This window comes from Camellia sinensis, chromosome 7 (genome assembly GCF_055761805.1).
Source record: "Camellia sinensis isolate YWXY chromosome 7, ASM5576180v1, whole genome shotgun sequence".
In the NCBI taxonomy this organism is placed as follows: Eukaryota; Viridiplantae; Streptophyta; class Magnoliopsida; order Ericales; family Theaceae; genus Camellia; species Camellia sinensis.
In genome coordinates this window covers 14,330,852-14,402,785 of record NC_138967.1, presented here as the reverse complement: position 1 = coordinate 14,402,785, position 71,934 = coordinate 14,330,852, and the positions used below count along the sequence as shown (strand labels likewise).

The 71,934-nt window shown below is 38.2% G+C and overlaps 4 protein-coding genes across 14 annotated transcripts in view; 1 reads left to right on the top strand and 3 right to left on the bottom strand.

Moving 5' to 3' along the window:
- Window positions 1–22,190: 22,190 nt before the first annotated feature.
- LOC114307010 (ATP-dependent (S)-NAD(P)H-hydrate dehydratase) lies at window positions 22,191–45,966 on the top strand. 10 transcript variants are annotated; one of them, XR_014334989.1, is made up of 13 exons: window positions 22,263–22,482; window positions 23,524–23,627; window positions 23,738–23,906; window positions 24,046–24,122; window positions 24,284–24,393; window positions 24,483–24,600; window positions 25,473–25,535; window positions 25,665–25,828; window positions 26,046–26,107; window positions 44,859–44,925; window positions 45,251–45,436; window positions 45,512–45,600; window positions 45,740–45,966. XR_014334989.1 is itself a non-coding variant. In XM_082877489.1 (12 exons), exons 3-12 carry the CDS (start codon window positions 23,861–23,863, stop codon window positions 45,540–45,542), a joined length of 924 nt encoding a protein of 307 aa, XP_082733615.1. In that variant the 5' UTR covers window positions 22,263–22,482; window positions 23,524–23,627; window positions 23,738–23,860; the 3' UTR covers window positions 45,543–45,966. The 10 variants fall into 10 exon arrangements, 6 of the variants coding, with proteins under 6 accessions (XP_028108149.2, XP_028108151.2, XP_028108150.2 ...); XM_082877489.1 differs by having other exon boundaries at window positions 45,512–45,966; XR_003644902.2 differs by lacking the exons at window positions 23,524–23,627; window positions 23,738–23,906 and having other exon boundaries at window positions 22,243–22,482.
- On the bottom strand, window positions 38,472–39,453 carry LOC145794971 (uncharacterized). The gene is made up of 3 exons (XM_082877490.1): window positions 38,823–39,453; window positions 38,689–38,745; window positions 38,472–38,614 (listed from the first exon to the last, which is right to left on the bottom strand). Exons 1-3 carry the CDS (start codon window positions 39,451–39,453, stop codon window positions 38,472–38,474), a joined length of 831 nt encoding a protein of 276 aa, XP_082733616.1.
- A 1,877-nt stretch (window positions 45,967–47,843) lies between the features above and the next one.
- LOC114307012 (nuclear transcription factor Y subunit C-3) lies at window positions 47,844–52,677 on the bottom strand. Of its 2 annotated transcripts, XM_082877491.1 has the most exons (5): window positions 52,277–52,542; window positions 52,125–52,176; window positions 50,802–50,983; window positions 49,042–49,906; window positions 47,844–48,100 (listed from the first exon to the last, which is right to left on the bottom strand). In XM_082877491.1, exon 4 carries the CDS (start codon window positions 49,855–49,857, stop codon window positions 49,078–49,080), a length of 780 nt encoding a protein of 259 aa, XP_082733617.1. In that variant the 5' UTR covers window positions 49,858–49,906; window positions 50,802–50,983; window positions 52,125–52,176; window positions 52,277–52,542; the 3' UTR covers window positions 47,844–48,100; window positions 49,042–49,077. The 2 variants fall into 2 exon arrangements, with proteins under 2 accessions (XP_082733617.1, XP_028108154.1); XM_028252353.2 differs by lacking the exon at window positions 50,802–50,983 and having other exon boundaries at window positions 52,277–52,677.
- A 14,106-nt stretch (window positions 52,678–66,783) lies between these two features.
- The window catches only part of LOC114307013 (stem-specific protein TSJT1), a 5,385-nt gene continuing 234 nt past the window's right edge, over window positions 66,784–71,934 (bottom strand). Inside the window, exons 1-5 of the mRNA XM_082877492.1 lie at window positions 71,737–71,934; window positions 70,375–70,618; window positions 69,777–69,897; window positions 68,783–68,892; window positions 66,784–67,237 (exon numbers count right to left, since the gene is read on the bottom strand). The exon at window positions 71,737–71,934 is cut by the window's right edge and continues 234 nt beyond it. Coding sequence (XP_082733618.1) covers window positions 67,202–67,237; window positions 68,783–68,892; window positions 69,777–69,897; window positions 70,375–70,618; window positions 71,737–71,934 — 709 coding nt within the window. The 3' untranslated portion in view covers window positions 66,784–67,201. The remainder of the gene's footprint in view (window positions 67,238–68,782; window positions 68,893–69,776; window positions 69,898–70,374; window positions 70,619–71,736) is intronic.

Below are 71,934 nucleotides of genomic sequence, written 5' to 3'. Positions count from 1 at the left end.
TTTGTGAGACCCTTAGCCGACCATAGAGAGAGAGAGACTTGAGGAGTTGAGTTCATCTCAATATTGCTTAGAATTTGAAGAGAATTGAAGTGTAGATTGCTAAATTGAGCTCCTAGTCTTCTAATTCAAGACCTAAGGTAGAGTAATTACCCTCTTGTTTATGAATTGAGCTTGTTCTTGCATGATTCATGTCAAATTAAGGAGCTAAGTCTTGTTTTAGTTCATACATGTTGAAATAGAACATAATTCATGCATGCATGTTTGAATTGTTGGATTTTGAGTTGAATTCATGGCAAATTGTCACATGCATGTCCATAATTTTGTAATGGTCCATGTTTTCATCTTGTTTGTGAATCAATTGGCTCACTAGAGCATGTTTTGAAGCTTGAAAGTTATTTAAAGATCATGCATGTCATGTTTGAAGATTGTTCTTGAAAATGATTTGAAATTGAGCTTGAATTAAACACCCTTGGGCTTTGATTTCTCAAAATTGAGCTTTGAACCATGTTATACTATGTGTTTATAAATGTTTTCCAGAAAATGGGCCCAAGAGGATTGGTTTTGATGCATTTGAGTGTGAGTTGGAGCTTGGAGGTGCAATCTGGAATTCCCAGATTTTGCACTTACGCTCGAGCAGGGAAAATGGCGCTCGAGCGTGGAATCCGAGCACCCAGCATCTCTCTGCACTGTTTTGCAGTCCGCTCGAGCGGAGTCATGTCTCACGCTCGAGCGGGCGTCGAGCGGAGATTTCACCCATCCAGTACTTTTACAGTGCGCTCGAGCGGGAAAGTTTACGCTCGAGCGTGTACCTTTGTTGCATTACCGCTCGAGCGGGGAAACCTGCGCTCGAGCGGAACTCTGTTTTTCTGAAAATGCTTTTAAATGTGCATCTTTGCGTCCTCGTCTCATTCTAGGCATTCTTAGGCCTAGTTGTAGACATCTTGTTGAGGATATAGATGTAGAACACACCGAGGCATTAGGGGTTAAGTTATTATCTCTCCCAACTGTGTAGCTTAGTGTGTGTTCAACCTGTGAACTGTATAGGGTTGGCGACTGGGGAGACGCGCTCTAGCATACTGTAGCCCAAACTCTGTGAGTAACAACTGTGTAAAGATATGTTCAAAATGATTATTTTCTGAACAATTGAACTGTACTGCTTTCTGAACTGTTACTGTTAATTGAATGAATGTATGTCCTCTATTCTAAACTGTATTGTGGCATCCTTAGCAACTACTGTTACTGACTGTTACTGTTACAGAGATCTCTGTCGGTTCCCTCGTGGAACCACTACTGTTTACTGATTGATGGCCATCACTACTGTTCGGTCTTTAAGACCTACTGTTTACTGCTATGCTAATGGATGTACCACATATGATTGAATAACTGTTCTGACTGAAAGACTGAAGTATTGTTTAATGAACTGATTTCATTACTGTAAGGACATTCATTCTAAACCCCTTTACGCTTTATGTTATTCACTGGGCTTTAGCTCACTGCTCATATATATATGTAGGTGTACAGGCACCGGATTGAAGCTAGAGGCGTCAGGGTTACTCCAGTTTTGTCAAGCCAGCCTTTGTGCCTCACTGCGAGGTTCCGAGCCTAACGTGTTAGGGCTTAGGGGTGTTTTACAATTCCCCCTTTTGTACTGTTTCACTGTTTTGTATAGACTGAATGTTTACCGTACTGTTATCTAGGCTTGAGTCCCTAGTCTGAATGATTGTAAATATTGTGCATACCGTTCTGTACTGTTTACGTATAAATGTATGAAAAATCTTTTCATATAGACTGTCACAGCTCATTGGGCATTGTTTATTTACTGTTTTGGCTTCCGTCAGGCCTTGTACCCTGTTTTACTGTATTACTGTCCTGCAGGCCTTCGGTAATCTCGGATTACTGGCCGGTTACGGTGCTAAACCCATAGGGCCGGGTTTGGGTCGTGACAGAGTGGTATCAGAGCGATACTCAACCACGAGTTATACCGCACACACGTGTCCAAATGAGCTACAGGGTTAACTAACAAGCATATGAGTTGTATCAGTGGAGTCCATCCCCTATCTCCTCCCAAACAACATCCGGTTTAGAGGTTCATCCCCTATCTTCCCCTAAACCGTGGAGTACACCCCATATCTCCTCCCACACACAACGTATATACACATAGGTCATATACACAATCAATCAATACATAACGTTAATGTATTCTATCAACAGTCATACTCTATGACATATCCAATTGATTAGTTTTAGTTTGCCTAATCATCATGCATTGTCTACAATAATCAAAACTACCCTCCACCGGTAGCCCAAGCAATTATTTCTAAACAGATAATAAAAGCTCCAACAGATAAAATATCAATGTTTTCAAAAGTGAGCGATTAATAAATCCAACTCCACTATTCTACTATATAATGAACCAATTTTATTATTTCCAACTCAATTCCATATAACCACAATTTTCTCAAATTAATTATACCAATTAATTTATACAACCAATTAGGGTTTTCCACCCCATTTCCCAATATTGACCCAATGGTCTATATATCAACAACCAACAATAATTTCATTATTTTGAAACCCAAGATACACATTTTAGAATCAAAATAGCAAAACCCCTTTTCAACAATTTCAAACCCTAACTTTTCAAAATTAACCATTTAACAAAATGCCCAAAAATCAAGGTTAAAACCCATAGTAGTGAGTAGGAATCCCTACCTCAAAAGATGACACCCAATGAAGAAGATGACGAAAACGAAGTTGCTCCAAATCACAAGTTTCTCGGATCAAAATGTAGCCCTCGACGATCAACCCAACTTTTACAAAGGCCAAAGGTGAGGAAACAACTCCTACTAGATCAATACTTAGAGAGAAGAGAGTTTCTAGAGAGAGAGGCTCTCAAAAAATATTTTTGGAAAAGTAAGAGAGAGAGAGTGTAGGAAAAATGATTCAAAAATGCCCAGCTGCCCTCTGTTATACGACATTCCCGCTCGAGCAGAAAACACAACGCTCGAGCGTCAAGAACAAAAAACTAGGTCCGCTCGAGCGCAAGAAGACCCGCTCTAGCTCCAAGACACAAGGATAAAGTACATTCGCTCGAGCGCGAAAACCAATCCGCTCGAGCGTAGATTTCCCTGTAACAACCCTCGTCACTGTTTACCGAATAATCACTGATTACCGTAAACTGAAACTGATTATGAATGATAAGTGAACTGAATAAACTGCTGAACTGACTGACTGAAATTGAAACTGAATTGACTGAGTATACCTGCTTAATTGTAATTCTATCTGTTTGGTTATTTGATTATCTGTTCGTGTTTTTATGGTTAAATTGCGAATTGAAGGCCTTATCGGCGGCCGAACCAGAAACCGATTAGTGTTTTATGATCATCGTGATTTATGTGATTTTATGGTGTAATTATCTGAAAACTGATTAGGTATGTGTAGACGTCCCCGAATGCCCTGGGAGGAACGGGTCCCGTTCCGTTCGTATTGGGCTCACTACAGTTCAGGACTCTCAAATTGTCACGGTTCTTAATCTGAACCAAAGAGTCCAAATCCGGCAAATCGTTTTGAGAAAACAGATTTTGAAAGAAGTGCCAAACATGGACTGCTTTGCCAGATACAGAGTCGCCACCTAAATATTTTATTTTGGGGAAATTTAGGAAACCCTGACTCGTTGCCTAAGGCCACGTGTCCGTCATCACCAAAATTGCCTCGGCTCGGGAACTTGGGTACGATTGGGGAAGGTCACTTCGTGAGCACCCCCGCTCGCCCAATCAAAGATCGGCCTCTACTAACAATGATATCTAGTTTTGAAAACATTATGCATTCTTATTCCGGTTATTAGCCTAGATTTACTATGTGATGCGCACAGCATACAAGTATAGACTGGATCGCCTGAATTGGAACAAAACATTTCATGTTTGTTTGTTTGAAAATGGTTTGATGGTGCTACTCGCAAGTAGGCTAAGACGTGGATTTGCCACCCTCAGGTGGGCTTAGAAAACATGATTTTGCCACTATCTAGTGGGCTTAAAACACACAGTGAATGAATTGTTCCAATCCAAATAACCCAACCTTCACCCACAGGCATTCAGGCAGTTATATCACATAAGCAATTAGCCTCATGGTAAGCATGCTATTATGGCAGTCACTCACACGCATGCAAGGATGCTAAAGCATAAAACTTACCGAGTACTCCAAGCCAAAACAGAAACTAATTAGAAATCCATGCATGATCCTAATTATACAGAAATGCCTAATGCAACACATGCAAAAGTGCAACTATAGCAGGCTCGGCTATTCTAGACATGGCATATGAAATGCTACAGCTAACATGTATTCAACTTGGAATTGAAAATTCAATGCAGTTAGTATGATGCGCCGAGCCCGATGCATGCAAAACAGATGAATGAATGCAAATATGCTATCATACTGTATGCTAATTGAAACATGTCCTAATCTAACCATCATAAGCTAATAAATAAAATGGAGAAAGACGTGGGGTTGGAAGACATACATCACACACATGCACACTTATTACAATATTGCCCTCACGCAGAGGGTCCGAATAAATAATATACAATCCCGAATAAATATTACAGTCCAAATAATTACAAAAATCCTAATTAATTACCAAATTAACTAAGAAAACAATAAACTGACATGCAAGCCAGGGACTGCCTTGACTCTTCTTCAGATGATGAATGATGCATGTCCGGGTTGCCTTTGCACGAAATCCACTGTGATGCCCCAATTAGCCTCTGTTTTGTAATAATTTTTTGGAAAGTGCGCCAAGCCCCGGAAGACTGTTGATTCTTGATTTGTTGCAACAGAGAGCAGGAAAGGGGTATGGCAATGTATTTTCACAAATGTATGCATGCTTCGATCCTCGTGCCACCAATCACGCATCTCGATGCATGATGGCCGAGGAGTCGAATTGCACAACTCAATATGAAATGAATGCACATATAAACACAACAAAACCTAAACTCCATCATGGGTAATCCGGAGTGTCGGTGACTGGGAATTGAGACACGTTCAGTCACTCGGAGTACGAAACGTACCTCGTTTCCCGTGCTCGGGCTAACTCCTATCCCAAGCACAATGCAGTACGCATGACAAGCATGAATGCAAACTAAGATACAACCTAACATGCACAATGCTATGAAATGGCATACACGATGCACGAGGTAACATGGCATACACAATGCGCTAACATGCAACCTAGCACACACAATACTATGAAATGAAATGGCATACACAATGCACAAGGGACTTACACCAACATGAGTGGACCTCAGCCACACTCACATAGGAGGCCATAAGATGAAAAACGAGACACTCGAAATGCGTGCACACATGCACGCAAACCGAGTACCGATCCTAGAGCACCAAATGCCACTCTAACAAGACATGGCAAGGCATGGAATATGGCATACTAGCATGCAAATTTCAGTAGCAAAATATGATGCAAAACAGCCCCGAAACATGGCAATATGGTACCCGATGCACGAAATGAGACTCGAAACGTAAAACTAGGCACACGCAATGGCCCATAGCTATACAAAGCATGCATTATTTGAACACGAAGTGTGAAGACAGAATCAAGACAGTCCCAAAAAAAGCATATTTACATTTTTAAGAAAGGCCAAAAGGTGAACACAAATAGGGCTAAGTTAACATACAAAAATGGCCCCAAAAGAGAGATAATGAAGCAAGTAGCAGCTGCTGGCCCTAAATGGCCAAGAGCCCTTCAGAAAACTTTAAGAGGGGCTCAAAATGAAGCACATTACAGTTTACAACAAGCCACGGATCTAAACACAAACAGGCCTAAAACATTGTGCAAGAAATGGGCCAAAAGGGAGACAAAGAAGAAAGTGATGGTTTCTTGCCTCAAACATAGGAGGGCCCTTGATCAAACATGAATAGAGGGTCAAAATATGACCATTTACAGTTTGGAATAGAGCCCAAAAATACAAGCACAAAGGGCTAACAAAACATGCAAAAATAAGGCCAAAAGAGGGATAAAGAGGCAAGTGACAAAAGGAAGCCTCAAACAGTGAAAAGCCCTTCAACAATGTTGAAAAAGGGCTCAAAATAAGCCACTTTATAGTTTATAATCAAGCTCAAAATAGTTTAAAAATAGGCCTAAAATACTATGCAAGAAAGAGGCATACAAGAGAGGTAAAGAAGCAAGTGGTAGCTAGAGACCTTAAACATGGAAGGACCCTAAAACAAACATGAAAAATACATCAAAACATTACTATTTTAAGTTAGGGTCGGAGCCCAAAAATGGAAGCAAGTATGGCTTAGAAAGCATGCAAAAGAAGCTCAAAAAGAGGGAAAGTGTGGCTCAACCTTGTAGACCAAACTTCAACAGCCTCTTGGCTTGAGAAAAGGTGCTCCTTGCCTCTGGAAAACCAACTCCAAGTGTTGGAAAGGATGGTGGTGGTGTGGTGCTATGTGGTGGTGTAGAAATGGTGTAGGGTTTGGGAGGTTTTGAGGGTTGGAGTGTAGGGAGAGAGAGATACAATATAGGAGGCTTAGAGCAAAATTTGTAACCTTTAGAAATGCAGCTGGAGGTGCTGTTATATAGGCAAAGAAGTGGAGAAAAGGGGGGAAAAATGGGGGGGAAAGGAATTCAAGTTTCCCCCCAAAAGTGCAGCCCTCCGGATACACAATCTAGGGGGAAACAGAATACATTTCTGTAAAGTACCTGAGGTGGGGATCATGGCCGGCCGGCCCTCCCCATGGCCGGTCGGCCAAGGGTCAAAAGGGTCAATGAAGATTAATGGCCGGCCATGCCAAAAAGAGGGCCTCTCATGTGTGCACAACACAACCATGTGGTCAAAAACTGGAGAAAGTGAACCAGGAGAGAGAAAATGCCACTTTTAGAAGGGGTTCAAAAGGGTCACACACAATTACTGGCCGGCCATGTGATATTGGTGGCCTCCCAGGTGTGTACAACACAAATATGTGGTTTGGGGCAAGAAAAAGTGGCCTTAGGGTGGTCAACATTGGCTTTCAAGTGGGAAAAACGGGCGATGGAGGTCGATGGAGGAATAAAACTGGTTGTCAGAACAATTACTGGCCTCCCATCCTTCTACGACCTTCCTAACAATGAAACAGAGGTCCCTGCCAAAAATGAACTCAAACCGATGCAAAATGGAGGTTCGAGGGCCGAAACACGCAGCCCGAGGCCCCGAAAACTGACTGTTAGGCACCGGAAGTGGTGTTCGACCACGAAGTTGGTCTCTCGAGCCACAGTGTCCCTCAAAAGGGAGCAAATAAGATGCATGCCAAAAACCGGAGCACACAAAGGTGGTTAAGCGGTCCCGAACCGAGGCACATGACCAACGGCTTCGAAAAATCGGAAACCGGACTCCAAACAGGCAAAATGGCCTACGACCATGAAACGTAGCCTACGGCCACTGAGAGATGATCTGCGAGACCTCTCCCTCCCTTCGGGAAGAGAAAACAGAGAAAACTGGACCTAGTTCGCAAACCGAGGCAAAGCATGAAAGAGTCCGGAAGTTTGGAGGCAAGGCTCGCAGCCGAGACTCTGAAACTTCTGAACGAGCACAATATGCACCATCACTGAGCGCTCAATCGATGACATCTGAGTCTTAAGGTCGGTCAAAAATGGGGTGTCTACAGTATGATTAAATTAGATTAAAATGAGTTAAATTGCCCAACTTAGACTTAATTATAACCTTGCCCTATTAGTGGCCATTTCCTACATCGTTATTTGGACTTAATGGTGAGATCATTTCACCCACTTCCTCAAAATATAACCGAGAGAGAGGGAGAGTAAGGAGAAAGCTTGATTTCATCTTGAGTTTTGCTTGGTAATTGAAGTAATTGAAGAGTTCTTTGCAAAATTGAGCTTGTATATCTTGAACTACAAGACCTAAGGTAGATTCATTACCTCTTGTGTATGTTTTGAATTGATTCTTGCATGGTTTTGAGCAAGTTGAAGTCTAGAGCCAAGTTATGGCTCTTAATTGTTGAATCATGGTTTCATTTTATGCATGCATGTTTGAAATGTTGAATTTTGAGTTGATTCCATGGAGAATTGTCACTTGCATGCTCATGGTTATGTTAAGTTCATGTTTTCATCTTGTTTTTGGAACAATTGGCTCCTTAGAGCATCAAATTGAAGTTTTGAAATGGTTTTAATCCATGCATGTTTGCATGTTCTTCATATTCATGGAAATTGGTTTGAATTGGATTTATTTGAAACACCCTTAGGCTTTGATTTTACAAATTGAGCTTTGAATCATGTTAAAGTATGAGTTTTGATGTGTTTTCTGGAAAATTGGCCCAAGAGGATCGAAATTTATGGTTTAAAACTTGGTTTTGAGCTTGAGGTTCAAATCTGGAATTTCCAGAATTTGGACTCACGCTCGAGCGGGGTGACTGGCGCTCGAGCGTGGAAATCGTGCTCCCAGCATTTTGTTCTGTTTTGAAGTCCGCTCGAGCGGAATAATTGACGCTCGAGCGGGACATTGTGTCTCATGCTTGAGCGGGTGTCAAACGCCCAATCGAGCGTGATTTTCGCCTATCTAGCACTTTTGACTGTTTTGCAGAACGCTCAAGCGGGTAATGATACGCTCGAGCAGAAACCTTTGTCTGCATGTCCGCTCGAGCGGAGTAACCTATGCTCGAGCGTGACCCACGTTTTCTGAAAAGTCTGAAAATGCTTTTAAAGTGCATATTTGCATCCTTATCTCATTCTAGGCATTCTTAGGCCTAGTTTAAGACATCTTATTGAGGATATAGATGTAGAACCACACCGAGGCAAATTAGAGATTAAGTTGTTATCTTTCCCAACTGTGTAGCTTAGTGTGTGTTCAATCTGTAACTGTGTAGGGTTGGCGACTGGGGACGCGCTCTAGCTTTACTGTAGCCCATAACTCTGTGAGTAACAACTGTGTAAAGATATGTTCAAAATGATTATCTTCTGAACAATTGAACTGTACTGCTTTCTGAACTGATACTGTTAATTGAATGAATGTATGTCCTATGTTCTGAACTGTATTGTGGCATCCTTAGCACCTACTGTTTACTGTTACTGTTATAGAAATCTCTGTCGGTTCCCTTGTTGGAACCACTACTGTTTACTGATTGATGGCCATCATTTACTGCTCGGTCTTTTAAGACCTACTATTTACTGTACTGTTAGGCTAATGGATGTACCACATATGAATGTATCGACTGAACGACTAAAATACTGATTTAATGAACTATTTTCATTACTGTAAGGACATTCATTCTTAACCCCTTTACGCATTGTGTTATTCACTGGGCTTTAGCTCACTGCTCATATATATATATGTAGGTGTATAGGCACCAGACCGCAGCTAGAAGTGTCGGGGTAAACTCCAGTTTTGTCGAGCCAACCTATGTGCCTCAATGCGAGGTTCCGAGCTTGTCAAGTTATGGCTTAGGGGTGTTTTAGTTCCCCCTTCTGTCTTTGTAACTGTTTTATTTACTGTACTGTACTGTTTAATAGGGATTAGGTCCCTGACTGAATGACTGTATATATATACATACTGTTTTGTCTGACTGTATATATTTGAATGAAAAGTCTTTTTGCATACAGATTATCACAGCTTATTGGACATTGTTTATTTACTGTATTGGCTTCCGCCAGCCCCTGTACTCTGTATTACTGTATTACTGTATTACTGTTAAGCAGGCCTTCGGTAATCTCGGATTACTGGCTGGTTACGGTGCTAAACCCATAGGGGTGGGTTTGGGTCGTGACATTTTCCCTCCCAGAACTTACACCAAAAAATGTACTACCCTCTCGAGCTCTAGAGTACCCGCTCGAACGCGACCGCTCGAGCATAAAGAAACCCGCTCGAGCGTGAAAAATATGCTTGCAGAAGTTTCGCAGAGCACCGAAATACTGGGAATGTGCAATCTCTGCTCGAGCGCAAGAAGACCCGCTTGAGCGGACCTCCTAAAAACTGGGCAACAAGGAATTGAAACCAAAGACTAACCAACCTGAAACAACTCTGCCCAATACATCCTAAAACTCAATCAAGCGGAATTAAAGGATGACAACAAGGTATACAACCACCAACATCACGGAACCAAAGTCCGGAAAACAACAGATACAGAAAGGGAAAACCGGGATCGCTATATCCATGGAGAACAATAAAGCCGGGCTGTTGCTTGAAACACCATTGCATCTCTCCAGTAGCCTCTGTATCTCCTTCTCTGTCTCGGAAAGCTGTTCCTTGAGCTTCATTACCTGTAAATTAACCAATAATTTGTTATAAGATTGTGATGGTTACTTAATTTGGTTTTCAAACCTTAGGAGTGAGGAATTATAATAAAAAACCATGAAGTGGTTGGTGGGTGTGAAAATGTAGAGTAATGCTAGACATTTTTTTAATTATAGAAAATAAAATATGTAGACCCAAGATTCATTAATCTACATCTTACATTTTATTTTTGTGGACACTTTTTCTAGGTTTGTGGTTTATCCGGAAAGAGTTTTACTACGAATCTAGAAACCAAATACATGAATGAACACAAAAATATACAGGAATTGACTAGATTTTACAAAATTTATTGGTGCGCCCACTTCTAAAAAAATTTTCTCTCATATAAGCCCATCATTCCTAAAGTGGCAAATTGAGTTGATGAAAACTTCATACCTTTCATACCTTAATTCACTGATAAAAAGGCAAACATAATAATTCAGCTGAAGCATCGTACAAATGATGTAATAGAAATTATGCAAAATTGCATCAACCCACAATGAAAGAAGATGTCTCAGAGAAACAGAACTTGACAAAATAACAGAACTCTAGGCAAAGCCCACCAATCAGAGCCTTCTAATTATATCTCTTACTACTGTCATTTGATATATAGTATTAGGCAGTCTATTTGTCAAAATTTTAAAATTTAAAAATGAAAAAAGAAGAGAAGAAAAAAAGTTATTCTGACAAGAATGTGAGGGAGAATGCTTATTCGTTGATATATGATTACACGACATACATATGCACGATAAGGCCTCCACTGTGGGACAGTATATGAATTATTTTGGATTCTCGAAAACAATTATGGTTCTAAATACTTTTTCTGTAATAGATAAGTGATGCATCCATCCCTAATGACGTCAAGAAAGGCAAAAAATGATATGCTAAGAAATCCGGAGAATTAAAGCTGCATGATTGTATTTACAAATATAACAAGTTATATCATTAAAACAACACCCCAAGCCACCAAACGAGACACAAAATCGATCACCGAAGAGCTTGAACAACAAATCATATACTAATTCTTAGAAGGACAAGCAATGAATTGATACGATTCTACGATTTGAACTCAAGCAAAACTATGAAAGCAACAAACACCATATTACAGAAACAGAAGCAAAAACACAAACACTTGGTGTAGATGATATCATTTGCAGCATCAAGTCCTCAGATTGAAACCAAAAACTAATTCAATCCCTCCAAACTAATGGAAACAACAAAGAAAGAAAATTTGAGAGAATTGAAAACAAATACAATGATGTCTATGAATTGATTAAGAGAGACTAACCTATTTATGTGGGTTAGAGTTGGATTGTGCTAGAAACCCTCCCAACCACCCCCCCCCAAAAAAAGGAAAATTTCATTGCAAATAAAGTTGTTTTGCCGATTTATAGACTAACAAGTATCCTTTAAAGAAATTTATTTATGATATTATTATAATAAATTTACTTGACATGTAAATAGTTATTATAATAAATTTACTTGACATGTAAACAGTTTTAACAATTCAATTTACCTACTTACATGGTTCTTGAGACAATTATGAGGATCCCTATAAGTTCGATTTAGAGCATCTGCAATGGCAGTTACAAAACAAGCAGCAGAAAAGCCGCTAGTTTCTCGGTCATGAATACCATTCAATAAAAGTACCTATAAAGGAAGTAAATGCATTAATACAACATAACAATGTTGAAAACCCTACATAATAAGAGCCACAATAGGTGTTTAATAGCTAGAATCTTCGAATATAATTAATGTCATCCGAACATCAAAGGAATTAAGGGCCTCAACTGAATATTTTTAGCAGAGCCAATCACAAAGGAATTAGTAACTTCCTGAACTATCAACCAAATTTACAACAATTACTCGACAGACTCTTTTCTAGTCAAAGAGCATACACATGATGCCTTGATAGAAGATTACCTTGGGGCAAGACCTTGAAGCGATGATCTCCCCAATGCCAAGTAAAACCTATGTATGGAGAAAAAACAGAAAAAACAAGATTAGAGAACCATTACCCACAACAGTGATCAAAGTAAGGCAACAGAAAGAGTTCCAAGAACATATTTTCATTCAAATTTTAGACTAGTAGATAAGCTTAGATATACAATGCATAATTAGTACAACAAATAATTTAAATAAGGTTAACATAAGAATATGCCTCTGTTTATTTATGGATTCCAAGTATCTTTGTCAATAATAGTTCCGTTGAATTGATTAACTGATAAATGAACAAATTAAAACATGGAGTAGATGAGCCACCAAACCTCCAGCATGTGATAGGAGTATGACATAGCAAGTAGCAACCATAGAGATTAAAAATCCTTTAAATGACTGACAAGTTTTTAATAAGAGAGCAAAGAAGCACTGTTCATGTATTTTCAGCTGCTTTAATAGCCCAAGACTCACGTTTCTATAATAACCCCATAATATTATAATATCGCAAAAAGATCTCTGTAATGGGCCTTAACAATGATCCTTCTGGTGACAAAACTGATTTGTATATCCACTTCACTTTTTTCTAGTTTTTCTTAGTAATACAAGCTTGCCTACTGAAAACAAAAAATAAATAACTAATTAAAATTGCAAAGAACCCAAAATATGAGAGGCTTCATATAGTTTCTACAGAAAACAAATCCTGGCACAAAATAAATTATCAGAAAAATGCAGGGTTTTCTTTGGTCAACTTCACAAGTAAGTGATAAAAACTCTTATACATCTCAAGAAAATTTAGGATTTTTTTTCCCCGTCAAACCAAACAGAAGCAATTGGAATTTTTTCCACAGATTCTCATCATATACAAGAGTCAATTGAACATGCATACAAGGACATAAAATCTGATATTAAAAACAAAACCCTAACTCAATACGATCTTACCAGATCGACTACAGAAACAGCTCAATAAAATCAAAAAAAAAAAAACATGTTCAGATTCAGAAAAGAAAAACAACTCACAAGGCCTCGCAAATTGATCCAACGGGCCCGACATAACTCGGTCTCTCAATTTCACGCAAATAGCGGTACAAGAAGTCTCAAATCTGAGCGCTTCAACTGCAAATTGAAGCGCTACAAAACCTGCATTACGATAAAAAACCCTAGAAATCGCGGGATCGGAATCAAAATTCACAATCGCTAAGAAGAAAAAGAAAAAAATCTGCGTACCTTCAGAAAATGATATCGGCCACGAATCACGAGGGCCCAAAAAACAGCAATAAATTCTATTGAAAGGGAGTTTCTGGAGGCACTGAGAAGCGATGCTCGTGAAATTTCCAGTGAATTTGGCGAGAACCACTGTTCCTCTAGCCACGAAGCTATAGATCAAAGACTGTTGCCCCATCTCTCTTACACTCAAAACCCTAAAACCTAAAGAGACAAATGGGTAGAGAGATAAACGGAAGGAGAGATTGGGGATTTTGGGTTTTTCGAGGGGGATTTCGGTTGAAGAGGTTGGGGTTTTGGGGGGGACGGGGGGAGAACCCGATTGGGGATTTTGGTTGAACAGATTGGGGATTTTGGGTTTTTGGGGAAAGGGGGGAGCGGGAATGGAAAGAGGGAGGGGGGGAACCGGACAGGAATAGAAAAAGGGGGGAGAATGGAAATTTTTTTGGATTTTTTTATTTTTATTTTCATTACAAATAAATTTTTAAATAATAAAATGACTTTTTTTTTTATTTTTTTTTAAAATAATTTTTTTTATAGTTAATGAATTTTTATTTTTATTTTTTCATTTAGTACGGTTGAAAATTTATTTGTTTCATATTTATTTTAATGAATAAAAAATTATTATTATTTTTTTATTTGGTAGAAGTAGGGATAATATTTTTCATTAAAATAAAGTTAATTTTTTGTGGTCAATGTGGCATTTGCAGTGGTAGTAGTGGTAATAATGGAATGGCATTTGCAGTAGTGGTGAATGTGGTATAGAAGATGGGTGCTGAGAGAGAGATGAGTGAGAGACAGATAGAGAAGAGAGATAGAGAGAGAGGAAGAGAGAGAGACAGACAGACAGAGACAAAGTGATGAGCGAGAGAGAGACAAAGTGGTCGCTAAAAGTGTATTTTCTTGTAATGGAGAGCTCGGTAAATAGAGAAGAGATAAGGGATAGAGTAAGCAAGGTGAACATAATGGAGGAGAGAGACAAGCAGACAGACAGACAGACACATAGAGAGAAAGAGAGAGAGAGAGAGAAGAGCGAGAGACAGACAAACAGACACAGAGAGAGAAAGAGATAGAGAGAGAAGAGTGATAAGTGAGAGAGAGACAAAGAGAGAAAGAGATATAGAGAGAGAGAGACAAGGAGACAGAGAGAGAAACAGATAGAGAGAGAGACATATAGAAAAATAGAGAGAAACAAGAGATGAGCGAGAGATAGATAGAGAGAGAGAGAGAGAGAGAGAGAAAGAAAGAGAGCGAAAAGAGATGATCGAGAGAAAGACATAGAAAAAGAGAGAGACGAAGAGAGAAGAAAGATGAGCGAGAGAGACAGAGAGAGAGATAGAGAGAAGATAAATGAGCAAGAGAGAAGAGAGAAGAGCGAGAGACAAAGAGAGAAAGAGAAAGAGAAAGAGACAAAGACAAAGACTAACAGACAGAGAAGAGTGATGAGTGAGAGAGAGAAGAGAGGTAATATTTTATGGTAGAGAAGAGAAACCGATAGTAGTGGTGAAGGTGGTGGATAAGAGATGAATGTGGTGGTGGTGGTGGTAGTGAAGACGAAGGAGATTAGTGGTGAAGTTGTGGTAGTAGTAAAGTAGATGGAGTAGCAGGGGTGAAAGAGAGGTAATGATAGTAGTAGTAGTAGCAATAGTGGTAGTGGTAGTAGTGGAGTGGTGGCGATGGTAGTAGTAATGGTAGTTGTAGAGGTGAAATGGCGACTGTGGTAGTAGTGAAATGGCGTTTGCAGTAATGGTGAATGTGGTAGAGAAGATGAGTGGTGAGAGAGAGAGATGAGTGAGAGGCACAGAGAGAGAGAGAGAGTAAAAAAAAATAGATGAGAGAAGAGATAGATGAATGAGAGACACAGAGAGAGAAGAGTGATGAATGAGAGAGAGAAAGAAAATAAAGAGAAAAAGATGAAAAAATAGGTAAAAAGATATAGACAAAGAGAGAGACAGAGAGAGAGAAAAAAAAAAGAGCGAAAAGAGATAAACGAGAAAGAGACAGAAAGAGATTAGCGAGAAAGCGAGAGAGAAAAAAAGAAGATAGAGAGAAGAGAGACAGAGAGAGAAGATAGAGAGAAGAGAGATGGACGAGAGACACAGAGAGAAAGACAGACAGAGAAGAGTGATGAGTGAGAGAGAGACAGAGACACATAGAGAAAGGGAGAGACAGACAGACAGAGAAGAGTGATGAGTAAGAGAGGAAAAGAGAAGAGAGACAGAGACAGAGAGATAGAAAGATGAAAAAATGGGTGAAAAGAGAAATGTTCAAAAGAGTAAGACGACGTCGTTTATAGTGGATCGATAAATCGAGAAGGAGCTCGATAAATAGAGAAAATGAGAGTAAGAGAGTGAGCAAGGCGAACATAGTGAGGGAGAAATAGACAAATAGACAAATAGACAAGTAGAGAGAGAGAGAGAAGAGTGATGAGAGAGAGAGAGACAGAGAGAGAGAGATAGACAGAAAAAGAGATAGAGAGAGGAAGAGAGAGAGAGAGAGATAGAGATAGAGGGAAAGATAGAAAAAGAGAGAGAAACAAGAGATGAGCGAGAGATAGACAAAAAAAGAGAGAAATAGAGCGAAAAGAGATGAGCGAGAGAGAGACACAGAAAAAGAGAGACAAAGAGAGAAGAGAAATGGACGAGAGAGATAGAAAGATAAGAGAGAGAGAAAAGAAATGAGAGAGATAGAGAGAAGAGAGATGAGCGAGAGAAACAGAGAGAGAAAACAGATCAGAGAGATAGAGAGAAGAGAGATAGGCGAGAGACACAAAGAGAAAATGAGAGAGAGAAATAGACAGACAGAGAAAGAAGAGTGATGAGTGAAAGAGATAAAGAGAAGAGAGAGAGATAGAGACAAAGAGACATGAAGATGAAAAAATGAATGAAAAAAGAAATGTTATATCAAAAGAGTAAGAAGACATTGTTTTTTAAATTTTTTTTTGCGACAGAAAAAAGTACTAGAATTTATTCAAATCATTTTGTGACTGTATATATATGAAGCTGTCTCAAAACTACAATCAATATGCTAGGTTAGAGTTTTCCAAAAACTCTTTTGAGAAAATTATACTTTATTGTTTTCCGTGTTATATTATTTTTACTGATTTTTTTTAATATTTTAAGTATTTTTTTTTAATTTTTAGACACACCTAACATAAATACACCTAAAAATTAAAAAAATTGTAAAAAAAATCTTTTAAAAATTCACTAAATATCAAAAATACAATAATTCAATACATTTTTTTTTATATTTTTATGTACTTATTAATTTTTAAAAATATTTTTTCATAATTTTTTTTTAGATAGATTTAAGTAAGGTGCATCTAAAAAAAATATTTAAAATTTAAAAAATATTCACTAAAAATAAAAAAAAAAACACGAAAGTCACTTTTTGCGACGGCAGAAAATGCCGTCTCAAAAAAGCAGAATATTTGCGACGGCACCATTTGCTGTTTCAAAAATGCAGAGCATTTGCGACGGCACAATTTGCCGTCTCAAAAAAGCAGAGTATTTGCGACGGCAGAAAATACCGTCGCAAATGCTCTCATTTTTTGAGACGGCAAATTGTGCCATCACAAATGCTATGCTTTTTTGAGACAGCAAATGGTACCGTCGCAAATTCTCTGCTTTTTTGAGACGGCAAATGGTACCGTCGCAAATTCTCTGCTTTTTTGAGACGGCAAATGGTACCGTCGCAAATTCTCTGCTTTTTTGAGACGGCAAATGGTGCCGTCGCAAATACTCTGCTTTTTTGAGATGGCATTTTCTGCCGTCACAAAAAAGTGACTTTTTGAGACGGCAAGTGTGCCGTCGCAAATAGTCCCGTCTCATATACCCACTTTTCTTATAGCGATTTCTTTTTATTTCACTTAATTTTTTTTCTTGTTTATTTATCCAAATAAATGATATAAACTAAGAGAAACTTTTATTATCAAATCACTCAATCTAAACGAGTTGTTGATTCCTTGCCTTTTCTTGTTTCCATTTTTTTAAAAGACCAAACTTGGTGTAGACAAACATCGGGTTGGGTTGAGTTGCGTTTAGATCGGGCCGACACTATATAGTAAGATTATGTGTATCATTCAAAATTTGGTCCAGCCCGACATTAGGCCTAACATAGCCATCCTAAACCTAATCCTAAAAGAATGTCTAAATTCCAAATCCGCCCACTTAATTCAATAGATATGAACTATTAATTTTTTTTTTGTCTTAAAAGATTATTAAATTATTTAAAAAATTTCAATAATTATTAAATTTAAAAATATTAATAAAGATTAATTATAAAATAAAATCTTTTAAAAAGTATTTTAGTTTAACTTATAGAAAGAAGTATGTATATATATATATATATATTTTTATCTGTTTTTTAAATTATTTTGTAATTTATTTTGTGATTAAATAATATAAAAATTAAAATTAAATTTTTTTAAATGACCTAGCCAACCAGTTTAGGCTAAAACGCTTATCTTAAGGCTAACTCGAAAATTAAGTAAATTTAAAATTTTTATATAATCCGATCTTATAAATTAAATATTTTTTTTATTTTTTTAAAATCTTAAAATACCGAGTTAGGATGAGCGGGTTGGACGGCGCGATGGCCAACTTACCTAAAAGTAGGGGTGCAACTTGAGCGGACTCAACCCGAGCAATCCGAACCCAATCTGAATTTTTTTAGAGTTTGGACAAGATATTTTTGAATTTAGTACAGACTTGGGCAAAAATTCAAAAGCCCGAATTAAATTTGGACGGGTTTAGGTAAAGACGTCAAACAACCCGAGCAACCCGAAACTCGAATTTTACATATATAGATATATAAAAATATGATTATACATATAAATTATTAGATATTATATGATATTAAAGTAATTTAGATTATTAAATCATATTGAATATATATTATTATATATACGAATAAAATAAAATCTTACTTTTTTTTTATTTTCACTTATAAATTGTAAGAACTACTATAGATGTATCTCTCTTACATTATATAAATTATTTGTTTTAGTGGAATTACATATTTTTTATATAAAAAAATTTAAATAGAGTCAAATTTAATTAATTTAATAATGTAGCTGAAAAAAAAAAATTGAAATTCATTTACAATTTGGATAAGTCGGACAATTCAGGTTCAACTCGGGTGGGGCTTGGGCAGGTAACTTCGAGTTACAATTCAGGCTTAGGCAAGCCTGAACAGATCTCAACACAATTTGAACTGAACTTAGACAACCTCCTAACCCGACCGAATCGACCCGAGTTGCCCCCTCCCTGAAAGGCCCGAGAGCATGCTCATCAGCAGACCCACGTTGACATTCCTTCATGCCACCGCACAAAACCACAAAAAATAGCTCAGTTCTTCCACTTCATTTGCTTCCATTAAATAAGAGTAATACTTTATACATTAATTAATTTATTAATTAATGTATAAATTAATGATATGATATAATTTAATTTTTTTTTAATTTTTATAATTAATATAATATAAAATATTAATAATATATTGTCCTATAATTGATATATTTAGCACCACCAATTCGATAATCACCATTTGCATACACACATACTAGCGGTAACCCGTGCGATGCACGAAAAAATAAACTATATACATTTTGTGTGATATATAAATTACTCTAATCTTGAATTATATTTTAATAGCAGCAAGCCATGATGTTAGGCTATCTTGGTTGATGTTAACAATAATTAATCTACAAAATTTCACAATAAAAATTTGATATACATAAAAAATTGTTAATTATAAAGATTGTTAGGATAATAGTATTACAATCACTTGCTAACATAAATAATTTGTATCAGACTATAGTGTCATGAAAAAAAAAAAAAAAAACAAAACAAAATAAAACAAAAACAAAGCATTAAAAGAAATAAATTGTATAAGTTATCATAAATTTACTTATTTTAAATCGTTGATTTATATTATTATTGTGGGACCAAATTATGAATAAATCTCAACTTTTAATTATAATTTGTAAGTAATCATTCTCCATAACTTGAATAATACTTGCATAGTTTCTACAACATTTAAAAAAAAAAATCAAGATAAGAATTTCGTTGGATTATAAAAATTATATAAGAAAATAGTTTAATCCATTTTATTTATTAAAAAAAAATGATGACAAATTATTTGAATTGTATTTGAAGAAATATAACAAATGATAGCTTTAATCATTATATACCCAAAAAAAATATATATTATATAGGTTACTCAACAACAAAATGGTCGAATATAACTAAAGTCATGGACATTGAATTAAATCATATGGGCTCTAATAATATAATCTAATAAATCAACTAATAATAAAAGAGAGATATCAACTAATATGTAGTATTTCTCTACCATCTTTGTATTATATTCATTAATTTCATATATCATATGAAAGTTTTACGTGTCTCAATATTTCAATAAAATAAGCACCAAGAAAACAAATTTGATAAGAAATTAGTTCTAAACTTTATTATTAAAAAAATAGAAATTTCAAAGAGAAAATTTTAGAGATGGGATTGAAAAAATACTATAGCAAATGACAATCTTATAAAAAAAAAATAAAAAGAAAGAAAAAGAAAAAACACATAGCAATGATCTAACGTAAACTATTTTTAAAAATTAAAAGAAAGAATATCAAATTATTACCTTGGATAAATATAGTGACGGAAAATAATTTTGTGAGATTTTTGTATTGCCTTCCCCCATACAACTTTTATTATTTAATTATTAATACTCTTCTTGTTCATAGTCAACCATTCTTTTTTTATATATATCTTTATCACTTGGTAGATAATAACAAATAATAAAAATTATGAGGATAGGAATGGCAACGGGGCGGGGCGGGGCGGGGCCGGGGATCACACTCCCCATCCCCGATCCCCGATGGTAGGAATTTCCCCGTCCCCGGCCCCGATCCCCGACGGGGAGCCTATTACCAGCCCCGCCCCCGTCCCCCAACGGAGATCGGGTTTCCCCGACCCCGATAATTCCCCGGCTAAAATTTAAAAAAAAAAAAAAAAAAACAACTTCATAAGCATCCATCAGATCTGATCTGAGCACACACACTCATCAACATGTTGACAACAACAAGAACTTCATCAACAGATCTGCATAAAAAATAAAAATAAAAAATCTGCCTTTTTTTTTTATTTATTTTTGGATGAAAGGCAGATTTGATTTGAGCTATGTAAAAAATAAAAATAAAAAATAAAATACATAACACATCATTTTCTTCATCTTGATCTTCATCAGATTCGAGCTCTGATGGATGAGGCGGTAGAAGCGACGGAATGGAGGGCGATCTGAGGGAGGCAGAGAGTTGGTGTGAGGCAGATCGGAGGGAGGGAGAGAGATCGGCGTGAGATCGGAGGAAGGGAGAGAGATCGGGGCGTGGAGCAGTGAGGTCGGAAGGAGGGAGGTCGGCGTGGGAGGGAGGGAGATCGGCGTCGGACGGAGGTCATCGTGGGAGGGAGGGAGATCGGCGCGGGACGGGGAAGCTGCTGCCAACACCATCGGTGAGATCGGAGGGAACACCATTGATCGTCAATCTACACAGGAGAAAGAGAGAGGGAGAGAGGCTGAGAGTGTGATTTGAGTGAGAGAGAGCACCTAAACAAATAATATAATACATATATATATTATAATATATATAGTAACCCTAAACAAATAATATTATATATATATATATATATATATTATAATTACTCAGCGGGGACAGTCGGGGATTAGTCGGGCCGGGGCCGGGGTTGGAGAATTGATCCCCGTCCCCGGCCCGAATCTGTTCGGGGATTAAGTTTTAAATACCATCCCCGTCCCCGCGGGGATATTTTTCGGGGAAAACCCGCTTAAATCGGGGTCGGGATTGGGGATCCCCGTCGGGCCGGTTTCAAATTGCTATCCCTATATGAGGAGTAGGTTAAGAGGAGATAAGAAGTTATAGATAAGAGTATTTCACAAGATAAAAAATTCAAAATAAAAAAAGATAATATGTGATAAAAGGAGAAAAAAAATATAAGTAAATCAAAATAAATATTTAGATAGATATGTTTTTGATAGATATGGATTAACAAATCATATATTTATCTAAATTTTATTATTTTAATTTTTTTTAAAATCAATTAGTTAATCTTTATCTTTATCTGTAGACCATGAAATTAATTTTTATAAATTATTTATCAATTCTTATATGTTTATTTATCTATAAGTCATGAATTTATTATTTTTCAAATAATTTTTAAAATTTTTATCTTTATCTAAATGTCATGAAATAAATTTCCATAAATTATTTATGATTTTTTTATATGTTTATTTATAATGAAATTAATTAAAGTACAAAATGAAGGGCAAAAAACATGAGTAATTTTTTTTAAAATCAATTTTTTAACCTTTATTTTTATCAGTAGGCTATGAAATTAATTTTTATAAATTATTTATCAATTTTTATATGCTTATTTATGGGAAGAAATTTTAAATTATCTATAAGTTATGAAATTAAATATTTAATTTTTATCTTTATCTGTATACCATGAAATTAATTTTCATAAATTATTTATCAGTTTTTATATGTTTATCTATATGGAGGAATTTTGAAATTCAAATCTTTATCCATAAGCCATGAAATTAATTTTCATTTTAATTAATCAAACAAATAGAAAATGAAGAAAAATAGAAAACACGAAAGATAATAAAAAAGGGTTGCCACGTAATAAAGAAATAATTTTAAAATTATGAGAACTTAGTAATGAATATTTATAGATTTTTGACAAAACCAATACATTTGATTATATATATATATATATATATATAGTATAGATGTAAAATATGCACATATATGCAGCAATTGAGGCCAGTAATTGTATGTTGGGTTCCTCTTCAATTATCAGAAGGCAACATTTCTTGATAAGGGTTTTAGGTTGTTGCAGCAACAATCAAACCCATCCGCATCAGTACAGAATGATTTGTGGGTCTGGTTTGGAGGCTGATGCTTTGGGCATTTTGAGGTCAATCACTCCAGCTCTTGACCCATCTCGGTATAAAGGCCAAGCTGGTAATCTTTCTCAAACCATGTTAAACTTTCTTGATTGTCAGAACAATTCACTCAATATTTCTGTATTTATTGTATCGTTTTTTATTGCCCATGCTGTCAATTTAGTTCAAGACAGGAAAAGATTACGACTTTATGTGTGTGTTTGTTGTGGGTTTTAAAATATATGACTATCTATGAATCTCAGAAGTTAAGTAGGGGTGTCTGAATTTGTGTGTGTAGATATGTGTGTGTTTAAATTTGGGTCTATGTTAACGACAACCCTGAGATGGAGAAAATGCCTAAATAGCTACAATACTATTAGGGTTTTCACATATTCCTGAACAATTTCATATATTTCTTTATAATTTTGACACATTTCTATATATCTTTTACACATATATGGAGGCTAATAACCACCAATTGGCCGGTCATTAGCATTTTTCTTTATGTATAAATGTTTGTGCTTAATACTAATCTAAAGTGAAGAAACATGGTATGCTCTGTCAATTGCAAATTAAAATCTGTCAAGAAAGATGGAGGTTTAGATGTTTTGTTATGGGAAACTATTTTCTGTTGAAACAAATGGAGGGTAGGAAACTTTGGTGCATGCTTGTGTCATGTGCCACCTTGATAACGGCCAATCACAAAAATTACTGTCATGCTTGCAAAATGTCTGCTAATTATAATCACTGTTTATCTTCTGTCGACTTCTTTAGTAAATAACCATTATTGCTACAAGAAAACTAAAATGCATTTGCCTCCTGATACAAATAAGATGTATTGCTTTATGGTTTCAATGGGGAAGTTCATTCTTATGGTTTTTTATTCCTTGTTACATTTTGCAATATTTATATTTTTTCCCTAATTTCCCTCAAAATATCCTTTTGTCTTGTTTTGTTTTCTCCCCCTGATTGTCAATGAGTCCTCATCTTCCACACATGACGTAGTTCTCATGTAAGATAGATGTTTCTAGGTGAGTTCAACACAGGAGCTGCAATTTTTTTTTGGCAAGTTTATTTGTTAACAATTCTTATTTCGAGTTTTATACTTCTTATTCTTCAGATAAATATTCTATCTTGCTTCCATATAAGCCAATTATACAGGCAAGACATGCTTGACACAAACAGACAAACTACAAGACCAAGTACCTGTGTTTGCAACTCCAAGTTATGCATTTGATTAATTTCAACATCACATTACTTATTTAAAGAAACAGATGTGCTGATTTGAGAATTTTTATACTTAACCCTGAATATAAAGCATAACTTGTCAGCAGGCTAGTTCAAGGTGTGAGAAATGTGCATGATATATATTTGAATGACGACTCCTAACTAGTGACCTCTCTCTCTCTCTCAATAATTGTTCTTCGAAGTAGTAAAAGCAACAACTGATATCAAGAATGGCTTCAGCACCCAAGATGAATGTCTGCATTTTCTGTCATCGATGTATGCATATACTCACTTATGTATCTATGAAACCTGAACTGTTTGTATATTTTACCTCATTTGACATATTTTTCTCAAGTGAAAATTGTAATTATGATTTTATGTCGTTAATACATTGATCACATTATTTGTCAATCAGGGAAGATAGCTGTTATAGGAGGGTGTCGTGAATACACAGGTGCCCCATACTTTTCTGCTATATCAGCTTTAAAAATTGTTAGTCTTCTCACTCTTGCATCTTTTGTCCTGATTTACTTATTCTTCCTATTCTTATATTTAACCATTAACATTAATTGATTCTATTTTTTGAATAAAAAACCCATGTTATTCTAATTTATAATTGGCCACTTGATCATTTTTTGAATTTTTTCCCACAGGGTGCAGATTTGTCTCATGTTTTCTGTACTAAAGATGCAGCTCCAGTTATAAAAAGCTACAGCCCCGAGTTAATTGTGCACCCTATTTTGGAAGAATCTTACAGTGTTAGGTGGATTTCTCAAACTAGTACATTAATTTTTTTACAATTTTTACACCTACTTTTGTATAGGATGCTGATCTTGTGGAAGTTACTTTCAGGGATGATGAGGACAAAAGATCAATCTCAGACGACGTTCTTGCTGAGGTTGTGACGTGGATGGAAAGATTTGATTGTCTTGTTGTTGGTCCAGGACTTGGAAGGGACCCATTTCTTCTGGTGTGCCTTTCTTACCATTCTTCAATCTTATATATGTTTGAGGACATTGGCTAAAAGTTTGATTTAAAGGTCACGATTTAAGTGATGTAGTTATTTGCTTGAATTAGATGTGATTTTTGTGTCTTGGTTTTGCTTGATGCATATCCCATACATATAATTGTGAGAATGAATTTACAGACCTTTGAATGTTCTTAAATGTGGCGACTGCTGAGATGATATCAGCTTTAAGACAATTGAGGCGTAGGTATTTATGCCTCAAGGTGCGTCATTTGTCTTATGTTGTTAAACAATAATTTTCAGATCTTGATGTATGTTTAAATGCACATCTTCAAGTGTGTTTATATGCAAATGTGCAAATGATCCAACCGTCTTTCTAGAAGATATATTCTACAAAACCATCTTTTCTAGACGATATATTCTGCACTCAGTATTGTCGATTTCTGTTGTAAGTTATCCAAAAAGTAACAATGGGAAAATCTTTGATGTAAATTAGAACCTAATGTATATGAATAATCTTAATAATCTTCATCATAAGAAATGAATTATTTGTTTGATCTAATAGGTCTACAGTCAAAAGAAGAAAATTATGTGAAGCCTAAATTTTGTGGTTCGAACCTGCATTTTTTAACCACTAAGAATATATAGTTGGTTAATGAATGAGAAGCATATAATATTCTTTGAATTGCTATAATTAACATATCTACTTGCATTTAGGAACTTTCTAATGTTCCTGGTTTTTCTAGGAGAAACTTTCCTTTTCCTTTTCTGTTCATCATTAATTTTCTTGCTATATGCCCCGTGTAACTTCTCTTGCTATATGCCTGTTTCTTATGTTAAATGAATCCTTTCTAAAGCATGCATACAATGTTCAGGACTGCGTTAGCAACATCATGAAGCATGCAAGGCAGTCAAATGTTCCAATTGTCATAGACGGGGTATGTGGTCACACACACACACACACACACACACATCATTTTGTAAGATATGTACTTGGCGATTCTTGTCCATCCATATGGTATACTTTTGAACTTTGCCTCTTTGTTGGTGACATGGGTCTGTAACAGGATGGTCTTTTTCTTGTCACAAACTGTCTTAATCTGGTTAGTGGTTACCCGTTGGCTATCCTAACCCCAAATGTAAATGAATACAAACGGCTTGTTCAAAAAGTACTAAATTGCGAAGTAAATGATGAAGATGCTCCTCAACAATTACTATCTCTTGCCAAAGGGTAAATTCTCTTTTAAAATTTGCTAGAAGTATTCTTTTAGTAAGTTGTATCATCTGACATGACATCCATTGTAACATAAATTTACAATTGAGCGTTGTACCCACGGCCTAGCCAGCCCATTTAATCATCTTCATGATGTTATTAATGTCTTTGGACAGCTTTGATTGAATTTTTCTGTGGTGTAATGAACCAATGGATAGAATCTTTTCTTGATCAGGATTGGAGGTGTAACCATTTTAAGGAAAGGAAAATCAGATCTCATCAGTGACGGTGAAACAGGTAACTTGGCTGGTTGATTACATTATTGTTTATCTTGTTCGTGGTTTAGCATTCTCTAGCCTTGGAAATGTTAAATATTGATTGCAGACTTCTTTTTTCATTCATCTTTCTGTTTGAATAGTTTTTGGTTTATTTCGTAATTATACTTCACAACTCCTGGAGTAGCATGATGTTTTGCATATTCAATTTTACATGCACGATATCTATATATGCAACACTTTTCTTGCATATAGTTCAATTTTCTAGATGCTGCAGTCTTATGGATGGACTTGTTTATTTATTATTATTTATCGAATGGTAGGAGATAATTTACAAATATCAAGTAAATAATGTCAAACCGGATAATGAACTATGAAAGAAAATCCAACCACATACCCTCAAGTCCAACACCAACATCGATACAAGAAAGCTCGATAATGGGGAAGAACAACTTGAAGAGCCCCTAACAAATGAACTTATGGATTACACTACTTAAAATCTTAACATCATGATAGAGCTCCCTCATCTTTGCAGCTTTCATTTATTCTGTTTTCCAATTCACAATGGCCTAAATGAAGTCAGTCATTTGAGCTGGTTGACTTGAGATCACACATCTCAACTGTTCAGATGATGTCTGTTTGTTGGCACATAAATTTTAAACCAAATTTATGTTTAAATTTCAAATACAGTCAATCACACACATAGAGCCTACGATAAGATTGTTGTAGGCAATCACTTCCCAAAATGATTAACTTGCTCCGTTGAAGTGTATAAATAAAACGACGTCGTATCTTAATGACGTTATTCAAGATGCTCAAATGACACGTGGAGCCTACGAAAGATGACACCTGTAGAGCCTACAGCAAGGACATCACACAGGATGAAACCCCAAAGATCAATCCGGTTAATCAGATATATGATTAATCAGATAGCGCTATTATTCAAAATTCAAATAGGCGCTATCATTCAATTTGAAATTTAAAATGAAGATGAAGCGTTCCTATCACCTGATGGCCCTCCATAAATATGAGGACCATCACACAAGACTGGGGGATCAGAAAATCAGAAGGGAAAAGATCAGAGAGAGAGAAAAAGAAATTGAGAGCTAAACAATTCGTTACAAGAAAGAAGAGGAGAAGCCTAGAGAACTCAAGAGCCTATGCTAATGGCGATGAATAGGTAAAGGGTTCTAAACCCAAGCTGTATTTTGTATTCGAGGGTTCAAAACCCATAACAATCTCAATAAAATATTTATTTATTTTTTTCTTAAATTGTCTTTTGTTGTTTATTTTGTTCTTCATTAATCGGAGGTTTCATTTAATGTCTAATTAACGATTTGAAATACAGATCGGAAATAAGAACCTGCTATTTAAATAATCAACACTGTTTAGTCCAAAAAACTAAACAGTGGACATTTGTAACATAAATTTTGAAATGTGTTGAAACACTTCATGTTTTAAAATTTGTGTCTACAAATTCTGGCACGCTCGGTGGGACCTTATTTCTCCTCCCATCTTTTGAAGAACAAAAAAAAAAAAAAAAAAAAATATATATATATATAGTTGAAACTTACTGACGTATTCTTTTGTAATAGGAATGCTGAAGCAACTGTTAGGAGACAAACCTACACTCCAGTGGTTCTGAAATCACCAAGGTTGGAGATAACACCCATCACCCAAGGGGCTTCGGAGCGAAGGCTCTTGGCTGTCCCAAAGGTAGAGCCAACGAAATCTTAGAAAGATGCACTTCTTTCCCCTGCCACCCAAGGGGCTCCGGAGCGAAAGCTCTTGGCTGTCCCGAAGGTAACTGGTGTGACGAAGAAAGTCACACTTCTCCAGAAAGCTGAAAGTTTGAGAAAGATTACTGAAGATTATGTGAAAGTGTCAAAGCAGTACGCAATTGTGAGGGCCACAGCCCGAACGAAGAACTTTCTAATTCAGGCAAAGGAGGCTAATCAGTTTGCAACTACGACTTTCGTTGCAGCTTCAACGGGGGCAACAAAAAATGTTGTGGCCCAACTACTCAAAAGGGTAGAAGACTCCATTAAAATGGTGGAGTCTGCCCAGAAGAAAGCTTCTGTTGAAAACATGGCCATCATTAGGGCCATTGGGAAGAGGGTAATGACCCAAACTCCTGTTGATGGAAAAAAGGCCCCTGTTGTTGAAAAAACAGTTGCTGCCTACGAACCGATAGTTCTGTTCAGAGCACAAAATCGGTCAAACCAAATCTCAGTCAACTCTCAGGAGCCAAAGGAACACTCGTTGGCTCGACAATGTTTGAATAAGGAACACTCGTTGGCTCGACAGGGTTCAAATAAGGAATACCCGTTGGCCCAACAGAATAAGGAACACTCGTTGGCTCGACAGGGTTCGAGTGAGAAACACCCGTTGGCCCGACTGAATAAGGAACACCCGTTGGCCCGACAAGGTTCGAATAACAAACACCTGTTGGCCCAACGGGATTTGAATCAACATCAATTGGTCCACTCTAAAAATGTAGGGACTGTTTTGAAAATTCATGAGTTTGCAAAAATGCAAACGGTTCCTTCTATGCCCCTAGGGGCTCGACTTGATATGTCATCCAGTCCAGTTTCAAAAAGACAAAGGCGAAGAAGAAATAAGGCCTTAAAGAAACTAGAACTAAGAACGGTGGCAACAAATGTTATAGGAGCTATTGAAAGAGCTCTATCGAAAGATGAACCCCAAAAACAAATTGAAAGTCCTGTCTTTGTTGGAAAATCCAAGGTGGAGGAGGGTAAGCAACCCTTGAGAAATATTTCTACTTTGGTTGAACTATCTATGGAGGGAATAAGAAAAGGGCCTGTAACAAGGTCCATAACCCGTCAGGCTCAAAATAAAGCATCGCAGTCAGATGCTTCAAATATGAGTAATGTTGTGGGGGTTGATAATCCTTTATACGAACAAGATGATTCTATCTCGTTTGTTTCAACGAATATTGGAAAGAATGAATTGAAAGATATCAACAAAGTTGCAGTTATGATGACTGAGGTTGAGAAAGAAGGTGAAAATTCGCAGGCCCAACAAGACCAAGGTCTCAAGGAAAAAGTGGTGGCCCTACAAGAACAATTCGAGAGAAAAGAACGGGAAATGGCTGCTATGTTGGAGCAAATGCAACAGCTGCAGGCCCAAATGACAGGACCAAGAAGTGCATCCAAACAAATGGCACAACCTGTTGTGGGAACATCTGTAGGCATACAAAAAGTACACTAGTCCCAGGGGGTAATGGTCCTTGTTACTCTGATCTAACCAGTGGTGGTATGAATCCAATGCTCATGGCCATGATTGATGATATGGTGAGGAGACAAGTAAAGAAAGTCAAAGAAAAAGATGATGAGAATTTTCGAATAATTACAAAACCTTACCCAGCATGGGTAGATGCTGTTCCATTCCCTTCTGGTTTTTCCCAACCAGATTTCAAAATGTTTGATGGAACAGGAGATCCAAGACAACTTGTGGCTCATTTCCTTTCAAGATGCGGGCCAATAGCCCAGAATGAGGCCCTGTGCCTGCAGCTATTTGTCCAATCGCTTGAAAGTTCTGCATTTACTTGGTATGCTAATCTTCCTGAGGGATCAATCCTAAATTGGGATTTCATGGTGAAGGAGTTCCTTAAACAGTTCTGCAACACACAAAGACGAGTTGGAGTACCAGAACTGATTGAGACCAAGCAACGTGACAATGAGTCTGTTACAGATTTCATTGCAAGATGGCGAGCTTTGACATTTGCTTGTCCTCAAAAGTTTATACAATTAGAGTTAATTCGGATGTGCCTTAACAACTTCCGACATGAGCTCTCTACGGCTCTTATGGCTCAAACTTTTGAAGGATTCAATGATCTATGCACTAAAGCTCATGATATGGAGCTGCATCTAGCTAAACGAAGGAGGCCTAGGGCCGTTGAAAGGGTTGAGTTCTCGACTGCAGCTACAATCGAAACCAGAAAGAAGGGTCCCGTTGTAGTAGGGGCTAAAAAGCCTAAGGAATTTAAAAAGGTGACTATGAAAGAGAGGTTGGAGAAGAAGTATTCTTTCATGGATGATTTGGTCGAAGACCTATTTGAAGATCTGTTGGAGCAAAAGTTGATTGCTCTCCCTGAGGTGAAAAGACCACATGAGGTAGGAAAGACCAATGATCCAAAGTATTGCCCTTACCATCGTTTGATTAGCCATCCGATAAAAGAGTGTTTTGTTCTGAAAGATAAAATTCAAGAACTTTTGGACTCTAAAATTATCGAACTCCCTCCTCAAGAGAAAGCATCTGCTAACCTAATCACTATCGACAATGATAATGAAGGTGAATGGGTTGTTTATCGGTCAAAAAGCATGAAGAAAAAACAAAATGCCACAGTGAAAGCTAGAAGTGTGGTTGATTCAACAATACAAGGGCCAAAAGTTTCCAAAAAGCAAAAAAATAAAAGTTTCTAGGAAACAAAAAAAAGTCAAAGTAAGTAAGAAACAAGGAAAGAAGAACCCAAAGAAGGAAAAAGGGGAGAAATTGGTCCCTGATGAGCAGTTAGAGCAAGGTCCCATTGTCCCAGTCACATTGGAGGAATTTCTACCTTCAAAATTTCAATCAGTGGAGTTGCAGACATACTTTGATAAAAGAAGGAAAGAAAAGTTTACTTTGGCCCCTTGCCTAACCATCATTGTTTTGAGTGATGACGAGGAAGATGAGGGTGAAGTTGGTTCAAAAGTTAGGGAAGGAGATTGCATTACATCTCCTATCTGTATACCTGACTCACCAGAGTATACACCAACTTCTCCAGAATACACACCAGCCTCTTCAGAATATACACCAGCTTCTCCAGAGTATACACCAGAAGCCTTTTCTCCAGAGTATTCGCCAGTACCACCAATGTACTATCAAAGCACTCCAGAATATGTAAGGGGAACAGAACAAAGAGACATTGGGTGTAGGTCCGACTCTGAGCTTGTAAAAAAGGCGAAAAAACGACTACACTTCAAGGATGATGAGGTGAATGGCAGGTGTAAGTCGGATGATGAAGTATGGAAGCATTCAAATAAACAAGCAAAGTCATCTCAAGTTGAGAATCCTAATGAAGATTGGGAACTTGACTTTTCCCCTGATGATTCACCATACACATCCCTAGCTAGGACATACGATGGAGAAAGTGTATCAAGTGACAACTTTGACTTTCCTTGTAATGTCATCACTGTGGATGTAAATTTTGAAGAGCGAGAAATACATATCATTCGCAATCCAGGTGATGATGAGAAAGCAAAAATTGAAGCTAGAATGGAAACGGAACATCAGGCAAAAGTAACAGTCTCTTTGAAAGATGAGGGTTTTGAAGCTCATCAAAATTTGAGTATTGAAAGAAATCAAATTTCTGGACACCCTTTCCCTAATTGGGTCGAATGGGTTCAGTTCCCACGAGGATATGTAGTACCTCGTTTTCCTTTATATAATGGGATAGGTTGTCCAAGGCGCCATTTGGTTCGTTTCCTTGCACAATGTGGAAATACAGTAAAAAGTCAGGCGTTACTTCTACGGCAGTTCGTTCTTTCTTTGGAAGGATGGGCAGTGGATTGGTACTTCAGCCTGCCACCTAATTCAATCCCAGATTGGGACACCATGGCTGATCGATTCTATAGGACATTTTATAAACCATGGCCAATAGAAATTGAGATATCAGAACATTTGGATGACGAAGGTACATCTTCTCAAACATATGATTTCATAGAAGGCATAATTGAGGAGAAGATTGAAACTGCCATTGACCTTCGAGAGATGGGCACTTATCGCCCAAGGGATTTGTTCCCTTTATGGGTAGAGCAAACACCATTTCCTGAAGGATATGAACTTCCAAATTTTGTCCTATATGAGGGGTATGGAGATCATCAAAAACATATTAGGCGTTTTTTGAAACAGTGTGGGGAAACAGCTCAAAATGAAGCACTTTGCCTAAAACAATTCCCCCTTTCCTTAGAGGGGATCGCCTTTGACTGGTATTGCTCCCTCGATGGAGTCATGGTGCCTAGTTGGGAGGCCATGAAGAATGGTTTTGAAGAATCTCAATGCTTTTATAGGCGTGACTCCCGGTACCTAAGAAATGGGAGAAGAGTGCAGCTCCAAGAAGATGGAGAAGTGATTGATAATGATGATCACCCTGCAGCTGGACCAGTTAACATGGTCCAAATAAGTGAGGGAATAAAAGAAGTTGAGGTCAACGAAAAGGCGGTTGCTGAAGTATGCCAGACTTATTTGACCTACCGGAGGAAATTACGAAATCCTCAGGACCCTCAAACGTCGGAAGTTCCACAAGTTTTGCTGGAGGAAGAGCAAGTGAAATATGATGTACTAGCTCATCTAAAGAAAATTCCAGCATTGTTGAGCGTATATGATGCACTAAAAATGTCTCCAGAGCTTCGAAAGTCTTTAATATATGCCCTGTCCAAGCCAGAGGATTTCCACAAAGAAATTGAGGGTAGAAATCAAGAGAAGGCAACTACATGCATGGCTATGGTAACTTTTGGTGACAAAGACATGTGTGCTGAAATGACAGACCATAATCGGCCTTTGTTTATCACTGGGCTTATCCATGATGTGAAAATTTCTCGAATTCTTGTTGATGGAGGATCTGCGGTGAACCTTCTGCCTCAGAGGGCCTTAAATTTATTAGGGGTTCGAATTTCACAACTTCGCCCAAGTCGTTTGGTCATTCAAGGATTTAATCAGAATGAGCAATGCCCAATGGGGAAAATTGAATTACAAACCAAGTTTGGGGATATTGAAGAAAGCACTGAGTTCTTGGTTATTGATGTAGACACCTCTTACAATGCTTTGCTTGGGAGACCATGGATGCATAATCATCATGCAGTGCCATCAACTTATCACCAATGTATTAAGTACCCGTTGCCTTCACCCAAAAAAGAGGGGACAATTATGGCTAACAATGATCCATTTGGAGAAGTAGAGGCCTACTATGCTGATGCTTGCTTCTATACAAAGACTTCACAAAGAAAGGGAAAAGATGTGAAGAAGTCTGAAGATACTCCGAATGTCAAAGACGCTCTAGAGTCTACTCCAGTTTCAACAAAAAGAACTTTTCGATATGTGCCAAAGTCCGAAAGGAAACTGGGGGCAAAGGCTCTAGCCCCAATAAATCCAATTTTAGATCTCAAGGGTGAGTTCACGTTGCCATTAAGGAGGACAGAATGCACCTATGTGGAAAAATATAATAAGATTGTGGTCCCTTCTAAAGGAAAAGGGTCGAAACCCATCATATTCCACTCGCTTGGAGATGTTGAACAGAAAGTGAAAATTGAACAAATGCCAGAAGAAAACATCTCGAGTTTTGAGAAGCCTACCTTCAGTGCAGAAATCACACAGATGTTGGTAAAAGTTGGTTTAGATCCTGAAAAAATACCAGGAACAATGACACCCTTTGACTTTGCATTAACACCTTCACAGAGGCAGGCTATCCAGCAAGGCGGTATTATCACCGCCAGGACAGAGGGGTTAGGCTATCAGGGGAATGAGGAAAAATTTCCAGTAAACATGACTATCACTCAAGATGTGTTGGAAGATGTTGACCAAGATGAAGCTCAACCTGCACCAACAGAATTTGAAGCGGGAGGCCAAGCCACCGTGGATGACCTTCGTGAAATAAATCTGGGTGATGAAGGAGAAAACAAACCAACCTTCATTAGTGCAAATTTAAAGGAAGAAGAAGCTCACCAATATATTTCCTTTTTAAGGGAGTATCGTGACATATTTGCATGGAACTACAGTGAGATGCCTGGTCTTAATCCAGAGATTGCAGTCCATAAGCTTGCAATTCACCCTGAGAAACGGCTAGTTAAACAGCCTCAAAGGCGAACTCGACCAGAGCTTACAGCCCAAATTGAAGCCGAAGTCGACAAGCTTATCAATGCAGGATTCATCAGAGAAGTCAAATATCCAACCTGGCTAGCAAACATAGTGCCAGTCAAGAAAAAGAATGGTTAAATCAGGGTTTGCATTGATTTCCGTGATCTCAATGAGGCTTGTCCTAAAGATGACTTTCCTTTGCCCATCACTGAACTTCTTGTAGATGTAACTACTGGGTATGAAACCTTGTCTTTTATGGATGGATACTCAGGATACAATCAAATCCGAATAGCACCTAAAGATGAAGAAATGACTGCATTCAGGACTCCGAAAGGAGTCTTTTGCTATAAGGTAATGCCTTTTGGCCTGAAAAATGCTGGGGCCACGTATCAAAGGGCGATGACTATAATTTTTGGTGATATGCTCCATGACACCATCGAATGCTATGTTGATGATCTCGTCGTCAAGACAAAGGAAAAGGAAAACCATGTGGAAGATTTGAGAAAAATCTGCGAACGTTTGAGGAGGTACAAACTCAAGATGAACCCACTAAAATGTGCATTTGGAGTTTCATCAGGAAAATTTCTTGGGTTTGTGGTTCGAAACAAAAGGATTGAAATTGACCCTAGCAAGATTAAAGCTATTGCCGAAATGCCTCCTCCACGAAATTTAAGGGAATTGAAGGGGCTACAAGGGAGATTGGCCTATATCAGAAGATTTATTTCTAACTTGGCTGGTCGATGTTTGCCGTTCTCAAGATTGATGAAAAAGGGTGTTCCATTTGAATGGGATCAGCAATGCCAAAATGCTTTTAATAGTATTAAGGAGTATCTTTTGAAGCCTCCAGTACTTATGAGCCCAATAAAAGGAAAACCACTTTTGTTGTACATAACAGCCTTGGATGGTTCGTTAGGGGCATTGTTGGCACAACATAATGAGCATGGGAAAGAAAATGCCTTGTATTACTTGAGTCGTACTTTGGTTGGGGCAGAGGTCAATTACTCCCCTATCGAAAAGACATGTCTTGCCTTGGTGTTCGCCTTGCCAAAACTAAAGCATTATGTCTTGGAACACGGAGTCAAGTTGATATCAAGAGCAGACCCCTTGAAATATATACTTTCACGGCCCATACTTTCAAGGAAAATTGCAAAGTGGGCTGTAATTCTCCAACAATTCGCAATTGAATATGTTCCCCAAAGAGCTGTAAAGGGGCAGGCTCTAGCAGATTTTTTGGCAGCACATCCTATACCTGATGACTCACCTCTAGTAACTGATTTACCAGATGAAGAGGTTATGCAAGTAGAAATTCAGAAAGGATGGGAGATATATTTTGATGGAGCTTCAAGGAGTCCAGATGGCAAAAAGCAAGAAAATCCTAAAAACAATAAAGCTGGAATTGGAATTGTGTTTGTGACTCCAGACAATGCTATAATCACCCATTCTTTCGCCTTAAGTGAAGGATGCTCCAATAATGAGGCAGAATATGAAGCTGTAATTGCTGGATTAGAATTGGCATTACAAATTCTTATTGAAGAACTCTCAATTTATGGAGATTCGGAACTGGTGGTAAAGCAACTCCGTGGAGAATACATTGTTAAGAAAACAAGTCTCATCCCGTATCATGAAAGGGCTGATCAATTGCTTTCGCAATTCAGAAAAACACATATTTTCCATGTGAAGAGAAGAACAAATGCTCGAGCTGATTCACTTGCAAGTTTGGCTGCATCACTTACCCTACCAGATAGCAAAACAATTACTATCACGGTAGGTGAAAGAAGGGTGTTACAACCTTTAAAAGAGGTTTCCGACTTGGTTCCAATCTTGGTTGTCACCACGAAAGGAGAAAACGAGGAGGATTAACGGGAACCATTCATAGCTTACTTCCAACATGGTAGGCTACCTGAAGATAAAGTAAAAAGAATTGAAGTGAGATGCAGGGCTACCAAATTCGTCCTGTGGAAAGATGGAACGTTATACAAAAGGTCTTTGGATGGAATGTTCATGCGGTGTATAGCCAAGGAGCGTATTCAAGAGGTAATGGTAGAAATACATGCAGGTGTATGTGGGGCACACCAAAGTGGTCCTAAATTACATATGCAGCTAAAACGGTTGGGATACTATTGGCCGACTATGATTGCAGATTGCATAGATTATGCTCGAAGATGCCAAGTCTGCCAATTCCATGGGAACTTTCTCCACCAACCCCCAGAGCCTTTACATTTAACAACTTGTTCTTGGCCATTTGCAGCATGGGGTATGGACATTATTGGTCCTTTTGTACCTCCATCTTCAGCAGGATATCGATACATCCTAGCTGCAACTGACTATTTTTCAAAATGGGCAGAGGCTGTGGCTTTAAAGGATATAAAAAGCACAGTTGTTTCCGAGTTCATCCGAACCCATATCATTTACAGGTTTGGGATTCCAGAAAGTATCATCATGGATAATGGACAGCCATTCAGGAGTGATGCTTTGAACAAGTTATTTGCCAAGTACAAAATCAAAAACAACCATTCATCAAGATATCATGCACCTGCCAATGGTTTGGCAGAAGCTTTCAACAAGACATTGTGCAAAATTCTTAAGAAGATGGTGGATAAGAACAAAAAAGCTTGGCACGAAAAGTTACAAGAAGCTTTGTGGGCTTATCGAACTTCACACAGAACTCCTACTCAAGCAACCCCTTATTCGTTGGTTTTTAGAGGAGAAGCAGTGTTACCACTTGACGTTCAAATACCATCATTACGAGTGGCAACACAAGAGTCCTTAACAGAAGATGAAAGTGCAAAAGTGAGGTTGGCTGAGCTGGAGACCCTGGACGAAAGAAGGTTGTATGCTCAACAGAACTTGGAAATCTACCAACAAAGGATGACAAATGCATTCAATAAAAGAGTGAGGCTTCGTTCCTTTAAAAAGGGAGACTTGGTACTAATGGTTAGAACACCCATAGTAGTCTCACGAAGAACCAAAGGAAAGCTTGAGCCCAAATGGGAAAGACCTTATGTGATTGAGAAGGTTTATTCTAATGGGGCCTATTTGTTGATAACAATGGATGGTGACAGAATCATTCCCCCAACCAATGCAAGGTTCTTGAAGAGATATTACCCTTAAGAAAGCCTACTAGGTTGAAAGCCCGAAAAGGCAGCCTAGGCAAAAGTTAGGGCAAAAAAAAAAAAAAAGCCTGCTAGGTTGAAAACCTGAAAGGGCGGCCTAGGCAAAAAAAAAAAAAAAAAAAAAAAACCACCAACGGTATTGTATGTGGTTAAACTGCTAAAATATCCCACCGAAATCTAAGGTGGTAAAACATTAGATACTCCTGGCCCGCAAGAGTATAAACTATGTACGGCCAGACAAAAGTCAAAAAACCACCAATGGTATTGTATGTGGTTAAACTGCTAAAATATTCCACCGAAATCTAAGGTGGTAAAACATTGGATACTCCTGACCCGCAAGAGTATAAACTGTGTACGGCCAAACAAAAGTCAAAAAAACCACCAACGGTATTGTATGTGGTTAAACTGCTAAAATACCTCACCGAAATCTAAGGTGATAAACATTGGATACTCCTGGCCCGCAAGAGTATAAACTGTGTACGGCCAAAATAAGACAAATAAATGTATTGTATTGAGAAATTTCATATAACAAGTAAATCTATTGTGTACGGCTAAAATAAGACAAATCAACGTAGTGTATTGAGAAATTTCGAATAACAAATAAATCCATCACTGAGCAAAATTTCATAAATACATTATGTTCGGATGAATAACAAAATAAAAGTACATTCATTCATTAAGAGAAGCCTTAGCCCTTTCAAAGGCACGTTCCACAACACTGTGTTGTCCATTCTTTTTCTTGTGTTGGCTCAAAACATTCAGAGCAGTTTGCACGTCTTCTTCTGATTTAGAAACACTCTCGGAAGCTTGTGCAAAATCACACATAAAGGATGGATGTTCCGCTTGGGTGGATGACAATTCCTCTTCAAGTTGTTTGAGTAACTCTTTGGTTTGAATAATCCTTTGATTAAGACCCGCAATGTGCTCATCCGACTTGATAATTGAAGCAGACAACTGTTCATGTTCGCTAGAAACTTTGTCGAAATAAAGCTTCTTCTCATAATATTGGGCCTCAAATTCTGCAGTAGACAAGTTTAAAGAATCTGCAAGTTGGGTTTTCAAAGCAAAGCACCCAAGGAATATCTTCACCTTCTCATAAAAGGAGATGAAGTCTACACCCAAACTCTTCAAAATCATGAAAACATTGTTTGCTACAGTAATCATGCCATTAACATCCGTCATTGATTGGAGAGAAATAGTAAGACCTTTCTGAATATGGGTGGCTGCTTCGTTAGAGGAAGTTCCCAAAATAAGGTTAGATGGAGCAAAGGGTGCTTCAAGTTTGTCAAATAATTTGTTAACCCCATTTGCTTCAAGTAAGTCTGCAAGAATTTGGGCCTCTTCCGAGGTATCAGAAGTAATTTCGTCTGTCTCTTCCAATGTGTCAGAAGTATTTTTTGTGAAAATAGAAGGAGATACTCAATGAAAACGTAGAAGGTAAAAACAATATATATATATAGATGAATAAAGTATACCTTGGTGTATGGCTTGAAGAGACTTAGGTGGATGAGACAAATTGTGATTCCCACAAGTGAACCATGGATTTTGCAATGTGGCATGATCTAAAGAGAAAAGAGTTCCTTGAGTATCTATACATGATGAAATAAAATGAGGTACAAGGAATGAATAAGAATACCCTTAAAGGTAGCCAATGGCATATGCGAGGCAGCTGGGGAAGTTTGAGGCGCAGTGCCTAAGAAAATGAAAGGTATTAAAAAATAAAATAAAATAAAAAAATAAAAAAATAAAAAAAATAAATTTTTTTTATACCTTTCTCTAATAGCTTGGATGACTCGTTCGAAGGAGAAGAAAAAGCTACATTTGCTGAAGGCGATTTACTCATCTTAGTCGGTGTGCCATCTAAAAGAGGGGTGTAGTCATAAAACTCATCTTCACTCTCGCTACTTCCATTGAGAGAACAATCAAAAGATTTGGTAGGAGAAGGAATTTCAACACTCTTAATGCGAATACGACCCAAGGCAGTTAATTCATACCCATCTCCCTCAAAGAGTTCTTGAATCATATTCTCATCTTTATCTTTAAGAAAAGAGTACAAGTATGTGCGAAATTGATTCATTGGGGTTTTGGTCGCTATGGTGGGTTGGGAAGTTCTTGTACAATCACTGATAGACATACTCTCTGGAAAAAGCTTTGCGAGACAAGCAAATTGAGAGCCAGAATCTACTTGCTCAAAGCTAAATCTCATTTTAAATTGAGAATTACACAAATTCTCGAAAAGATGAAGGAGATATGAAATCGAGTAACTAGACCGAGAAGGAGCAATAAGTGGTCGACTATTATCCATTCTTTGAGGTGATGATGCTTCTAGAGCAATAGGTGAAGATGATGACCTAGCTCTAGAGTAAGAAGGATTCTTCGTCTTTCGGTCTTTAATTGGCATATCTAGTTTCTCTTGCGTGAAGATTTCGGCTGGGAATGAGTAACATATTGGAGCACGGTAAAGGAAGTTCCCAACCACCAATTGGCATAAGGCATGGTTACGTGAGAAGTAGATCGGGAGCCTGGTAACTCCAATGAGACTTTTGTACCGCAGCGTAACATATGGCGCCAGTTGTAATAAAATTTAGACCACTCAGAGGGTGGCCGACAAGATATATTAAGCGGGTATAGGACATGCTTGAGCAAACCCAAATTGACGACCGTATCGGTTAGGGGAGTACGGTTCAGAAATGAAATTAAATCCCATTTTAAAAGTTAAAATCCCCTGCCTCAAAGATATAAGATATCCAAGGTGGAAAGGTGATATCCTTTCAGAGTCGACTAGAATGCCTGAAGGTTCACTTTCATTAGTAAGAGCCCTAAACTGACACTCCGTACGATAAGTTAGGAGAGAGTCCACAAATGGAAATTTATCAGTAAAAAACTGGGCAGCCGATTGGTTTCCAATAAACCCAAGATATGGCATGAAATGAACATCAGGAATCGGACAAATCGACTGAGGATCCCCATGAGAGTAAGTCTTGACAAAATATAGTGAAATCCATCCAAAAAGGTAATGTAAAGGACCCTGAATATTTTCCTTCCCAGGTGAAGATGATGATGCCATTTTGTCAAGACAATGATAGAGGTATGCAAGGACGGGGATGGCCAGGCTAAATAAGGTTCCACCTGCCATTTTGGTGGCTACATGAAAGGTCGTCGGACGAATTTCTCCGGAAGAGTGAGGAAAGACAAATCCGCTAAGCCAGCTCGCCAAAAAGCCAGAAAGATACACATCATCAGGGATTCTGTCTTTTCGTTGAAAACCACTAATCGAAGTTGGGGATTCGTCAATGAATTTGAAAGTCCAGTGGTTAAACTTCTTGGATTGAAACGAGCTGGCATAAATGTTGAAAAGTCCACAGCACGCCTTGGATGTCTGGGACGAATATAAAATGTCATTGGAGGGGGTGAACTCTTCATAAAACTCGCCATGGATAGGAAGCCCGCTAATGCGATGAAGGTCCCATAAAGAGATCCCAAGTTCGCCGTAAATGGTGTGGAAAGTGTTGGTGTCGGGTGACCATCGCTCTAAGAATCCTTTGAGGAGGGAGACATTCTTGGCATAAGCAAATTGGGATACATAGATTGCAGCATAAATCCCACACTTCTTCAAAATAGGGGCAAATGTGGAAAGAACGTCATTCAACCAAAAAATCCATATAGGGGATTGCAAATGGGTAGAAATGCCACGGACATTAAAGGAATTATCCCACTTTAGTTTTTCATGCTTCATTCTCTTAAGAAGAGTATTAAATTCGGAGCAGTGAAGGTCTTCAGAAAATGGACGAAGGATTGAGACAGAGAATGAACCAATTGATTTGGAGTGCCCTTTCTCGAGAATCTCACAGCAGTTTCGAATTCCTGTATAGATCAAGTCTTCGGAAGCCGTATGTAAAGGGATGTAGGGGTCCAACTCCGCAGGTGACAATAAAGCAGTGATAGGTTTGTGCCGAATTATTTTCGGACCAGATTTATCCAATACATTCCTCTCGTCACGTCGAAGATATTCAAGTGTCTTTTCCATGCTTCCTAAAAAAAAAAAAGGTTAATGAAGGCAAAATGTCAAAATATAAAGAAATTGACGAAAGCCCCTTGCCAAGGACTCAAGCCGTTGGGGTGACGGACACATTCACTGCCAAGGACTCGAGCCGTTGGGGTGACGGACACATTCACTGCCAAGGACTCGAGCCGTTGGGGTGAGGGACACATTCACTGCCAAGGACTCAAGCCGTTGGGGTGACGGACACATTTACTGCCAAGGACTCAAGCCGTTGGGGTGATGGACACATTCACTGCCAAGGATTCAAGCCGTTGGGGTGACGGACACATTCATTGCCAAGGACTCAAGCCGTTGGGGTGACGGACACATTCACTGCCAAGGATTCAAGCCGTTGGGGTGATGGACACATCACTGCCAAGGATTCAAGCCGTTGGGGTGACGGACACAATCACTGCCAAGGATTCAACCCCTTGGGGTGAAGGACACAATCACTGCCAAGGATTCAACCCATTGGGGTGAAGGACACAATCACTGCCAAGGATTCAAGCCGTTGGGGTGACGGACACATTCACTGCCAAGGATTCAAGCCGTTGGGGTGACAGACACAATCACTGCCAAGGATTCAACCCATTGGGGTGATGGACACAATCACTGCCAAGGTTTCAAGCCATTGGGGTGAAAGACCCAATCACTGTCAAAGATTCAAGCCGTTGGGGTGACGGACACAATCACTGCCAAGGATTCAAGCCATTGGGGTGAAAGACACAATCACTGCCAAGTTTTCAAGCCATTGGGGTGAAGGACACAATCACTGCCAAGGTTTCAAGCCATTGGGGTGAAAGACACAATCACTGCCAAGGTTTCAAGCCGTTGGGGTGACGGACACAATCACTGCCAAGGTTTCAAGCCATTGGGGTGAAAGACACAATCACTGCCAAGGTTTCAAGCCATTGGGGTGACGGACACATTCACTGCCAAGGATTCAACCCATTGGGGTGAAGGACACAATCACTGCCAAGGATTCAAGCCACTCATTGCCATAAGGTTGGAAAGGGCAATGATACCTGCAAACAAACTCTGACGCCTTGCGTGTTGCCTGCAAAAGCGGGACAAAGATGTAAACTAATTGTCAAAAAAAAAAAAAAAAAAAAAAAAATCGTAATTCGTACAATTAAAATTCACTTGCACGAATCACAAGGGGGCAAGCTTTGATTAGATTAGATTCAAAAAAAAAAAAAAAAAAAAGAAGGAAAAAAAAAAAAAGACAATCCTTTCTCTAACTACCTTCCCCTCTAATTGTGGCTTAAACATGTACTTCTGAAGAACAGTGTATGTGACATGCTAAACGGTTTGAAACTTTGTTTGGCTTCATGGTCTAAAGAAAAAATTTTGAAAAAAAAAAAAAAAAACTTTTGTTTGGCCTATTTAGATTCATGGTCTACAAAAAAAAAAAAAAAAAAAAAAAAAAATTGAAACTTTGTTTGGCCTATTTAGATTTATGGTCCACACACACACACACACACACACACACACACACACACACACACAAAAAATTTGAAGCTAGTGTGGGAATAAAAAAGGCAACCTGTGTTGGTTTGTTCTTTAAGGACTTTGTTTGGTCTACAAAAAAGGGGTTTTTTTTTTAAAATTAAAAAAAAAAAAAAAAAAGTTCGCTGCTATATTAAAAAAAAAAAGTCATACCTGATATAAAAAAAATCCTTGTGTGCTCCTTAAGGTACTCTTTTTGCTGGAAGGAGAGAAGAGACAATGGCTAGACAACTTTTGAAGAATGAAGACCTAATATGCACTACAAAATTTGCAAATAGGGGCTGCTGAAAATTGCTAAAAAAAATTTCTGCTAGAAGAACAGCTTTTGTGGAAAAGAGGAAAAAAAAAGGGGCTGGAAAGTTGTTGGAAATTTTCTGGAAGCAAAAAAAAATCTGCTGAAAAAAAATCTGCAGGGAAAAAAAATATGAATAGGTGTAATATAAAGGAAAAGTCTTGCTTAAGAAAAGAGGTAGTGGTCTCTTAAAATACTTCAAAGAAGCAAGAGTTTAGGTAGGATTTGAAATACTAAGTAAGAGTTTGTGTTGGATTAGAAATCCTACCAATGCCAATCCATCCTATTCCATTTAGACAAACTCCTAAAATATATATAGATATATATATATATATCTGCTGTAAAAAAAATCCTAAAAAAAATAAGTGGCAAGTTGGAGGCCCACAAAAGAAAAGGGCCCATTAAAAAAAATGGTGGCCTAGAAAAGGAAAAGTCCATAATGGTCTAGAAAAATCTATGATGGCCTAGAAAAAAAATCTGCTGTAAAAAATATGGTGGCAAGTCCGTCCACAAAAGAAAAGGCCCAATTTAAAAAAATGGTGGCCTAGAAAAGAAAAGGTCCATGATGAATCCATGATGGCCTAGAAAACAATTTACTGCAAAAAAAAAAAAAAAAAAAAAGTGGCAAGTTGGAGGCCCACAAAAGAAAAGGCCCAATTAAAATGGTGGCCTAGGAAAGGAACGTCCAATTAAATCTTGGACCTTACTCATGACCCTTACAAATTTTTTTTTAAATCAAGTCCACAAAAAGGACCCATGCAACAGAAGTAAATGGCCCATGGACTATAAAGGGAATTAATCCTTTATTTTATTTTATTTTTTTAAAAAAAAAAAAAAAAAAAAAAGAGATCAAGTCCACAAAAAGGACCCATGCAACAAAAGTAAAAGGGCTCATGAAAAAGCCGTCAACCAAAAAAAAAAAAAAAAAAAAAAAAAGGTTAGGGACGAAAGCAAAGAAATAATCTCATCCAAGACCTAAAGATCATCCACATAAAAGTGTCAAATTGTCGTGACTCGCACAGTTAAGAAAATTCACTTGTGCAAGTCACGAGGGGCATTTGTTGGCACATAAATTTTAAACCAAATTTATGTTTAAATTTCAAATACAGTCAATCACACACATAGAGCCTATGATAAGATTGTTGTAGGCAATCACTTCCCAAAATGATTAACTTACTCCGTTGAAGTGTATAAATAAAACGACGTCGTATCTTAACGACGTTATTCAAGATGCTCAAATGACACGTGGAGCCTACGAAAGATGACACCTGTAGAGCCTACAGCAAGGACATCACACAGGATGAAACCTCAAAGATCAATCCGGTTAATCAGATATATGATTAATCAGATAGCGCTATTATTCAAAATTCAAATAGGCGCTATCATTCAATTTGAAATTCAAAATGAAGATGAAGCGTTCCTATCACCTGATGGCCCTCCATAAATATGAGGACCATCACACAAGACTGGGGGATCAGAAAATCAGAAGGGAAAAGATCAGAGAGAGAGAAAAAGAAATTGAGAGCTAAACAATTCGTTACAAGAAAGAAGAGGAGAAGCCTAGAGAACTCAAGAGCTTATGCTAATGGCGATGAATAGGTAAAGGGTTCCAAACCCAAGCTGTATTTTGTATTCGAGGGTTCAAAACCCATAACAATCTCAATAAAATATTTATTTATTTTTTTCTTAAATTGTCTTTTGTTGTTTATTTTGTTCTTCATTAATCGGAGGTTTCATTTAATGTCTAATTAACGATCTGAAATACAGATCGGAAATAAGAACCTGCTATTTAAATAATCAACACTGTTTAGTCCAAAAAACTAAACAGTTGACATTTGTAACATAAATTTTGAAATGTGTTGAAATACTTCATGTTTTAAAATTTGTGTCTACACTGTTACTAGTAGCCCTTCACAGAGAGATTGAACTGCATTATTTCTGATTCTCCATGCGTTTCATGCAGTCAGGTCAGTGAGCATATATGGTTCTCCACGGCGCTGTGGTGGCCAGGGTGATATACTTTCTGGAAGGCAAGTGATTTTAGATCTTTTATAAATATATATCTAGAAAAAGCAGTCCTGACATTTAAAAACTCAAGTAGGTATCTGTTCTTGTTCTTCATCATCTAAACTACATATCAAGATAAGATAGCCGTACTTATAAGTCATAATTCACACTCTTTGATCATCTTTACTAGATGTTGGGTGTTAGTAAGTGCCATGACAAAATGAATTTTGATCTGAGTTTTTTTTTTTTTTTTGAGAAGAATGATCTGAGTTGGAAGGTCGAAAAATACTTTGTTGCTTGATCGCACTTTTTTCATCATGCTAAGCGTTGTCCTTATGTTGATGCTAGTGTTGCCGTCTTCGTCTCTTGGGCACGCCAATATATCTCCTCTGGCAAAGGGGAATCGGCCATGAACCCTACGATTTTGGGATGCATTGCTGGATCTGCTCTAATGAGGAAAGCAGCGTCGCTTGCATTTGAGAATGAGAGAAGGTCAACCCTCACCGGTGATATCATCAAGTGCTTGGGAAGAAGGTAGTCTCTGATTACTTCAAAAAAACAATATTGAAGCGGTATCACTTCTGTGTCTTACTCTATTCTTTTTTGCAGCTTGGAGGAAATTTGTCCAGTCAGCTGTTGATGTTGATTGTCAGAGTTCAAAACCAAAGAAACATGGAAATGTGTTTTTATTTTCTTAGGTGCGTTTAAAAGGTAAAAATAATTGACTGAAATATGAAAAAAAAAAAATCAATAATAAAAAAAAAACATGAAAAATAAAAAATTCAAAATAGTTTTCAAAAACTAAACCAAACAGGTGACACCGGCTTTCTTTGGCAGTGACTCTCTTCATAAGCTCCTGTGAAGCTTTGCATGATTGCTCCTTCTTCCTCTTTTTCATTCTTCTTCCCCTTGTTCATTCTTCTTCCCCCGTGTTCTTTGTTTGTCTAGTCCATTGGGAAAAGGATTAAATCCAAATGTGCTGTTGGACTATGAAAAAGAAGAGTGGTTTCTATCCAAACACTCCCTTTACAAGTATATTAATGTGCTTAAATTGTAGTTGGCAATGGTAGTACTCATAATACCTTTTGCTTTGTTCCTCAATCACAATCTGCTGTCAAAGCCTCCAGTGACGGTTGGGTGGGATGAAATTAAAAAAAAAAGAAAAAGAAAAAGGAAAATAAAAAGAAAAAAGATTTACATACGGTGACAAGAAAAGGCTTTTGTAGATTTATACACTTTTGAGGCCTATGTTTTTGCATATTGGATTTGTCAATGAAAATGAAAATGCAAGGGAAATGAAATTTATTATACATGTTTATTTTTATATTAATTTTTAATTTTCCTAACCCAAAAGAAACAAATTCACTGGCTTCTCTCTCTCAAGATTCAAGCACCTAATTGTAGATGTTAATGACGTGTAATTCTATTTGTAATTCATAGAAAATTTCAATATACATCATTTATGTTGCTTTGATATAAACTTATGAACAAAAACAAATCTTCAAATATAAACTTGTAAACAAAAGGCAATTGTCTAGACATAAATAGTTGATTGGACTTTGATCCTGTTCATTAGATGTATTTGAACAATTTACTTTTGTTCATAAGTTTTTGTGTGAACACTTGATTTTTATTTTGGAAGTTTATATCTGATATGAACATTTGACTTTTGTTCAAAAATTTAGGGTTGGCTTGGCGTGTCTTAAAAAAGTATACTTTTTATCTTTTTACGAAAAGATGTGCAGAAAAGTAGAGAGGTGATGTGATGAAAAAAAGATAAAAAGATGGATTATATAGTCTATGTCAAACCAGTCCTTATATTTGAATGACATAAATAATGTGTACTGCAATTTCTTGTAGTGTACAAAAAATTATATTTGTGGGCCATAAAAGCACATAAATATAAAATAAAACATGAGAAATTTTAATATACATCTTTTTAAAAATGGTATTAAAAAGATGGTATGTCATGCATTTTTAATTATGTTATTTTTTTAAAATTTAATTTTGATATTATTTTAATTATATCTCATGTTATATTTTGTTATAATATATTTTCTTTTTTGTTATAACTCAAAAAATTAAAATTATATTTTTTTTAGTTACAAGATCTATATGCATCATAGTGTTTTCTATAAAACGTATGCAAAGCGATCTATTTTTGCAAGTCCCTTCAGACCCGCCTCTGCAAATATAAACCCTGAATACCTACGACTACCTGCAACATATTGGGATGCAAAATCCGAGTAAATGATTTTATGTTGGACAATTAGAGAACATGAGAGGGTATGGAGTGTATAATTGGTTTGAGTCATGGTCACGTGGTGCTTTAGAATCAACTAATAATTTTTTATCCTTAAAGCGGGGAACTACAATGGTGGATAGATGCACAATGATCATAGCATTTGAAATGGAATCATGCAGTTAAGCATTCAGCCAAGGTGTTAAAAAAAAAGGAAAAAAAAGAGACAATTATAAAATAAAAATAAAAAATAAAAAAAATCTTAAGTTTGACTCTTATAACAAATTAAAATTTTAATTTTTAATGTTATCAATTAAAATTCTAAAATCTTCGATTTGTTTTCAAACTAAATCATTTGTTTATTTTCAATAAGTAAAATTAACGAAAAATATAATATTTTAATCATTAAAGTTAATAAAAAATAATATTTTAGATATTTTATGTATACTTATTGAGTTTAATAACTAAAATATTATTTTTTTGTCAATTTTATTTAATAAAAATAGACGAATGATTTAGATTAAAAGCAAATAAAAAAAAAAATTGAAACTTAAATTGACAAAATTAAAAATTCAGATTTTATTTTATTATATGTCTCAAACTCTTGGTGGTTTTTTTTTTTTTTTTTTTTTTTTTTTGGTAATTGTCCCAAGAAAAAGAGTGAAGCGGTGGAGGAGAAAAGAAAGAAAAGGGAAAGAATTACACAAGCAAAAAACATTGCCACTGCATTCTCTAACTTACAAGAGGTCAGAATTTTATGACACACTTTTGGCACAAAAGTAAAACCAGAAAAAACTCATGAAAGACTCCTATGAAGAACAAGCTATGCTATACTATCTGAGAGCTAACAATAGTTTCCCAAACATGTTTGTGTCTCTTTTGGTCTTCTCTATTAGTTCTTCAGTATCTTCTCTTGTTCTTTGCTTCTACTACGATAACATCATCCACCAAAACATCTGCAGAAGTAATTTTATCAATGTATCAGCAAGTGTAAGAGAAGATAAAAACAATAATGAAAACAATTTTGTTGATAAAGAGCAGTGGACCCAAGTAAAGTCACCAATCAGGGAGGAGACTTATTTTGTTATATATATACATATATATATATATATATATATATTTATATTTTTTGACAATTGGTAGGAGGGGAATAGAAATGGGAAAGCTGCATAGCAGTAAGACTCTAACCTGAGCATAACAAAAATAACTCCATTTCAAAATCACAGGAAATCAACTGAAATGGGGTCTCATATGGTATAGATTTTGACTCTTGTACCTTCAATATGCAGGCACCCAACAGATTTGGAAGTAGGCAAAATCAGCACAACCCTCTACCATCTTAACAAAATATTTTACAACTAAAGAAAGGATGAAGCAAACACATTTTCAAGCTCAGAGAGTCTATGATTCTTCTTTTTCTTATTTTCTGTTTTGCTAAATACATACTGAAAGAGAACCACAAAGTCTAATTATGTACCAAGCCAGAGCCCACATCTTTGACAAGATTAAAGAGATGCATCAAGGAGAATATATATTCAGACGATCCAACACATGTACATGGTAATTGAAAAAAGTACCAATAACCAGAGCAGTTCACATAAGCACTATTAATATTTAAACCTCTGCAGAAGTATACTATCCGTTTGGTAACACTTAGAAAAAGAAGCTGATTTTGGCATAACAGAGTTAGCTTAAAAAAGGCATCTAAAATCTAACTTCTAAGAAAGTAAGCATTTTGAGCCATTTAAGTTGAAAAGGCAAATAGGCAAAAAACATGAAAAGTGGAATCAAACTCCCTACCTTTTTTAAGTACAATTGTTTAAGCATATGATTTCAAATTTTAAGCCAACTAAGATGTAACTAACTAAGAACCAAACAGGCCAAATAAAACACTTACATAGTAGTCATCCATGTTTCTAGTTAATCCACTCCCTTAAGAATCTGCAGGTGGTTGCTGCTGATGTGGCCACATCTGCTGAGCTGCAGCGTAAGGATTAGATTGCTGGCCATAAAGTGCTTGATCAACAGGCTTACCCATGAACATCCCTGGAGCTCCAACCTGTGGGGCATGCTGTGGCGGCATATAATAATATGGAAGGCCTTCAGTCGGGCCCCCCACAGGAAGCGTTCCTCTTGGCATTGATGCAAGTACCTCATCTTTCAAATCCTCCCTCGGAACGATATCAACCAAGAAATCAAATATCTCATTCCTTGTGATAGCCGCAGCAATATCGTTCTTCTGAAGCGTCCTCCTTTTGTTCTCCTCCGTGTGATTCCAAGACCGTAGCGTTAACTCTAAAATGAACATCTCACAGGCCCTGGCAAACACGACCGGAGCCTCAGCTGATATCATTCTCACATCCTCGTCTGCTTTCATGATCTTTTTAATCCTAGCTAATGGAAGGCTATGGTTTTTGAAATCAGATGTTTGCTCAATTTCTTGGTACTGACTTGCCCAAAAACCCTGGAGTTGTTGCTGCAATTGCTGTTGCTGTTGCTGGTGGATGTGTGGATAACCCAGTTGGTGCTGCGCAAGCTGAGCTGGCGAGGCAGAGGTACCTCCGGTTTGAGGAGATTGAGTCGATCCAACTGGTGGAGGAGCAGAGGGCCTCATCATTTGGTTAGCTTGATATGGGCCCACGCCATATGGCATCTGAGCTGAACTACCCACTACCCCCATAACAGGGGGCTGCCCATGCCCTTGCTGATCCATTGTGAATGCTTAGGCTCTCTAACTCTAGAGATCTTTAGCTATGGACTTTCTGATAAAAGTACAAAAAAGAACATAAGGATATTCAACAAAGAAAAAATGTATTATGCACTTTGTCATGAGAAAAAATTGAGGTTCACAAGTCATTTTGCTAGAAAATTTAATATATGTACTATGTAGATGTAAAGTGAGCTGCTATTTTGCAGATGACCACCGGCATTGAAATCTGGAAGACATGACTTGCTGGTCCTCACAAACTAATAACATTGAAGGTTGTCAATTTGCCCAATCATGGACTGAATCAAATCCAAATTGAAGACCAGAGGAAATCTGTTTGAAAATACTGGTTCCAGTGTGAGGGCTGGGGTTGGGCACATCTTTGATCCTTACTGCCAAGTCAAACCTAGAGCAACTTTCATAATGTCATCCTGGTTTTTGTCAGGACAAAAACCCTAACTGTCAGGGGTATAGAGGCATTTGTCCAATGGAATTTCACAGAAAAGTGTGCCTATACTGAACTTACAAGAACTAATACATTCCCTTTGGCAAAGGAGCTGCAGAGCATTTGGAAATCAAGAGGATTACAAAGGTGCAAACATTTTTTATAGTTAGTGAGGAATGAACATTTGGTAACTATTCATCCAAAGTTCAGACACTAAGAGTTTGTTTGGAAAGTGGGTTGACTTTTTGGCTATTTTAGCCTGGGGCTAAAAAGTCTCGTTTGGGATAGGCCTTTTGGCTTTTTTGATTTTTGTGACAAAAAAAAATGAAATGATTATGGGTTGGATGTGATGTTTTGTCTTATTGGACTAAAAAATTTATTTTGTCTTTTTGTGGCTAAAATAGCCCCAAACCCAACCCAACCCTTCTTCCCAAATGAGTGCTAAGACACCTATCAAGGAATGGGTTCCATCGTATTTGCGGGTATGACAATGAGTTAAACTTACATGATATTAGAGATTGTTTATTCCCCGTACAGCAGAAAGTGGTTCTCCCGCAATACCAACAGCGTTCTTTTCTCTCCTTCTGAAGGACTGGATTGATAGAAATCTAAGGAATGGTGACTGTCTATGTTGAGTGAAGGTGAGAGGGGAATGACTTTTATGGGTGCAATCTTGACAATCTGGCTCTGGCAGAATAAGAGTGTGTATGAGCTATACTTTGTAGATCCAGAGAATCCTGTCTTTTTCATTCAGCTAACTCACTAGCTAAGTATTATCAGTGAGGTTGACACGGCTCAAGCATTTGTTTACCAAGGTAGTTAATGATAACAGTCAAGTGGAACCCTCCCCAGAAGCCTATGAGAAGGCAAATAAATAAATATAGCCTCCGTTTGGGAAGTGGGTTGGCTTTTTGGCTTTTTGGCTTTTTTGGCTATTTTAGCCTGGGCTAAAAAGCTTGGTTTGGGAAGGGCTTTTTGGCTTTTTGGCTTTTTTTTGTGAGAGAAGAGTGTAATGATTATGGGTTGGATGTGATGTTTTGTTTGTTGTGGCTAAAATAGCCTGTTTTGTCTTTTGTGGCTATTTTAGCCCCAACCCACTTGCCAAACACCACCATAGATAGTTCACTCAATGGTAATCTGAGCATTGCAGGAAGTGGTTGTTTGATTCAAATAGCCATGGGTATTGGATACAGGATCTGTTCAGATGATAAGATGGGCTTCCACCCTCACCGTATAACTACAAGAAATTTGGAAGGGTTACAGTTTTGCATGGAATCAAGAATTTTAGAGAGTAATTTTGGAAACAGAATTGCACTAAGTCTTGGATCTCCGTCTTCAAGAAAATCTTCGAAAATAATTTGCCAAACAAATTTTCCGTATTAGTTTCCTCTTCTTTTTTTCTTTTTTTTTTTTTTTCTCTCCCTATTTTTGAGAATATAAAACGAAACACAAATAATTTGAAAATTCATTTCTGATGAATCTTTATTTATTTTTTTACATAAAATAAAATTAGAAAAACCATATCCCATGAATAAAATACCCAAAACAACAAGGGACAGATAAATAACTCCTTGAAAAGACCACTTTTAAGCACATAAATTCAACAAGATCCGACATCTACTCAAAGTTAATCAGCAGAAAAGTAGCCTAAATTATCCCAACCTCATTTTTAACAACCCACCACAAGATAGCTCAAATACAAAGAACCTCTTCATAATTCTCAATTAACAGTCACATATTATAGCAAGAATCTTCACCACCAAAATCAAAAGCACAAATCTAGTATACTTATGCATGCACACCAATATATATATATGAAATCAAGTACCTATATAGCTCTGTTCACTCTGGTTTCTTGATCTTGCTCAACGATCAAAACCCTAAAAAAACCCAAATCACAATTGTTAAGTAAATCAAATAGAAGTCAATGGAAAATTGACTACACACACATAAAACTACCCATATAGAAATCAATCGAACCTGTGTTCTGTTGCTGTAAATCCCACAGGGGATGAGAGAATTGAGTGAGAAAGATCAACTAGGGCTCGAATTCATCGAGAGCTCATAGCATCAAAGTGCATGATATACATATATATATATATATATATCTACACGCGAATAGATATAGAGTGAGAAAATATAGTGGGCAGCGCAAGTTTTGGTTGGATTGGATGAACTCGACTCTGCACTCTCTTCTCTCTCTGTCTCTCTCTCCAATGAAAGATTTAACTTTAGATTTGACTTTTATTTTTTATTTTTTATGCATTAGATATTAATTAATCAAAAAAGAAAAAAGGAAAAAAAGAAAAAGGAAAAGAAAAAGAAGGAGATAGTTGATACCTTGATCTACAATACCTAATCCGGTTACTATTTAATTTAACTTTTTTCTTTCATTTAATAATGTTTGCTTTGAAGAGTTGTAATTTTTTTTTTCTTACATTTAATTGTATTGTTATTTTGATACACTTCATCTGCACTATTTATTTAGGATATTTTAGTTTGTTTTTTTAGTTTTTTTGAAAATATATAAAGAAAAGTAAAGAGAATATTTTTATAATAATTTTTTGATTTTTTTTAAAAATTATTTTAGCATGTTGTCAAATGGGCTAGTTTAAGAAGCGCCAATATAAAGATGTGACACAATGGCGCCGTTTGGGAAGCACAAAATGAGGTTATTATAGCCTATTTTGATAAATTAGTCTAAAAGTAATACTGCTGGAACCTTTTTCAAAAAAAAAAATATTCTGCACAGCCGGCAGTGTAGGCACAGCCTACACTGTCAGCTACAACAGTTGTTCCATCAATAAATAAATTATCATTTTACCCCTTGATATCAATTTAAAAAACTATGTTTTTAGGGATAAATTTGTCATTTTAAATTTAAACATCATTTCAACACACTTTTCAATACAACAACTCAACTAAAAATTCATCACATCTTTCCAAACACAAAACTAAAATAGCCTACTAAAATAGCCAAAAAACCAAATAGCCTACTAAAATAGCCACTTTCCAAACGAGGCCAATATAAATATGACAAGATGAATTTTTAACAAAAACGTAAGACGTGATAGATAGAGAACAAAATGTAAAATATATAATTTTTTGTATTCATTGTACGTTATATATGTAAATCTTTAAGTCAATTATAATAATTCTAAAAATTAAAAAAATGAGAATATATATAAGTTTATATTTTTTCTTTGTATTATTATTGAATTTTAAGTCATTTTATTTAAACTTATGCTCCATTCGTCTCAAAATAATAATCTATTTTGATAAATATAATTTAATTTTTGATAATACAATTATTATATTTTAAAAATATTAATTTTTCAAAATTACCCTTTAATAGTATATTTTTTTTGGGAATATCAATTGTCATTGAGAGGGTAATTTTGAGTGAAAATTGGGCCGAGCTATGAGACGGACTTTATGGCCCAAAGTATGACAGACTGAGTAAAAAGGGCCGAAAAGTTACTCAGGCCCAAGGGAGATAAAGTTACTCCGGCCAAAAGAGATGAAGTTACTTCGGTTCGTGAATTGTTAAGCTACTTCGGTCCGGGAGCAACTTGAAGTTAGAAGGTACATCGTTCTTGAATTTATACCGGCTTTAGAGGTATACCGGTTTTGGAGTTATACCGGTCAAAGTCGTTGGTTCGGTCCAAGCACACCATGAGTTGAACAAGTAAGAACCGAGATAAGGAAATATAAGCGGAAGGGCCGAACTAAGGATAGTTCGGCTTACTTTGTGGCTCAGCATAGCCAGGTTTATCTCGGTCGGATGATAGTTCGGCCATGGTGAAGACCATCCCACTTGGTTTAAGCAGTGGGGGGGGTGTAAAAAGATAAGCATTATCTTTTAGGAGCATGAATCCTAGGAGGACTCTGCATGGAGAAATAAAAGTCCTACTAGGATTATGCCACTCGAAACCTATAAAAGCTCACAAGCATCACCTTGGAGGAGGTAACATAATACAACATACAATTTTGCTTTCTGAACACATTGAGCTTTGTCTATTGGTCAAGTTTTCTGACTTAGGCATCGGAGAGGTTTCCGGCACACACCCGCTGGCTAGCTCACGTTTGTGTTTTCAGGTGACAAAGCGACATCGTACGGAGGAGCGTGGACTTAGTCAACAGGATTATACGAGGAGAATTATTTCTTCTCCGTACAATTGGCGCCGTCTGTGGGAAAGCCAGACAGAACAAAACCTCTTGACTAAGCTTCTCCCCTTGACATTCAATGGCACACATTGAAGAATTGCCGCAGTCCGCCGTCGACGGACTAACTCCAGAAGGGGGGGCAAGGCGTGAAGGATTACCTTCTGTCCCTCCCATGGCGGACTTAGAGCCCCAACGACATACCTCCATGAGGGATACTAGGGGAAGACGGAATCACAGCCCCCGTCACTCTCATTCACAAAGTCCTGACAGGCAAAGGAGGAGGATTGATCCTCAAGCCCTGGAAGATCGCGTGAAGGAACAAGATGAATTGATAAGAAAGATGGCGGCGGACATGGAGGCCTTGAAACGCCAGATGAAGAAAAAAGAAGTGGCGACAGGAGAGGGGCGCAAACAAAAGACGCCCCCTCGCCACTCAGAAAGTCATGGTAGGAATACCACACCCTCGCGAGGAGAGAGCAGAAGCCTCAGGACAGGCGATACTCAATCCTTGTCTTCCAGAACTCGTCACTCTAGGTCTGAGAGGACGAGATCTGAGAGATCATACACTGAAGGAAGCACGTATTGGCCCTCGCACTCGCACCAAACCAGATCTAGACAGACGGAGTTACCCAGGTCATCCGACTTACGAACCGTGCTCGAAGAAAAAGCACGATGCAAGGAGGATGCCAGGGCAAGGGATCCACACAGAGTTTCTGCCTTACAACGGTTGGCTCCTCGGACGCATGGAAGCGTCGAGGTTGGAATGCCAATACCGCGCCCAGCCTATGAACCAACGGACAAAGCATTGGCAAGGCTGCAGACTTCGCCGTTTGTTCCAGCGATTGAAAACGCGCCCCTACCATCAGGCTTCCTTCAGCCGAAATTCACTACATATGAAGGGAAGACGGACCCGTATTCACACTTGAGCCACTTTCGCCAAGTCATGGCTGTGTACAGGCGAAACGAGGCCTTAATGTGCATACTCTTCCCATCAAGCCTTGGCGACCTAGGCTTGACATGGTTCAAAAGGCTTCCAGAGGGCAGCATAGCCTCCTGGGCTTAATTGGCAGAAGCATTCGTAACAAGGTTCCGAACAAATACTAAGATACCGGTGGAGATCGACCAGTTACTCTCCATCGACATGGGAGATAAAGAGACCCTTAGATCCTACAACAGTCGTTACTGGGAGACATTCAATCAGATTGGAGACTGCCCCACCAATCTTGCCATTGCGCAGTATAAGAGAGGTCTTCCAGTCGGGAACAGACTAAGAGACTCAATCACCATGACGCCACCCTTAACCATGGAAGCCCTGATGGAGAGAGTGCATCAGCACATCAGGGTAGAAGAGGATGGCGCACGTGCCAAAGCAAAATCTAGTGCGACCGCAGTACCAGAAAAGAAAACCTCAGCAAAGGTCAATACAGTAGATCGGCAGAATAGAAACGGACGTGACAGACGAGATAACGGAGAAGACCCAGACAAAAGATGGTTGAGAATCCGCACTGCCATAACAACGGTGTTCAAAAAACCGATATATCGGATTCTGAGCGAAATAAGAGATGAGCCTTTTGTCAAGTGGCCAGCCAAACTAGGGGAAGCTCAGAAAGACTACGACGAAAGATCATGGTGCACATTCCACAAAGAAAAAGGGCACCGCACTAAGAATTGCACACCATTGAGACAACACTTGGAAGAGTTAGTGGCAGCAGGCAACTTGGATAAATACATTGAAGGAGGGACGCAACCAGCCCCCCAAGATCATAATAACCATCCCAACGGAATGCCAATCGACGCACCGCCTCAAGGTATTATCAATGTCATACATGGAGTTTTTGAACCTGAGCGCGTATGCGAGCTCAGAGGATCAATCAAAAAGGCTGAGCACTTTAGAGTAGTACTAAGTGCCCAACCTGCCACCAAGAAAGGGAAGACAGAGGCAACAAACGTCATGTCTTTTTCGGATAAAGACCTGGATCGAATATACTGTCCTTACAATGATGCTCTGGTTGTCACTCTCCGAGTCAAAGATTTTGACGTCAAGCGGATTCTGATTGACCAGGGTAGTTCATGTGAGATCATGTATTACGAAACATTCAAACAGTTGAAGCTGCAAGACAAAGACTTGGCGCCTGCAGTTTCTCCCCTAATTGGATTCAACTCCATGCCAGAATGGCCCGTCGGCAAAATAATTCTTCCGGTCAGAGCAGGAAGCGTAACAAAACAAGTGGAGTTCTGGGTATTGAAGGTCCCCTCCACTTACAACATCGTCTTGGGCAGAACATGGCTGCATGCCATGCGTTCGGTGGCGTCATCATACCATCAGGTAATGCGGTTCCCCAACGACACCGGTATAATTGAAGAAGTCTATGGAGATCAGATCATGTCAAAGCAATGTTTCGCCACGGTGAATGGCAGCCGCGCTGCCAAAGGATATGTTCATTCGGTGGAAGAACCAGAAAGTAATGAACTATTCGTGGACGTCGGTAAAGAGGCTGATCAGAAAGCGGTGGAGGACTTGGTGGAGGTAAAAATAGATGAGAAGAACCCGGATAAGTTCTTCTTGCTTGGCTCATCGTTGTCCAGCGCTGAGAGATTAGAGGTCTTGGAATTCTTGACCTCTAACATAGAAGTGTTTGCCTGGACTCCCTACGACATGCCAGGCATTGATCCAAACTTCATCAGTCACCAACTCAATGTCCACCCATCCGCCAGACCAGTCATTCAACGCACACACAGATCGGCACTCCACCACGCCGAAATAGTGGCAGAAGAGGTAGGCAACCTGCTGGAGGCAGGAGCAATTAGAGAAGTGCACTACCCAAGATGGATCTCCAACACAGTCGTAGTACCAAAAAAGAATGGCAAATGGCGTGTTTGCGTCAATTACAAAACAGTCAACAAGGCGTGCCCAAAAGACAGCTTTCCTCTACCAAGGATAGATCAACTGGTAGACCTAACGGCGGGGCACAATCGACTTAGCTTTCTGGACGCATACAGAGGCTACCACCAAATCGCCATGCATGAACCAGACCAGGAGGTCACATCCTTTACAACACCATGGGGACTATACTGTTACAAGGTCATGCCCTTTGGCCTGAAGAACGCAGGGGCGACATTCCAACGGATGGTCACCAAGATGTTTGAACCATTGTTAGGCAGAACAATGGAGGCTTACATCGACGACATGGTGGTCAAAAGCAAGGATGAGAATGACCATCTCAAGGACTTAGGAGAGATGTTTGAAGTCTTGAAGAAGCACAAGTTACGCCTCAATGCATCCAAGTGCGCATTCGGAGTAGGATCTGGCAAATTCTTGGGCTTCCTTGTGACCAACCGGGGTATAGAAGCAGACCTCTCCCAGATCAAAGCAATCCAGGAATTAGAGAGACCAAATTCAGTCAAAGAAGTGCAGCATCTCACCGGCATGGCAGCTGCGCTCAACCGGTTCATAAGCAAGTCATCAGACAGACTGCGACCATTCTTTCAAGCTTTAAAGGCCAAGTTTGAGTGGGATGAAGAATGCGACCAAGCTCTGGAAAGCTTAAAGGAATATATGTTTTCCCCACCACTGCTTGTCACCCCAGTCTCTGGTGAAGAACTCTTCTTATACCTGGCAGTCTCTCAGCACGCAGTTAGCGCAGTGTTGGTTTGTATAGAAGGAATCCAACACCTGCCCATCTATTATGTCAGCAAGACATTGCTGGGAGCCGAAACGAGGTATTTGCCACTAGAGAAGCTAGTATTATCCTTAATGATGGCCTCAAGGAAATTGACACACTACTTTCATGCCCACACCATAGTTGTCCTCACAGCTTTTCCACTAAAAGCCTTGTTTGAAAGAGCGAACTTTAGTGGGCGAATCTTGAAGTGGGCAGTGGAGTTGGGACAATTCGACATCAAGTTCCAACCCAGGACCGCAATAAAAGCCCAATCTTTGGCAGACTTCATCGCAGAGTTTACTCCTGGAAGTCATCATATCTGCCCAGTCGACCTAACTGACACAACTGAACTAGGGACGGAAGTTGACGCCGGAATAGCGCAACCCCTAGTAGAAGATACTCAGTCAAACTCCAAGGCAGACTAGACTAAGGACAACAAGGAAGAAACAAACAAAGATTCACCAACAGTGCAATCAGATGACGAAGGGCAGACAGCAAACATGGACCTTGAAGAAAACACCATCCTTGACCCCGCGACATCATCTGACCCCTCCACGTGCTGGAAGTTGTTCGTTGGGGAGATGTGGAAACTCTTTATGGATGGAGCATCCAACCGGCATGGTGCAGGGCTTGGCATAGTCCTCATCTCCCCAGATGGCCTGGTTGTAGAGCAAGCAATCAACCTTGGCTTCCCAGCATCAAACAACGAAGCGGAGTATGAAGCGCTTCTTGCAGGACTCAAATCAGCATACTACATGAAGGCCACCGAACTAATGGTATACAGCGACTCACAGCTGGTGGTAAATCAAATTTCTGGCGACTATGAAGTGAAGGATGATAGGATGGCCAAATACCAAGAGCTGGTCAGAACAGAGATCAAGAAGTTTGATGTAGTAAGGATAGAACAAATTAGCAGGGAGGAAAACAGCCGAGCGGACGAACTAGCAGGCCTTGCCTCAATGGCAGATACATCCATCCCTCATCCATTACTCATCAACTTCTTACCAAGACCAAGCATAGAAGACCCCGAAGCAGAAGAGGTATGTTGCGCAGAATTAGGCCCCTTCTGGATGGATCCCATTATCCTATTCCTAAAAGACGGGATCCTACCAGAAGAGAAAAAAGAAGCCAACAGAATAAGAGCAAAGTCGCAGCGATTTTGGCTATCTCCATCTTTGGCATTATACAAGAAGTCATTCTCAGGGCCTTACCTAAAGTGTGTTCATCCCAGCAAAGTAGAAACATTCTTGTTTGAAATACACAAGGGGGTTTGCGGAAGCCATCAAGGCGAAAGGTCACTAGCCTACAGGGCCATTTCGCAAGGTTATTGGTGGCCATATATGCAAGCAGACTCAGAGAAATATGTGAAGAAGTGTGAGAAATGCCAAAAATTCGCACACCAAATACATCAACCAGCAAGAGAACTCCTACCATTAACTAGCCCATGACCTTTCGCAATGTGGGCCTTGGACATAGTAGGACCACTTCCAACAGCACCCGGCAACAGAAAATTCTTTCTCGCAGCAACAGACTACTTCACAAAGTGGGTGGAAGCAGAAGCATTGGCATCAATCAAAGAAAAAGATGTGAAGAAGTTCGTTTGGCAGAATATCATCACTCGGTTTGGCATACCAAAAGCACTGATCTCAGACAATGGCACACAATTCGACGGCAGAATCTTCAGAAGCTTTTGTGAGGAGTACAAGATAGAGTTCTACAATTCTACACCGGCATATCCTCAAGCGAATGGCCAAGCAGAAGCATCAAATAAAGTCGTCTTGGATGGACTAAAGAAAAGGCTAGAAAAAGCAAAAGGAAAGTGGGCGGATGAACTTCCTCATGTTTTATGGGCTTACCGTACCATACCTCGGCGATCAACAGGAGAAACACCATTTTCCTTAGCCTACGGAATGGAAGCAGTAATCCCACTGGAAGTTGGCCTCCCCACAATTCGAAGCGAAAATTTTGATCCAGACTTGAATGAAGAGTCCATAACATTGGAACTCGACCTTGCAGAAGAAAGAAGAGAAAAAGCACTGGTTCACATCACCGCATACCAACGAGAGTTAATCAGAAAATACAACAAAAAGGTGCATCCAAGACAATTCAAGATCGGTGATTGGGTACTGCGCAAAGTAATGGGAAACACCTTGGTTCCAAGAGACGGCAAGTTAGGGCCAAACTGGGAAGGTCCTTACAAGGTGGTTGGGTTAGCAGGCAAAGGGGCATACCACCTAGAAGACAAGGATGGCAAAGCAATTCCTAGGCCATGGAACACGGCCAATCTCAAGTTATTTTACTTTTAGCTTTTCTTTTTCAAACGTGTAATTTTTTCTTTCTTCAATAAAACAAGCAATTCTTTTCAGCACAAGTTGTTCTTTGTCAAAATTAGCTTTAGTAAAGGTTAGGTACGTTGCGAGCATTTTATGCTAAGTTAGCTGGAAAAACTAACTTAGAGGTTGGTTGGAATAAACCAACACCCTTCCTAAGCCCAGGATAAGGATCCAGGCTGCAGGACATTTGGTCGGAATAACCAAATATTATGCTAAGTTAGCTGGAAAAACTAACTTAGAGGTTGGCTGGAATAAACCAACACCCTTCCTAAGCTCAGGATAAGGATCCAGGCTGCAGGACATTTGGTCGGAATAACCAAATATTATTCTAAGTTAGCTGGAAAAACTAACTTAGAGGTTGGCTGGAATAAACCAACACCCTTCCTAAGCCCAGGATAAGGATCCAGGCTGCAGGACATTTGGTCGGAATAACCAAATATTATTCTAAGTTAGCTGGAAAAACAAACTTAGAGGTTGGCTGGAATAAACCAACTCTTGTTACTCTTCAGCTGAAGTAAGGGTATGGCTAAAGAATGGTTGGCTGGATTAAACCAACTCTTGTACTCTTCAGCCGAAGTAAGGGTATGGCTGAAGAGTGATTGGCTGGAAAAAACCAACTCTTGTTACTCTTCAGCCGAAGTAAGGGTATGGCTAAAGAGTGGTTGGCTGGATTAAACCAACTCTTGTTACTCTTCAGCCGAAGTAAGGGTATGGCTAAAGAGTGGTTGGCTGGATTAAACCAACTCTTATACTCTTCAGCCGAAGTAAGGGTATGGCTGAAGAGTGGTTGGCTGGAAAAAACCAACTCTTGTTACTCTTCAGCCAAAGTAAGGGTATGGCTAAAGAGTGGTTGGCTGGATTAAACCAACTCTTATACTCTTCAGCCGAAGTAAGGGTATGGCTGAAGAGTGGTTGGCTGGAAAAAATCAACTCTTGTTACTCTTCAGCCGAAGTAAGGGTATCGCTAAAGAGTGGTTGGCTGGATTAAACCAACTCTTGTACTCTTCAGCCGAAGTAAGGGTATGACTGAAGAGTGGTTGGCTGGAAAAAACCAACTCTTTTTACTCTTCAGTCGAAGTAAGAGAATGGCTGAAGAGTGGTTGGCTGGAATGAACCAACTCTTTTCACTCTTCAACCAAAGTAAGGGAATGGCTGAAGAGTGGTTGGCTGGAATGAACCAACTCCTGTTACTCTTCAGCCGAAGTAAGGGCATGGCTGAAGAAATGGTTGGCTGGATAAACCAACTCCGTATACTCCTCAGACGAAGTGATTATATCGGCTAAGGAGTGGTTGGCTAGTGAGCATAGGTTAACCACCTAAAACCAGAATAACAGTTCAAGCAAAATTTTTCATTCATTGAAAAGCCATTACAAAGAAGGGCCACAATTTGGTTACAAAGATAAAAAAGCAACAGAAAAAGAAAAAGTACATAATCAAGAGAAAAGTTCTTCAATATCGGCATCAAAAGCAGCATCAGCATCAGCATCAGTATGAAGACCGGCTTCAGAAGGGAGCTCACTCACGGTTGGAAGAGTGGTTTCGGCTGGAACCACGGTTTCACCTGGAAGATCAATAGTCAGGTCTTCCACCGGGGGCTCTAACCGAACTGTCTGGTCCACACTAGCAACCGGAGTATCCTCAGAAGAAGAGTCTTCATCAGAATCTGAGCCTTCAAGGAACTGCTGCTGCATGGCATTTGCATACTCCACAAGGGAATTTGGTATGAAGTAGGCTGGAGGGTTGAAGATCTCGGTCTGTTGATCATGACCGAGCTTCTCAACAGCTGCCCTCCAGCCACACTTGAAGAACAGCTCCTTGGCAGCATTACATTGCTTGGCATAAGCATCCTCTGCCTTCTTGAAGCCTTGTTTGCCGGCTTCCTTCGCGCTCTCTTTTATCTCGGCATCTTTCTTTCTTTCGAGCTTTACCAGCTCGCGCAGGTATTTGTCCTTCAGAGCTATGGCAGCCTTCTGCCTTTCTGCCTCGGCCGAACTAACTAGTCCGGTCAGTCTGCTATTCTCGGCTTGTAGTTCGGCCATTTGCTTCTTGATATCTTCTACCTCGGCCGACTTCATTTCGGCTTCTGCCACAGCTTCCCTTGTAGTTTTTCTGAGTTCCAGCACTTTCTTGTGAGTGTTGTAGTTTTTTTGAATTGCCTGGCAAAACAAGGACTTCAAATCAGCCGAAGTAAAAGTTTAAAAAATTAGACAGAAAAATGGACAGAGCTACTTACCAGGATCATGAACTTCGTTGCAGACCGAATGGACTTTAATTCGGTGTTTAGCTGCTTTTGGTGGTGCTCCATGTCCTTGGGGAGGCACACACTCTTGGCCAGACTAAAGGCCAACTGGTGATCTTTTTCGGCGACAACCGAATCAGCATCTAGGACATCTCGGTTGTTGAATGTAAGTTTTGGTGCCCAACTGGTGGTAGTTCAGTTGTTGGGCTCCGGCTGGGGGCTCGGTGGCAGGATCGGTGGAACAGCAGTCTCATCTTCGTCAACCAAACTTGGTTCAGACTCGGTGGTTCGTGCGCGCTTGGTTCGGCGCGATGAAGACGGCTGTTGAGAGGGGAGGGCCACAACGACAGGCTGCGTTTGGCTGGGTGACGGTACTTCGGGCCTGCTTGTCTCGGTCAGAAGCGCCCTTAATCTGTTCTTCTTGGCCATTTCCTCTTCAGCAGTTAAAGGAATTAATCTTATTTGCGGCAAGTTTGGGTCCGGCTCTGGGGCGTCTTCGAGAAGAAAGTCAATTACTCTTGCTTTTCGGCGACCGCTGTACCGGTAGGTCGGCTCAAAGTTTAGAAGCTTAGCCCAACTCCTTTCTTTAAGCCGTAGTGCAGCTCGCAAAATCGCAAGGTTGGGATAGCTGTATAAGGAGTGGAGGTGGGCGGAATCTGCGAAAGAAGAACTGTTAGTTCGGTTGATAGACTAACAGGACGAAATAAAAATATATATATATATGCAAGAAAGATAACCGAAGTTAAATTACCGGGCTCTCATTTCTTCCAATTTATAGGTCGACCAGGAATTTGGGCTTGAAAATCCTCAAAGTTCCCAGAGACCCAGAAAAAATCATCGTCGTTTAAATCTTTGTCCGGTGTATATTTAATTATCTTCTCTCGGCGGCGACGTATTCTAAGATAATAAACTCACCCATCTTCTTTTGAGCCGATGGAATATTGGTGGAAGATTTCGGCCAGGCCAAGGTTTAGTCCGGCTTGGTGGTTCAGTGCGACTATTCCCATAATGATGTGATATGAAATGGTGGACAGTTGGGTAGGGCATAATCTGGTCTGCCTGAGAAATTCACAGATCAATGGTTGGACTGGAAACCGTAGTCCGGTTTCTATAATGGATAAAAGGGTGAAGGGGACAAAGCCTTCATTATCCCATGGGATGACATCTTTTTTGGCTAAGGTCAAGTGGACATCATCAGGTATGTTATAGTCCTTCCTGAATTCAGCTAAACCGCCCGGAGTATCTACTAGATACCTATACTTACCCATTTCTGGTATAAATTAAGGATAAGTTAGATCGGTGCAAAAGTTGTGCTCAGTAGCTCGGTTGAGCGCACGCGGGAGTGCCTGGGCAGCCTAAGTCTGCAAAGTAGAAAACAAAGGGGTTAAGCACAGATCATTGGACCGTGCTACAAATTAAAAGCAAGGTACAAGAGCCCTACTTCGGCCTTAAAAACTGGTTCTGCCTCGGTTCGTCAAAAGGTTTGGTAGCTCGGTTTGAGCAGGTTGCTTATTAGACCGGTTCATCGTCTAGGGGCAGCTTTCTGAGTTCGGTCTAAAAAACTAAGAAAGCTGGTTTAGCCCCAAAGGCCTAAATCGGTTGAAGTATGAATAAAGTTACTTCGGTTGAGCCTCTAGGGGCAGCTTTTTGAGTTCGGTTTAGAAACTAAGAAAGCTGGCTTAGCCCCAAAATCTTAGTTCGGTTGAGAACCGAGGTTCCTAGCTTAATATGTTCAAACCTCGGTGATCTTATTTCGGCTAAAGTGAATCAGGAGTTGGTGACTCATTGAAACTTCTATTATTTATTCAAGTTCTAGTTCGGTTATTGACTACAATGATCTACCTATATAGGACAAACAGTATCCTAGTTCGGTTGCTACCTAATTTTGGTTCTAAGACTAGTTTTCTACAGAAGTTCATACACGCATGGGTTCTGCTAATATTTTTTCATAAAAGTACAGAAGTGAAGCAAAAATGGAAGAAAATGTTTTGTAAAAAATACGGTAAACAAAATACATAGAACAGATACGAAAGCAAAACAAAGGAAGCAAAATGAGTTTACTTACCAGGTTGAAGAAGAGGGATCTGGAGATGGGAAAGTGGCAGCAAAATCAGTCTTCAGAAGCAACGGAAGAATAGCAAGAGCACAGAGAGAGAAGATGAAGAATGGAAGGTGAATGATTCAAGAATAGAAAGGTTGTTTTGTGAAAGAGAAGAGAGAAAAAGCGGCAAAAAGGGGCGAGACTGTTCAAAAATTTCGAAGTACGAGGGCGGCGTGATAACAGCTCACAGCCTATCAGAACCTGCCACGTGTCATTGGAAAGTGAAGCGTTACAGTCAGTGATTGAAGAGACGTTTTGATCGAACAATTAGGGCCGGAGTGAAAATAAGCTCGGCTGGAGAGGCTAAAACGATGTTTTAGTTCGGCTGGAAAGGCTTGAAAACGTTTAGCTCGGCTGGGCACTTGGTAATCCCAATCATGCTGTGCAGATGGAATTAAGGGGCAATTGAAAGGGTAATTTTGAGTGAAAATTGGGCCGAGCTATGAGACGGACTTTATGGCCCAAAGTATGACAGACTGAGTAAAAAGGGCCAAAAAGTTACTCAGGCCCAAGGGAGATAAAGTTACTCCGGCCAAAAGAGATGAAGTTACTTCGGCTCGTGAATTGTTAAGCTACTTCGGTCCGGGAGCAACTTGAAGTTAGATCGGTCTTGAAGGTACATCGTTCTTGAATTTATACCGGCTTTAGAGGTATATCGGTTTTGGAGTTATACCGGTCAAAGTCGTTGGTTCGGTCCAAGCACACCATGAGTTGAACAAGTGAGAACCGAGATAAGGAAATATAAGCGGAAGGGCCGAACTAAGGATAGTTCGGCTTACTTTGTGGCTCAGCATAGCCAGGTTTATCCCGGTCGGATGATAGTTCGGCCATGGTGAAGACCATCCCACTTGGTTTAAGCAGTGGGGGGTGTAAAAAGATAAGCATTATCTTTTAGGAGCATGAATCCTAAGAGGACTCTGCATGGAGAAATAAAAGTCCTACTAGGATTATGCCACTCGAAACCTATAAAAGCTCACAAGCATCACGTTGGAGGAGGTAACATAATACAACATACAATTTTGCTTTCTGAACACATTGAGCTTTGTCTATTAGTCAAGTTTTCTGACTTAGGCATCGGAGAGGTTTCCGGCACACACCCGCCGGCTAGCTCACGTTTGTGTTTTCAGGTGACAAAGCGACATCATACAGAGGAGCGTGGACTTAGTCAACAGGATTATACGAGGAGAATTATTTCTTCCCCGTACAGTCATAATTGTAATTTTTGTGTTATTAATGAATTTAAAAAAATGACAAAATAGTAAATTCATATTATTTTATTCATTAATTTTTGAAAATGACTAATATTTTGTGATAATAAAAATAGAATAAAGAAAAAATATTTTAAGACAGAGATGAGTAATATGTTTTATATGTATCTAAGTATTACAAAATATTTGATGAATGTCATGTTGTTTTTTTAGAAGTTTTTGTACTTCTTACGTAGTGTATGATAACAAGGGAGGTGGAGGAGTTATAATAGTGCCAATGGCAATGATAGTAAAGTGACCGTGGTGGTAGCTAGAGGAGGGATACATGGGGTGGTGGCGGCTGCTGAGTAACTATTGTGTACTCACCAAGTATCCTGTGTATCAGTCAATAATATAGTTGAAAAACTTACTGATGAATGATGACTCATATAAAAGCAACCATACTTGGCCCTACTTTGCCTTGTTACTTACATACTCCATAGGTTCAGCTGGCCTAAACTTTTGAGTACGTTTGGTTTGGTATTAATCCGAACCGATTCATATGCTCAATTCTCGGTTACCCTTAAGCTTGAATTTTGGTTTGGTTTGGTTTAGTTTGGTATTAACTTGAGTCAACAACGGCATTCGTGAGGTGATATTCATCATTCAACATTTTTAAAAAAAATACAAAATTTAACAAATTGTTCTCCATGGTTATACAAATCGTTGTAGATTGTTGGTTTAGTTCAATAGTAAAATGAGTATGAAGTCATCAATGAAAATTAAATTGGAAGGTGATTGATTCAAACTATATATGATCCAAATTTCATAAAACTAAAAAAAAAGTTGTTATACAGTGATTGAACCTACACAATAAAAAGCAAGCGAACAAACAATAATGGAAATATTGTTACAAGGCACAAGCCGAATCAAATCTTCTGTCCCCACTTATTTTTGTCCCTCTGTTCCAAACTTATCTCTACTACAGGATCAAGTCAAAGAAATCAATCTTATAGTAGAAAAGATATTTGAAACGGGTGAGTAAGACAAAAGATTCTCAGCCGACATAAGCCCACTCTTCCACTTGTTCATTCTAGTAATAGCGAGCAACCAAACTCTCATTCACTTATTAACATGGCCCAAACTCATGTGCCTTCCATTTCACAACCATGTGTTTGCCCCTCTTCAAGATGAAAATTGGGAAAGAGATGATCTTCTACTTTGTGGCTGCAAACACCGTTGGCCCTTCCACCTGAAATATTGTCACCCACCAAATTTATGTATTAGAATTATAAGGAATATACATGTGGTTCCAAGTTTTTTTTCTTTCATTGAAGTGACCTTGAGTTGGGACAATGTGTTGCCACAAAACATTTAATGAACAAAGTAAAACAAAACAATGAAAAGTCTAAAGCCATAATAACAAGGATACTTTCCCAAAACAGATTGGTTGATTGTGCTTCCATCTTTTGTGTTTTCAAAAGTAAAAATTAGGGGTGGGCGTGGGTAGGTTGCGACCGCGGAACTTCCAATTTGCTATCCGTCCATTAGATTAGTGGATTGGAAAAAATAATCCGCATCAGTCCGCCAATCTGGCGGATGTGGATTGAGTGGATTGGCGGTTTGGCGGTTTGGCGGATGGATGCGAATCGATTTGACGGTTTAAAATTTTATAAATTTTCAACATAATTAAACTTGTGCACTTTTTCAAAAAAAAAAAGAAGAAAGTATTACAGTCAATGACTTAAAAAATATTGCAATCACTGCATGCCTCATCCAAAGCAAAAAAGTTTGAAACTTTAGAATATCACAATCACTGCATACCTCATCCACATACTACAATCACAGCATGCCTCATCCATATAAAGTATTACAATCTGTGATTCTTAAAATATAAAAACAATTCAAACCACCAAAACTATGAACAGAGCAGTAGTAGAGATTATATGCCTCTGAATTGTTACATCTATATCTGTTTTTGAAAACAAAAACCAACTAGCATCTATATCTATATCTATTTTTGAAAACAAAAATCAACTAGCATATATCATATTTTCTATTTATTATTTTTAGAGATAGATTTAAAAATAAAAAAATATAGATAAATAATACGTTTATTTTTTTAATTCAAAAAAAATATTCAAGTTGAAAACTTTTTTTCAACAGAATATTTAAACTCTTTTTTAATTAAAAACACAAACAGAATATTTAAACAAACTGAAAATACAAAATCTTATAAATTACTAAGGGTGCTCGTGGTTTGACGGTTCGGTTGCGGCTAAAGGAATCTCAAATCCGCCATCCGTCCGTCAGATTGGCAGATTGGAGAAAATCAATCCGTAACCGCCCGCTCGTCATTACGCATCCGTCTTAAATGCGGCGGATCGGTTCGATTCGGTCGATTTTGGCGGATTGGTATATCCGCTGCTCACCCCCAGTAAAAACAAATGGAAGTCTGAACATACACATCATTTTTTTTAGTGCAATTTATTTTTTGGTGTTTTGTATAAAGACATTTTCTGAAACAATTCACCAAACAAATTTTGTGTTTTCTGAAAAATAAAATCAAAATACAAAAATGCAACTAAACATTATTATGTAGGGTATACCTAATTTTCCATAAAACGTAGCACAAAATGCAGCATCTATTCAATGGTGAGATTGACTTATGGTTGGGGGTTTGATATTATGTGATGCATCAGTGTAGAGGAATAGTATATATATATATATATATGACTTTAAATTGCAATATTGATCCAAATTATTTGTACTTATAAATTAAAAATCATCAAGTTACCATGAATTTTGCACCCCAAATCTCTTCCTCGGTAGCAGGAACAGCAGTGATCTTATTCTTGGGATGCTCATAGCTTCTCAGCTCTCCAACAGCTGTGGAGTAGAAACATCCTGTAAAATGTAGTGTCACCATTGTCAAACAAGAGAATAAAGGGCCAAAAAACCACTTAAACCAATAGAATTAGTGGATTCACGTAGTTTTCAAGCTTTCCTTAGTCAAAAGTTTTGTTGAAATTTATTTTGTGGTTAGTGGGTTGAATTGAATCCCTCAATAAGAGCCAAAAGTTATCAATTTGGGTTGATTAAATTATTAAACTGACGGTCAGAAACATATGTGATATGTTATGCTTTAGTCTCCATCGTTTAATTTTTTTACCTTCTATATTTTTAGTTACTAGTTTTTGTGCCATTCAAAACCGATAAATAGAGTAGAGAGATGTGTGGATCTTCATAAAAAAAATGTAATAAAATCAGAAAATGGGGACAAAAATGTGTATACTTTGGCACCAAAATGCAACATAATGTATACTTTGAGGATTATGTGTATTTAATCCCTTTGATTTTGTTGAGACTTCATGCAAAATTTTGAAAACACATCTTTTCCCGTTGTTGATCTTAAACAACGCTGATACCAAGGGCATATTTTGGGGACCAAAATGAAAAAAATTAAAAGATTAGAGACTAAAGTGTAATAAATCATTTACTTTAGAGACCATTAGAATAATAAACCTAATAATTTTGTAACAAGTAATGCTACACAAATAAAATAAAAAAAATTATACAAAATTTTCATAGAAAATGATGTAGGGTTTGTGATCCATTCATTTCGAACTAAAACAATCACCATTGGAACACATAATATAAAAAAAAAATATCACTGTAATATTATTCTAAACAAGATTTTGCATAAAAATTCTATTTTTAATTGTAAATCATTTTACTTTTGTAATAGTTCATTTGAACTAAAGCAAAAAGATGAGATTGAGCCAACCCACCTTGAGGGAAAGAAGCAAGTGACTTGCCACAAGCACCTTTAAGCAAATCAGCATCATCAGCAAAAGCCACATACCCATCAGCAGTGATTCCCCAATACAGAGGCACTTTACCAAATTGATCCTGTGACATCATAATTACCACCAACCCAACTTTTGTCAAACTCCAACCAATTCAATAAAAGCTTCACCAAGGCAGTTAATAAAGCTATCAATACAAAAATTCAGTTACAAAATCAGACACATTTTTTTTAAAAGTAAATTCCACTTAATGAATTCTGTAAAATCTTTATCAATTTATGACTCTATTTTGTGCACCTTATCACTAGAACTGCTTATAGTTTTATTATTGTTAATAATAATTTTATTCCAAAAACAAAAAAGCAAAACAACCATTAAAAAAGTCATTTCCAAATCAGCTTTTAAAAGTAAAATGAGAAATATTTTTAATTTCTAATTTTTGATTATGGACTTCTAATTCAAGAAAAACTACATCAAACAAATTTATATATATTATGTGTTTAATTTTGTAATTGTGATTAATTTCTGTATTGGTATCAAAATTATTAGGTAGCGTGGGGGTGGTTGAGAATTTACTCACAGTGGCCACAAACAAGGTAGAGGTGGAGTTATCAAAGACAATGAAGGCAAAGTTGCCAAGAAGGTGGCCCACAACATGGTTAGGTGGATAAGGTGCCCTGTCACGAAGTGTCTTGTAAGCCTCAATCACTAAAACCTCCTCATTTGCTGACTTCCCTGGTAGTCCATACTGTTGCTTTAGGCTTCCCAAGTTGTCTAGTGCTCCTTCAAATAAGCAGAATATCTCATCCTTCACTCCAAATGATCTGCCACGTTTCCAAAACATAAATGATGCATCCCCTTAATTTGTGAATTTCAAAAAAACATTAATGATGTGAAAAATTAAAAAAAATAAAAAATAAAGACCAAAACATCACAACACATTGGATCCGCACACCAATTAGAGCTATTAAAACTCTTAATTTAAAACTCTTAATCTTTTTTCTTTCCAAAATATATATATATATATATAATATAAAATATTAATTTTTATTAAGTATAATGGCTAAACAATTATTTTTCTATCAATTTTATTTATTTATTTTTTGAACAGAAAAAAAAGATGTTCTGTTCAGACATAATAATATCCGTGGACCCTGCTCCCGAAATAATCGGTTGCCGCCCAGATTTAACGTAACACCCATCACTGAGGCCCCCAAGGGTACAGAGATAATCAATTATCGGTCAAATTCAACCTAATTCATAGAAAAAGAGCCACCATTGAGGCACCCAATAAATCTCATCTAGCCTTCAAGTATCGATCAGAATCCAGCGCTCATAATTTCACAGAGAGAGAGAGAGCGCTCCCAGAATTTGATCTTGATGCACTCTTGTAGAACGCACCCACGTGGCCACTACACTCGGTGGTTGTCAATTTTATTTAATGGGAAAAAACAAATACTTCAGATTGAAAATAAATTTTAAAAAATTAAATTTAAATTAATAAAATTAAAAAATTATTTTGTTACAAAGATGTGAAATTTCTCAATTCATTTTGATATTATAAGTATTCTCCTATTAATAAATAAATAAATAAATAAACAAAATCACAATCCAAATTGTAGATGACATTGCATGATAAAAGTGGACCAATAGCACTCCCTCGATGCAATGAAAGCAGACAAAAAACGAAATCAACATGATTGCAAAATCAAGTCCGACGCCTCCATTTTCTCGGAAACCAAACGTAATTTTTTTTGATCGATTTTGGAAAAACCTTCAAATCGACCAAGATCATGTTAATCAAAACTCGCAGTTTCAAAAAATATTCATGAAATAATCAGTCAACTATTAGAAGCATCAAAGAAAATTCCTCAAACCACGAGTGATCAAAATTTCTAAAACTTATTATATATAAATATATATATATATATATCAGTTATACCTGGGGTGTAAAGGAGACTGGTTATGGTGAGTGTAGGCCAATTGGACATGATCTCCGACCTGTGTCGACACCGCCGATGGGTTACCGGCGAGAAACCGCTTCACCAGCGCCGCCGCCGTGATCTTCGGAGACGGAGTCCTGCATCCCGCCGCCACCAGCTCCTCCGGCGGCTCTACGATCGAGCTACTAAATACACCT

Excerpts from the sequence above, each read along its gene's own strand:
- LOC145794971 (XM_082877490.1), bottom strand. The coding sequence starts at position 39,453 with ATGCCAATTAAAGACCGAAAGACGAAGAATCCTTCTTACTCTAGAGCT. Across the intron at positions 38,746-38,822 it reads ATCCAAGCTATTAGAGAAAG|GCACTGCGCCTCAAACTTCC; the intron begins GTATAAAAAAAA and ends TCATTTTCTTAG. Across the intron at positions 38,615-38,688 it reads GCCATTGGCTACCTTTAAGG|ATCATGCCACATTGCAAAAT; the intron begins GTATTCTTATTC and ends TTTTCTCTTTAG.
- LOC114307012 (XM_028252353.2), bottom strand. The coding sequence starts at position 49,857 with ATGGATCAGCAAGGGCATGGGCAGCCCCCTGTTATGGGGGTAGTGGGT.
- LOC114307010 (XM_028252348.2), top strand. The coding sequence starts at position 22,257 with ATGCACATATATGCAGCAATTGAGGCCAGTAATTGTATGTTGGGTTCC. Across the intron at positions 22,483-24,045 it reads TCGGTATAAAGGCCAAGCTG|GGAAGATAGCTGTTATAGGA; the intron begins GTAATCTTTCTC and ends TTTGTCAATCAG. Across the intron at positions 44,926-45,250 it reads GGTGATATACTTTCTGGAAG|TGTTGCCGTCTTCGTCTCTT; the intron begins GCAAGTGATTTT and ends TGTTGATGCTAG.